Below are 72,089 nucleotides of genomic sequence, written 5' to 3' on the forward strand. Positions count from 1 at the left end.
CTGTGCGTGCATGGCGTAGAGAGACAGTAACCAATAGCATTGTGTGCAACTGCAGCGCGAAATTTGCTTTGGGGAAGGGGTGACCTGTAGGAAAAGCAAGTCACAGAAGGATTACAGAAGTTGTACTCCGTATTCTGAAGATGGCTTGGAAAAGAACACTTGAGTTTTCGAACGGACAGCGGAGTGGAGAGGCTACTCGTGCACCGGGAATATCCAATTTTTCCAACGCCGAGTCCGAACGAAAACAAACAACTGGTGTCCTTGTTAAATGCATTTTTAAGAGGATGTCTGAACAGCAGTAAACGTTCATGGAGAATGTTATTCGGCGGTTGGATGGAGTCCCATCAAAGAGGCGCAAGAGGAGTCTGCCCAAAAAAAGAAGACGAGCGGGTAATAACTCAGTTTCGGTATGTTTATTTCTGTAACCTTCTGGCTTTCGTCTTTGACTGCCGCACATTCTGATGCGTTCGCATTTCTTTATCTGCTTTATCCCTTCATGCGGTTGAATTTAACTATTGTATTAATTTTGCTTCTACAGGAAGCTGTGCGGAGAATGCATAATGCTGAAAGCAACACGCACAGATATGATCCACGGACAAGGTAAGACAACGTGTTTTGTTGGTAGACTATATCGTCGCGATTGTTTCATAGCAGTGCTTGGAATTCTAAACAAACTTTTAATCAATCTTCCTTTCTTCTCCGCTTTTTTTTCCCTCTCTAGCGTCCTGCAAGACCTATTGAGACTATTCAAAAGAGTTACCAGGTGAATCCAGAGAACAAAGAGGGGCGCAGGATCGCCACTCAAACGAGGCAAAGGAGGAGAAGAGTAAGTCAAAACATCATTTCCCTAGTAGTTCTTAGACTTTTTCTCCATTTGCTTTTTTCAGTGATCTAATTTCTGTTTTTAATGTGTTTTGCATCTGCACAAGGCCAGAGCTAGTGTTCTTTAAACTGAGGAAGAGGCTGCCATATGGAGGACCGCATCAGTAGATCTAATTTCTGAAGAGGACACCGGCATCTTGGATGGAAGGCCAGCGTGGGTCCTCCCGCCTAGCACAGAGTTGTCTGCACTGTGTGGGGTGCTACAGAATAGAGACCACGGAAGCTGGGTTGTTCTTGGGATTGCTCAACATTAGAGTTTCATTTATGCTCCCAAAAAGCATTTGTATTATATACTATGATGTTACAGTATATTATGTTCTAATGTATTCTATTCTGTTATGTGTACATTTATATATATATATATATATATATATATATATATATATATATATATATATATATATGTCAATTTATATGCCTTATAATCTATATTATACTGTATTTTCTTTGTTTATAATAAAATTTGTGTAATTCATTTTTGTTTGCCAGACTATCTATACAATCTACCTATGAACATAAAACAACACCACCACCAATAATAATAATAATAATAATATAAACCATATGAATTCATGTCTGGGGACCCACAATGGACCAATGGGGAAGGGTTTTAGAGGAGGGGCAAGACATTGCTCCACCAATCCAAAGAAAGACTTTTGACCAATTGCAGGATACCTGGTACCCCCAAACACGGTACATATTCAGGAGTATTCCATGCCGCGTAACAGAGCTGCAAACTGCCGGATACAGCCGATTATCTGTGGAGTATCCAGGAATATACAGGAGTATTCCAATCCGGATACACCTCTTATCACGCAGTGCCATGTACTTCTTAGTGATTGAGAACTCTCTGTCATCACTCAGATGACAGCTACAGTACCACACTGGTTCCAATTGTAATGGGGAGAAGGTTTCCCCCTAATGGCAAGTTCTGTTTGTCAATATTTTTACCTTAGGAACGCCCACTTTATTACCCAATTTTAATTCCACTTTATAAATAGCCACACCTCATCCGGTTGATGGAACGTTTTCTTGGGTTTCCGGTGCTGCGGATGGTGGTTGTTTTTATGAACAGTCAGGTTGCCAGAAGTTTTAAGTAACGTCGTGGTTTTGGTCGAGCAAGTTTTACCATAGGATCCGTGATTCTGCTCACCTCGTGGTTTGCTGGTAGTCCAGTTCGAGGAGGTTTACAGCCCCTGCCGTTTTGCTTTACTTACCGTTTTGCCTTACTTATTGGTTTTGCCTTTTTTTGTACTTGATTGTGTCGCTGGCTTTACTGTTTGTTTTGCTTGCTTTATTGTTTTGCTTGTTTGGATTTATTTCTTTGTTTATTTTACTATTTCATTGTTTTGCCTGCTTTACTGTGTTTGGCATGAGTTACCGTTTACTGCGTTACTTGTGTTTTGTGCATTATTTTGTAAACCAGCTGCTCTCTAGTATTTAGTTCATTTTTTTCTGACGGATGCAAGTGTCCAGTGTCTGGCGGTTGTGCTGAGGGGAAGTTTTATCTTTGGGTCCCCCACTATTAACCCTTGCCACTGCATGCTTAATTGATGTGCTTTTCTTGCACCTGACCTCTGTTTGCACCTTCTTTGCAGTTTGTGTGTGTGTGTGTGCCGTGTATGTGTGAGTGTGCATGTTCACGATCACGTGTGGTGGTGGTAAGTAGATCCTTCTCCAACCAGGTAACTCCACCATTAGTCCCCTCAGCAGCCGGCTTAGCCTGTTTTTGGTGCCCCTCTTTTATAACATTCTGGTAACCTTAGTGACAGTTGTAGACAAACACTTTGTTTAAAACGTTTTATTGGTTTATTAAACAGTAAATTAAATTCTTTAGTATTTGAATAAAGTTGTTTCTCCTTGCATGAACTCTCTTGCAGCTCTTTCTTCCACTACAGCAATTTGAAATAAACTTACTCTGATACTTGAAAACCACATCTCTGCTCTTGCTTTACAATAAAGGACCTGTGCAATACTTACGGTTTACCAAAGGATTAGGTATAAAACTATTTCTTTTTACCATAGGAAATTCCCAAAGTGGCGTTGTCGGTACATACGTTGTCCCATGGGGTGCCCTTTTACCTACCCATCTACCCTGGCCTCCTCCTCCTCACCCGGTCACACAATGAAATGAGCGAATGACTTGAAAAAAGATTTGTTCATTTTACATTTTACATTCCCATGGCAACGTATCTATCTTGGATATGTTGCTATTGAAAGGAAAATGCTTCTTGTTACAGTTGATGCACACTCAAAGTGGCCTGAAATTTCGGTGATGTCCTCCATAACATCAAAGAGAACCATTCACATTCTTAGGGAGATGTTTGCACACTATGGACTGCCAGAACAGCTGATCACTGATGGAAGACTTCTTGTGCAGCAGCGGAGTCAAAAAATATGTGCATGGTACAGACGGTGAAGCACTCCTTGAAGGCATCAAAGGGGGCAACAAAATTTGAACAGCATCTAGCATTTCCAACTTCGTTCGCACTTTGATTTGCTCAGACCAACAGCTACACCAATATTTCAGGGAACACAACAAGACGAAGTCAAGAGGCATGCTATGAAAGCTAAGAGAGTTCTCAGAGGAAGTAACAGTTCTCGCCTGCAACTGCTCTGGTCGAGAGAAACTGGTCCCAGCAGTTGTCTCCCAAAAGACAGGGTCTGTGTCTTACAAGGTTCTAACTCACGACAATCAGATGTGGCGCAGGCATCTTGATCAGTTACTTCCCAGAGAGGCTCCTGACAGGGCTCATGATAACTACAAGGGGTTGTTGGAATGTATTCCTTCAGGAGACGTCAACATTGACATATCTGGGGTAGTGACTCCAGCTTCACTTGCAGCAGGTGATGAAACCGGCACGCCCACCCAGATCCTGCTCCTCCATTGCAGCAAAACCCGCCTCGCTACAGAAAAATACCTGAATGTTTTAGTTCGTTGAACTAACCCAAGGGTAGTTCAGGAGAATAATTCCCTATGGTTAGTGGGAAGATAAGGCACTCTACCCTCTCTCCCTAGGGTGGGATGTTTAAAGTTTTGTTTCTAATTATTAAAAAAAAAAAAGTCACTAAAGGGAAGGGGAATATATGATGTATTTGCGTAATGTTATGTTACTCTGAGGCCACCGTATCGGTAGCAGCCAGGCTGTTGCCATGGTTGCAAATATCGCGATGGCTGAATGTTATTGTGTAGTATGAGAAGATCTGAGCAGTAAAGTCTTTAATCAGTCTTTCCAGTAACCATTTATTTGGTCCTGTCCATTCATGTTGGTAAGTTAAGGTTTCTTTCAATGTCGAGGGCGTATTACACCGGTTTAAGTGACGGGCACGCAACCGCACTGTCACCCAGTGGACCTCCAACTTCCTGACAGGTGGACCACAAGCAGTACGGGTGGGCAGACATGTCTCACCCTCCATCCCTCTCTGCACTGGAGACGCCCTGGGTTGTGTCCGGAGCCCCCTGCTGTACTCATTGTACACTTATGACCCTTAGCTCTCTTCCACTAGGCCGGTGCTGGTGCCGGTGAGGAGCCAGTGCTGCCCTGGTGCCTTTTGAGAACTGGCCCACATTTCCACAAGTTTGGGAACCAAATGCTACGCAGCAAAAGTTTGCATAATTTCCGTGGGGAAAAAATCATGGCAGATAGAACGCATCTGCATTGCTTGCTTTTTATAAATTTACTTTTACGTTAGGCCTTTACATAGCGAACACCTCCAGGTGAATTTTGCCCTACAACTTTTCACTTTGGAGGCAAAATTCACAAAAACAGCAAACCTGTCGAGTGCTTAAATGAAGGTCTACAGTGGTCTATTTGCCCTGACCAGAGCCATTTAGAGTTTTTTTGATCGCTCTGGCTCCGACTACGTTCATGTAACATGTAAACAACAACCTGTGTCGATGTAGATACAAATGGTTGCCCATACATCTTTTAATTATACACATGTTTTCATCATACGTAGCCTTTATCCTCCATCATCTTGGTCAGACTTTTTTTGTTAGCCCTGCCTCTCTAGAGAACATCACGTACCAAACACATCACATGCTGAAATGATTGGTTCTTGCGTGGTTCTCATTTGCATAGCCACTGACATCAGTGGTTCCAACTTTTGCGACCAGCGATTCTGTGGTGCTGTGCCGGCTTTTGGCACCAGTATTTTTTCAGTGGAAAAGCACAGCCCCAGTGCTAGACTAAGTACCGGCATCGGAACTGCATCAGTGGAAAAGGGGTATGTATGTCACTCTCAACTTGTCCACCATTGTCAAGTTCACTGATGACACTGTTGTGGTGGGCATGATCTCTGATAACAACAAGAAGACCAACCTGGAGGTGATTAAAAGGCTGGAGAACTGGTGCCAGGACAACAACCTTATCCTCAGGCCATTAAGACCCCCAACGTGGTCAACACCCAAGACTGGACTTTGGACCTGCTGCACAACACCCCATATGTCGACAATTTCATCTCACTATAACTGCCTCAGCCTGATGTTGCCTAGCTCATTGTTTTGCACATAAACTGCACATATCTGCACTTTACTCCCAATACAGTCACATTTATGCTACACCTATCTCTTATATCTTCTATACTGTATTTTTTATATTTTACCTTATATTGTATTCTTTATATTTTTGTCTTTCCATGGTTCTGTGTGTGACAAATAAAATTTGAATTTGATTAAGTGTACTCAACAAGTTGGCTTCACAGAGGGCATGTAGGTTTGGGGATAAGGGGTGTGCATTTTCGACTGCAAAAGAATTTGAGAGCATTATCAGTGCACAATCTGTATGTTTTGTCGACACTTTAAGGACAGGGAGGCTCATCGGCTACAACTGAGTTCAGTTGATCATCATCAAGGAGTTGTCTTTCAATATCAACCTTATTTAAGAGACACTGTGCTATGCACACGGGGGTTGCAGATGATGCTTGTAGAATGCACGAGGCCTGTAGGGCTGACAAACATGGATTAATAGTGCTTAATGGTGCCACTAAAGGGCATGATACTTAATGAGTAGAACTGACCTATCCTGTACATTTTGGCATCTATTAGTGAAATCCATGCAGCTGAGCTCCACAAATCAATGAAGTATATTTGATGGGAAATTATAGTTATTCCTTGGTTGTACTGGTTGCTCCTGGCTTTCACAGAATGAAATACTTTTAGTTAAGACATCAGTTTGAACTGAAAGTGAACTACTTTATATGGAAAAAACAGAAAAAAACTTCTAACGTTTATGTACAGTTCTTCCTTGTCTCATAACACATTCTGCATTACTTAATTTTTGTTTATATACTGGGCCCCTCAGAACTGCAGAGAGGTGTGGTCTAAGGTTAACTGGATTCTGATATGCTGATTCACTGATTTGAGATTTATGATGCATTGACCCGAGGTTGTCCATATCCATTCTTAAGCATCTTCCGGATTTTCTTATCTTTTCATTCAAGTGTCACAGTTTTAATGCATTAAGGCAGTTTTTCAGACTTTAAATTTGCTTCATACCTAGATATGAATATAGGAGATTTGTCCTGTTATTTTCTGGCTTAGAAGCTCATTTTGTAACAGACAGAAGTTTTTTTTTTTTCACTATGGCCAATTCTTTAGGGCTAAAATGCAAAACTGAACAATGGATAGTTCCCCACAATACAGGCCTATTACAGAACTAGTACAGAACTCGGTTTAAATTCCTTGAATAAACTGAAATCTTGTAAGTAAAATGATGTGTTATGATATATGACAAACAATGTTACAGATTTCTTCTATTACATAAAATACTACAAAACATAAAATAAATCATTCATAATGAAGAAATACCTTAGTGGTAATTTTTATTTTATTTTGTTTTATTTAGAAGCATGAAAGCAATTCCAAGCCAAGCATAAGCTCACTGAGGTTTTACCTGTGATGCATGTTCATGTTTACATGAAAAATAGCTTTTAATATATTTGACAAATTGTTGATCTCTGATCCCATATATCAGTGGGCTAAGTAATCTTGGTAGAATATGTGTTAACAAAAATGTTGTGAACAAAATGTTTGATCTACTCTTAGGGAAAAGTGGGACCAAATACATATCAATGAAAGGAGCGATATAGGAGAGCATAGAAAAGAGAAGCTGAGCACCATGTAATAATATTGTGTTCTGAGCTTTTTTAGCAGACACTTGATCTGTGGATGCATTTTTGGCAGTATGAAGAATCATAAAATAGGTATAGAACAAGGTTAACCACACAAAGAGCATGAAAATAATCTCTACAACAGTGGCTCTGTCCCTGTGTTGTTGGGTATCAAAAATGTCCCATAATATGCATACTGTATTAGTGTTAAAAAAACTTAATGGTTTAAGAACTATAATGATGAAAACATCAGCCAGCACTGGAATCGTGGAAGCCATCCAAATCAGGCAGATGAGTATGTATGCCCTTTTCACTGTGCAGATCTGGGGATGATGCAGTGGTTTGCAGACTGCAATGTAACGTTCTGTGGCCATACCAGCCAGGTTTAGTGGAGCGTTTTTGGCTGTCATATTGCCGAGGAGTAAGAGAAAGCAACAGATTGACACTTGCATAAACGGTACTGCATAAGTGGCAACGTGTAGTCCAACTGCAACAGACAGCATGATCATATCATTGGTGACCAGGTGAATGTACAGAATATACCGAGAATTGCCATAGAACACTGCATTCTTGCAGAAAGTGTACACAAACACTCCGTTAATATAATTGATGATGATTCCCAGAGCAACACATATGAAGTTTTTGATGAAGGCATCTTGAAATGAATCCCTCTCTTGGCTTGTGTTCATTGTCAGTTTCTTGAAAGAGTTTCTTATCATTGGAGTAATACACAGAGAGAAATGAATTAACATTAAACAGTCCGCAGTGATGTTCTCCACAAAGAAATTGGATCAGTGCACATCATATCAATATCAAAAACAAGTTTGCTGAATGATGTCATTGAGGTGCTGCCTTAAGATTTTTTCATACTATCAGAAGTATACATATACCAGTAATGGTTTAATGAAAAAATCACATGATAAAATTCACACACCAGGTCGCAATAAATGTTACTGGTTTACCATGTTTTCTGTAATAACCCTCCAGCTCTAGATTACTGAATTTGAACAATAAAGTCCTGCAAGTAAGAATCAGAAAAAATCAGTCAGTCACCAATCATCATCATCATCATCATCATCATCGGTGCTCTGATATGAGAAGTGAGACTGAACATTTTCACTCTTTTTCTCATAAGGTCAGGCCTGTTGATTTCATTTGTAGAAATCTTAATATTTTCTCATCTTTGACCATTAGCTTTTGTGTCCTTCCTGTGTGAATTCCCGCCGTTAGTTTGCTGCTTTACCTGCTGAAGCAGAGCGAGGATGCTCACCTCAGTTCATCTGCCTGGACACTTAGACACAGAGACGTGGTGCCAGGTTTATATGAGGTTGTGTGAATTATAGGAGGTGTTTGTTTTTTGTATGTTAATTTTTTTTATTTGCATATCGTGTGTGTGTATGTGTGTGCGTGTGTGTATACAGATGTGCACATATGTAACAAGATAATGTGTCAGCTCAGGTCTCAAAGTGAGATTTTTTTTAAGTGAGCAAGAAAATTTGAAGAAATAGACAGTGAAAAATCATAATTACAAATAATAAAGCTGAACTATACTTTTCTCTAGACAGTTTGCCTATCCAGTGCAGTTACACAAGCTGATATGCTCACATGAATTTGAAAATAGAGCAGACTACAGAGGAATGTATCTTATGGTTAGAATGCTCTATAGCTGAATATTGTTGTCATAGAGACTGTGACACCTTAAATAAGAAAATTACCTTTTGGAAAGTAAATATATTGCGAATAAGGATTATTGCTCTGGCATGAGAGTGAACAGTGCATGCATCAAAAGAATTCCCAAAACAAGCTCTTTGTCATTTTGAGGGGTTTTTTTTGTTTTGTTTCGTTTTTTCTTTATGCTTTGTGTTCAGTCCTATGGCATTTTTTCCTCCCTGTGCACCTGCTGGCACTTTCAAACACCTGAAAAGAAAGAAACACATTACCTGCAATACTTACTTGTACACCTGTTCCTTCCATCTGCCAGACACACTATATTACACATTGACACAGGGATGAGTGAAGTCCCAGGCCGTCCAAATTGGTGGTGAGTTTGTAGGGAATTATGGTGTTAAATGCTGAACTGTAGCCAACAAACAACATTTTAATATAATTTTACTTCCCGGTGTCCAGATGGCTCAGGGCTGTGTGTAGAAGGTGTATAATGGCATCATCGGTCCACTGATTGGGACGGTAAGCAAATTGTAATGGGTCCAGGGTGTTAGGTAATGAAGAGGTGATGAAGTCTCTGACCATCTTTTCAAAACACTTCATCACAACTGAGGTCAGCGCTACTGGTTGAGAGTCATTGAGACAGGCAGGCTGGGGTTTCTTTGGGACAGGAACGGTAATGGACTGTTTAAAGCATGTGGGGATTACCGAGAGAGACTGATTGATTATCTCCATGAACACCGGTGCTAGCTGGTCAGTGCAGGCTCTGAGGACTCGACCGAGGTGCCGACTGGTCTAGCTGCCTTCCTGGTGTTCTCTCTCCTGAAAGACTTCCTCATGCCATGCTCTGAGATGATGAAAACGTTACACACTCCAACACTATCCACATGCATACTGCCATTAGCGCTGTTACCGCTATGAGCACCACTAGCATGACTCGTCAAATGTGTCAAATCAGCACCTACATCTTCTTTCTGCAAGTAGACAAGTCAATGTTTATTTCAAATTCTGCAGTTACTTATTCGTGTAAGATATTGCTAGGAGGGGAAACTAGAGGAGGACATGAGGTTCTGCGTTACACTGAAACGAACCTGTACTGGTTTGGACATATTCAACAAAATCTACATGCAAAGAGGGTTTGTTTTAGAATAATTCTGTTGGTATTTGTACAGACAGGCCAGGTGTTATGAGTGGAAAGAAAAAAGAATTAGAAACAAAAGTACTTGAGGTGGAACCACGAGTTATGTCCCCACATTGTATTATACAAAAGGAAAATGTTCCAAAAGTTACACAACCTGAATTAGAATGGAGTGAAAACAACGTGTGTTCCTCTGTAGTCTGTTCTGTTTTTAAAACACATTTCACTTTCAAATCCATGTCAGCATATCAGTGCAACTGCACTGTCTAGGCAGCTCACAAAGCAAACACTCAGGGGTAACAACTGTCTAGAGAAAAGTATTATACCACTTCAACATGTATAATTATGATTTTTCACTGTACATTTCTTCAGATGGCATATGTATATTATGTATTAATAGTACAGTATGAAAAAAAAATGTTGAGGCATTACCTTGATGACATCACTCAGTAAACTTGTTTTTGATATTGCTATGATTTGCACTGATCCAGTCTCTTTGTGGAGAATGTCACTGACGACTGTTTACCATATGTATTAACATTTTCATCATCATCATTTTCATCTAAATATTTTGTTTACATTTTGGCAGCATTTTAAGATGTATTCTATTTTGGACTATTAGACTAGCAAATGTTTAACAAGACAGAGAACACTACCATTCTGTGCTGAAATTAATTTCTCACTGTGGATTAGTCACTTAGACAAGAAACTCTTTCAAGAGACTGACAATGAACACAAGCCAAGAGAGGGATTCGTTTCAAGATGCCTTCATCAAAAACTTCATATGTGTTTCTCTAGGAATCATCATCAATTATATTAATGGAAAGAATACAGTGTTCTATGGCAATTCTCAATATATTCTGTACATTCACCTGGTTCATTCATATGATCATGCTGTCTGTTACAGTTGGACTACACATTGTCAGTCATGCAGTACCATTTGTGCAAGTGTCGATCTGTTGCTTTCTGTTACTCCTCAGCAATGTGAGAGCTAGAAACACTCCAAAGGACATACATACTCATCTGCCTGATTTGGATGGTTTCCACCATCCCAGCACTGGCTGCTGTTTTCATCATTAAAACTGTTAAACAGTTAACGTTTTTCACCAGTAACACTTTCTGCATCTTCTGGAGTGTTTTGAGTACCCAACAACACAGGGACAGAGCCACTGTTGTACAGGTTATGTTTATGCTCTTTGTGTGGTTAACCTTGTTCCATACTTATTTTTTTCATACTGCCAAAAATGCATCCACAGATCCAGCGTCTGCTAAAAAAGCTAAGAACACAATATTATTACATGGTGCTCAGCTTCTTTTGTCTATGCTCTCCTATATCGCTCCTTTCATTGATATGTATTTGGTCCCACTTTTCCCTAAGAGTAGATCAAACATTTTGTTAACATTTTTGTTAACAAATGTTATACCAAGATTACTAAGCCCACTGATATATGGGATCAGAGATCAACAGTTTGTCAAGTATATTAAAAGCTATTTTTCTTGTAAGCATGAACCTGCATTGCAGGTGAAACCTCATGGAGCTAATACTCAGTGCGGAATTGCTTTCATGCTTTCAAGTAAAAAGATTAAAATTACCACTAAAGACATTTTGCCATTATGAATGGTTGATGAGAACTATTTGATGCTATTAGAGCTCAAGCTCACTCTGCAGTATATTTTCAGTTAAAAGATTCAAATTATTTCAGTGAATTTAAAGAGTTCTGTACTAGTTCTGTAAAATTCACCACTGTTGAACCACTGAATTGTTTCAAAGTAATGCCAGTGAGACACAAAAAGAGCTTTCCAACTTTCCAGTGGATAATGGGGAATTGATGTATTATGCAGACGTTGCTAAGCAGGAATGAAACTTCATTCCCAAAAATTCAAACTGTTCATACAGTCTGCACTGTCTCTGAGCCACACAGTTTCTGCAGAAGTTAACCAGCATTAACAAGTGACAGACAAAATGCACATGCCCTACTAAAGTCACTATTACAGGTCAGAGTATTCTTAGATTGTCATTCTTATAGCAGTCTTAGCGGTTTAATGAAATCAGCTGCTTTGCACAGGCACGCAATCTAATACAAAAGCACACCACATTCTCCTGGACAGCACAATGTGAAGAGGTATTTTAAAATCAAACACTCTTTTGCTTTCCTCCATACTAGATAGACCTAGGCTAGTCACATGTGGACTGCTATGGACTGCAACTAGTCCACCTTTGACAGAGAATGTGGTCAGTCATACATCTCTCACACTACTCAGAAGAGAGCACTTGAGGCTCCTGCTGTGGTCCCTCCTGTTCTGGGCCAAGCCCAGATTTTGACAATGGTTATGTCAAAATTATGTCAAAATAACAACAAGATGCCAGTAGTAAAAATGTGAACAGACTCTTGGACTCTGAGGAAGAGCAGCTGAGTCTAAGGAGTACTTGTGCTGTTGTGAAGAATGACACAAAATTTCCTTTTGTTTAACAAGTGCACAGATGAATCCATACTATACTTTGACATTCAATATTTACTCTTCATGTACAATGGTTTTGAAATGGACACTCCCTTTGAATGAAATACCATGTCAGCATGACTTACACAAGCAATTTCAAAGTCAGAAATGAGAAGAAAGATTTGAAAAGAGTAAACACAATTCATGAATGTAATCTGCAACAACATAATAATGGATTCCATTAATCAACCCATGATGGCTAACACAAATTTGTTACTAGTTAAAAAGCAAGAATCCTTGTTGGGAATTAACCTTCCCAACTCAACAAATTGTTCCCCAATATTTCCTTGATTAGCTACAAGAGAAAATCTTATTCTGATTGGTTGTGTGTGTGACCCACCCCCTGGGAGGGGGCGCATGTACATTTTCAAGGGGTGCAAACATGACCGTAAAACAAGACAAGAATCAACATAAACTTAACCAGCTTTCCTATTTTGGCAAGGCTGGGTCGAGTGGGTTGTCTGACCCCCCGCGCCATGTGGACGTCCACATTTCTAGATCAACTCTTCTGTTCACAATAGATCGTAACCCTGAAAGTTTTGCCCCATGCCAGAGATAAGGCTATTAAAAAGAACGCTTAGGCATAAGCTTGTCTCCCTTTCCATCATTCAGCTACAGAAGAACACACAACATGCGCACACAACACCATGATGACTGTAGATACTTTGACATATCACATTGACAGCACAGTTATCTGGTAGTACTTGTGTTCACCAGTTAGCCTATACTATGGGTTGTAAAGAAGCCCAGAGGAAATTAAAGAGGTCACCTGGGCTGTCTCAGAATATTTAGTTGCCACTCACCTCGGAGTGGGAAATACATCCCCTTGCTCTCCATAGATTTGTACTGAGAGAAAATCTTCTAACGTTACTTAAGTTTTAGCTTAAATATGCCTAAAAGTCACTGTATTGCTGAGTGCAGTTTTGTAGGTACAATAGCAATCCTCACACAGGGACACCAAAGATGTAGGTGCAATAGGATTAATAAATCAGTCTCATAATAATCAGTCTCATATATATCAGTCTCATAAAGTTATTAACCATTAATTTTGGTGTTCAGTATTTTATAATAAAAATGTTAAGATTAATGGAATAATCTGGTTGTAACACTGTGCTACAGTCTTAGCAAGTATTGCAGTACTAGTGTATTACAGTTACACCACTAAAGCTATAACACTCATGAACCAGGTTGATGAAGGCAATTGGGAGTACTTTGAAGGCAGAGGTTGGCATTCAGTGAATATTGCAGCAGAAACAGACAAGACAACAGTTTACTCCAAAGATACTATTTATTAACATAATCAGTACTACTTGGCACAACTAATACTGATATGGTACAATCAATAATCAGCAGCAAATAGAATGATCAAGGCACAAATGGTAATATAATGGTAATGAGGCTATGTACAAGTATTCAGTGTAAGACTGAATGAGTGTAAGAGCAGAGATGCGTGTGTGTGTGAGAGAGACAGTGTGCGTGTATGTGGGCGTGTGCCCAGCTGCGCACTGAAGGGAGAAGGAGGAGCGGGGGAGAAAGGCTGTGCGCAGGCGCACAGGCAAGAGGTATGTGTGGTATGAGAAGGTAGTGCGCAAGCGTCTGTGCTAGGCACCATCGAGAGTGGGGATGGGCAACAAGAAGCGCGTGCGAGGGAGAGAAATAAAGGATTTCTAACTTGAGAGCTGGTCTCATGTAGGCCCTAAACCCAACAACTCTGCCCACCCCTTAACTCGCACTGTAATCCCAATGTTGGAGGTGTGCAATCAGACAGAGTTAGAGAGAGAGAAAGAACGCATGCAAGATCTATTCTTTAGAAGTCGCAAATGGCCAAGTTCTGCTACTGGTAAGCTACTCACTGGGAGCATTAAGTGTTTAACTTACTTTAGCTTTTACATATGACAAAAACAAGTACTCACTTCGTGGGCTTGTATGCTAGTAGAGTTATATTGATAGTTAGTTAAAGACAGATGATAATGTTACCGAATCAGTTCCTGTGTGTCCCCTTTGTATCTCCCACTCAGACTGTATTCAATGTGGCACATGCTTGCTACCGTTCGTTTTTTGTGAAGCGTAACTAGCCAGATAACAGCTGTTTGTAGATACAGCTTTATATTGAGTATGCCTGCTGCTGTTAATGCGTTTAGTGAGTACATAGTCACGGATTTTATATAATGCAGTTGAAGAGAACCTGCTACGACAGCCTGGAGAACAAGAGGGCCCCCTCCCTGAAATAAGAACAGAAACAGTGTCACCCACCAGGAAAGGCAGCGCTGGATTGGAGGTCACCGCCATTAAGAACGACAAAGTATGATTTTAAAAATGGAATTCTGTATTGTACTTATGATCATTACTAGCGAGTGTTGTATGATTAGCTAACCATATTTAGGCCTATTAAGTAGCCTAGAATTTGACACTGCCTTTAAATGTTTAAAAATTTCCATCCTCCAGCATACTGCCTATTAAATCAATCAAACAAAACATTGCCTGAGGCACTGCATTGCCACTTATGAATAATTTTATGTTCATATTTTTATGTTTCTATATTTTCTTCATATTTACATTTTCTAGTTACATTTGAATTCCTTCTATGTAGCTTGGAACTGCACTCTGAATCTCAATGTGCATTTACGATGACAATAAAGGTATTTGTTATACACGTACTTGTTGCATGTATTCAGTATGTTAAATTGTTATTATCAAGGTGTATGTATAGATTACAGCATACAAAGATGTGTGTGTGTGTTCTTGGCCTGTGTGGGTGTGGTGGAAGTGAACTGTTACAACATAAATTAAATGCAGTGATGTATTCACTATAATTCCAGGTTCCACTAATTGAAATTAGTTTAATCCATTTAAATACCAACTGTAACATTTCACACACCATTGTGAACTCAGTAACCCAGTTGTCTCCAGCTAAAACCAATACAGACCATCTGAGACTAGTTCAACCAATACAGACCATTTGAGACCAGTTCAACCAATACAGACCATTTGAGACCAGCAGCTTCTATCAGCTTTTTTCTCAACTGGAACCAGAGCAATACATTCCAGTAGAAATTTATATCGGTTTTTAAATGGTTTTCTACTGGTTGTCTACTGGGCATTCCAGTAGAAGCCAGTTATGAAACCAGTTGAATGTATTTCAATTCCCATATATGTCATGGTTAAGGCTATTTTGTCAGTCTATTCCTTATGTTTCTAGCGTTTCCCTTTCCCTGTGCTCCACCTGTTGGTTTGTTTTCTCTGTTGCGCGTGCATGTGTTGTGGGCGTGGCCTCTCTCTCTCTCTCTACACTTCCAGATTGCCTACACACCTGCGATCAGTCACCTCATCACGTCATAGTATTTAAACCCCGGTGTTTCATCCACTCATCACCAGATCGTTGTTTCAGCCTGTTGTATTCTATTGGTTTTTGTAGTTTGCATATCAGTGTTTATCTGCCTGTTCTTTCTCGAAAGGATTACCTCCGTGCCACTCCGCATCTCCAGTGTCCCCTTCGCCTGCTTGTCACCCTTCAGCTCCGTCTCCTTAGTCCCACTACTCCGCCTCGCTCACAGCTCCACTCTGCAACCTCGCTCATCATCCGCTTCCTTGCCTGCTACCTCCATTTCGTCTGCCTGTTTCCATCTCCATACTACAACTTGTCAATAAACCCTCCTTCATTCTAAACCTGAGTCGTGTTCTGCATTTGGGTTACCTTAGTTGATTGTCACAATATAAAAACCAATAGGAACCAGTTAAAATTGCTATTGGTTTTTAAATGGTTTCTACTGGTGTTCTACTGGATGTCTACTGGATTTCAACTGGATGTCTACTGGGATTTTCTAATGGATTTGAACTGGAATTTCAACTAGGGCAGGTCCAGGGAGAAGTTCTTTTCCTTGTCGCTTTAAGATCTTCGGGGATCCGTCGCTCGTCCGATGATCTTGAAGGGTTCTTGATTTAGTTCGTCGATGTTTTAAAACCCCCAAAAGCACATACTGTAATTTATTTTTTGTATCCCCCTCACCCCAAAATATTTTTTCGTTGCCTAAGGACCACGTTGAACGGCCATGGTATAGATTCACAGAGAAAATCATGAATTTATAGATCATAAAACAATGTGCAGAGAAATATATATAAAATCACAAAATCTTTTTAAAAATGTCAATAAATCATTAAGAAAAAAAGGGAAGAACACTTGAAACATATTTACATATTGGATTTAATACAGGCGTAGGTTTGTGTCATGTAGTGTGTCATGTCATATCATGTACTTCATGTAAGGAGATTTCACTCCATGTGAAACTTCAAAAAGCAGTTCTTCTCTGCTGTAAAACAGAGATGTACATTAGACTTTTTGCACGACACTTTGAGTGTTCCTGTGCACCCAGGATCTCTGCATCTTCCCTTCTTATCACACATTATTGGCCAGTGTGAGGTGTTGTCCAAGCGGACATCCTGGTTAGGGATGGGAGCTGTGGGCCCCTGCTGTCTCCTCTTCTCCTCATACTGTTGGGAAATCCCACCACTGGTTCGCCCTCTCTTCCGAACATCTTTTTTGTATTTGCACAGACTGTGTGCAGTTTGGGACTTGAAGGTATACAGGCGCATGTGGTCACTTCTTGTCATTCCATTGTCAGCACAATCCCGTCTGTAGATAAGCCAACTTGTCACCACTACCATATCTATCAAATGAAAGACAAGGTGGTGGTACCATTTCTTTGACCTGACGTTGGTGCGATACAAAGCAATCCTTGAATCCAACAAGTCAACACCTCCCATGTGCTGACTGTATGTGGATACTGCTGCAGGGCATGGGACCTTGATGGGGTTTTTTTGGCCTCTGTCCCATCTGTCAATATGGGATACAGGGTGAGCACCTACATAGGTACTGAGGAGAGTGACTGACCTGTTGTCATACCACTTGACTGCATGCAGCTGGGTATTTCCAACATAGGCCATTTTTTCCTGGAGGGACCCACGGCCAGATCTTTTCAGATCAGCATCTGCCATCATGGAACTGCCTGGCAAGCGATTACGGTGCACCGTACCCAGACAGTGGATGTCTTGCTGGGACAACACAAGCATCAGTGGGACTGAGCTAAACCAATTGTCAAAGAACAGCTTGAAATTCCTGTTCTTTGGTATTGGTTCTGCCAGGCGCAGTACCACATTCCCACTTGCCCCTACATCTGGAAGCTTTGGTGGATGGACAGCTTTCCCAGTATAAACTTAAAAATTGTGTGGAACTCCATCTGATCCAGCAAGGACCAGTATTTTGTAACCCCATTTTTTGGTTTACTGGGTAGATGCTGCTTAATTCTCCCCTTGTCCTTAAATGGCACCATTTGTTCACCCACACACAACGTCTCACGCATAGGAAGTTGCCTCAGCTTGGTGAGGATGTGATTTAGGAGAGGCCAAATCTTCTACAGCTCATCGTAATCAGCTATATCTTTTGTGGGCTGATGACTGTTGTTGCTGAAATGGAGAAATCTTTTGATGGCCTCCCACCGTGCAAGAGGCATCACATCAGCAACGTGTGCAATGGGCTTCTGTGGCTCCAAAACATGTGAGCACAGAGCCAAAGAACTGTTCAAGTTCTTTAACTGTAAGGTTAAGTGGCTTGGGAGGATTGCACTGGATGCTGTACAGGTTTGACCCATTAACAGTGAGCTCAAGGAGGTCGTCAGAAATAAGACTTTTTAAATATTCGTATGGCGACAGAATTTCACCACCTGATGCAGGGATGTGTAACCATTCAGGGTGTACTGGAGAGCAAGTGGTGAGATTTGGTTGTGTACAAATGAGCTCAATAACAACCAGAGGAGCAATATTTAAAACCATATTTTTTTTCACTTCTGCTCAAACCTTTTTCTCCATTCCACTCCTCCTCACTGTCATTGCTGTCTATCTCACTGTCCTCACTCTCAGATGGGATTTGTCTAACATGCTGATCCTGCTCTTTTCTTCCATAGAACAATCTTACATCCATTTTTCTCTCAAAATGTGTTCAAAAAAGTAAAATTAAATAAAAAATAAATAAACACAAAAATATTTCGCGTTTATATTGTGCACAAATTCATGTTATAATAAGTGATAACATCCGAACATATTGTCAGCAAAGACATCCTTGAAAGTACCCCTTATCGCACAACGTTGCCCTGAGGCAACGAAAAGAAAAACTGAATTTCCGAACATGCAAAATGAAAAAAGCCTTCACAAAACCTGACAAAAGGCTTCACTACACCTTCATACACATTGTTATTTACATTTTACATCATCTTAAATAAGATTACTAAAGTAAATGATCTTACCTTCTTCTCACACCATGTGCTCCTGTGACCATGTGTCAGAAAAGGAAGTCTCACTTTCAAATTGATAGTGACTCCCACGCCTGATTGGACTGTTCTTTGATACTTTTTTGACCATTCTAATAGGTTGCAGTGATTTAAAGTGATATGTACTGGACATGGGGCTTAAGAAAACTTTGTGTTGCCTGAGGGCAACACTGTGCTGTTGAGGGGCAGTGGTACTGGAAATGAAAAGGGATCCGGTGGCCTTTTCTTCCGTGGAATACTGTGTGCGTTACAGTGTAATTAGCTGGTTGAAGTTAAAGTCACAACTGCGCGAGAGAAAGTACATTAAAACTTTGGCTATACAAATATCTCACATTGTTGTTTCTTTGTTCTTTTCTTCAGTAGAGAAATGGTCTCTTTATCCAGATAGGATCACTTGCCAGAGAGATCCAATGCCAGAGAGTAACGGTGTCTTTTTATGCAGGCAGGAACACCCGCCAGAGATGCCTGCTGCTAGAGCGAGCCGCTGCTAGAGAGAGTTCGTGAATTGGAGAGAGTGAGAAAGAGTTTGGATTTTTCCGTGTTTTTATGGCAAAAATTGCATCATCAGTGTATCTGGTATCTGGCTCCATTGCTGTATCCAATACCATTACACTGAAAGCTGAGACGATGGGTTCAGATTACCTGTGGGGTCAAGCAGCTAATTATGGGTAGTATGGTCTATGTGCCTGGCAACCCCTACAGTTTCAACAAGACAAAAGACTTCCACTTAATCATATATAAAATCCAGAGCCGCATATTTTATTTCTAAAGTGACCAGTGTCTTCCTATAGATGTACAGTAGCTGGCTACTTTTAGCTAATGTAGTGCTGACCTCGTATTTAATCATGAGAAGGCTGCTACTACCCACTATAGTTTACGGGTTAACTTGTTGCTAAGTGATGTACTTATCCACTTCAAGCATTTTTCAAATTTATTTTTAAAAAACGGTACATGCACTCATCAGAGTAAGTAGGAGGTACTCTATGGAGATTGAACACACTTTCTTACGCTGCAGCACAGGAGAGGAGAGATTGTCAGCACATGCACTTATATGTATGCAATACAACATTGCAGTGGACATATTCTGCAGAATGTGCCCATGAAAGCTTGAGATGGACAGTGTTGTGTATGGATAATGGGCAGTTAATTTTATAATAGCAGTATAACAGTCTATGTCTCTGCAAAATGCAAAATATGGATAGATTTTTGCAGTTATATGGTTTATAGTTCAGGTATGTCAGTAGGTGGCTGGATGGCATGGCCTCACTAAACATATTTCTCTTTCATATCAAAAAAAAAGAATTGTATAGGCTATGTACATGACAAAATACCGAATACTTTGGCAAGATTCTGCTGCCATGATTATAAAGCTCTTTGGTAGTCTACTTCTGAAATACATGTTTGAGTATGGTCCTATAAGACTATGTGGTTGCCCGTAGACACTAAAAAAAGTCCACACAATGGAAAAAATACCCACCCCATCAACCAAGCTTGCTACCTCTCTGTTTAGGTCTATTAGTGTCTGATAACACAGCTTTGTCAATATTGGCTTTTGTTTATCGTTGTCATGGTGCTCAACAAGTAGATCTCGGCCCTTGATGTGTTAGACAGAGAACTAACTGCCATTAAAAATGGTTGATGTGCAAACTGAGCCACCCACCCTGTTAGCATCCTCAAAAACTAAATCTTATTCCTTAAAGTGTGTATGTTCACATATGCCATGAAAATCCCGGAAAGAGAAGACTCTTTGTCTGGAATAAAATGGCATGTGAACAGATCCTATCAAGTGTTGACCCCAAAAGATGCTCAGTTACCTACAGACAACTGTGACTGTCCTTGATGGGTGATGTCACTTCCTAGCCCTGCACTGCTGTTTTGTGTAGCCGTTACATGTTTACACAGGAAAATAAAGAAGTTACCAAATTTTATAAATATTATGTAATACTACATTGCTTCATACACTGCAGTAGTTCCCAAAGTGTTACTGGGTGCCCTTTTTTGCACTTTTTCCACCTTTTTTACTCCTTCAAACACCAACTCCACTGATCCTAAGCACCCAGAAACTTCAGCATTCTTTCCACTTGGTGGTAAATCATGGCTCCCATATTTGTCTCCTATGTTGAGTGCAGTATGTTTAGCTATTTTTCTTCTGTCCCCAGGGATAACTGTCTTTGTGCGAAATATAGATTAATAGCTAGGCTGGAATAGCTGATTGAGAAGATTTCTGAACTAAGGATGCATGTCCAGATATTAGGTGAGATTAACGATATTAAGAACTCCAAGACACTGCTAGCAGTTCTAGATGCAATTATTGCAGCTAATACCTCCCCTGCTCTGGTAGTAGAGCTTTCACAGCATGGCGAATGGGTAACAACTTGGCAGCTTAGTCAAAATATGAGAGCAAAGAGACTCCAATCGCCGATTCATGTTTCTAACAAGTTCTCCCTACTAAGTGACATGCCCACTGAAAGAGCCCTAGTAACAGGCGACTCCATTTTATGAAACGTGAATATAAACACACCAACAGCCATAGTCAGTTGCATCCTGGGCACCAAGGCGACCAATATCATGGCAAATTTGAAAGTGCTGGCTAAGGCTAAATGTAGATTTTCAAAGATTATTATTCATGTTGGCACTAACAATGTTCTCCTTCACCAATCAGAGATAACCAAAAATAATTTCGTAGAGGAGAGTGAACTTGCAAAAACAATATCTGAGTCATTTTACTGAACGAGATTCAAAGATCCGAGTCAGTAAAAAGACCTGAACTTCACTAGTACTGCTACAATCTATTGTGAAACATTAGCTGTCACTTAGAGATCAGGATATAAGTTGAATTCATTTGAGGTCCTTGTTCTTAGTGTCACTTTACCTGCTACTAGCAACAAATCCTCTCAGGTGTTCATTCTTATTACCATTTACAGGTCCCCTTGGCCTTATATGGAATTTCTTAAACAAATTTCAGATTTTCTATCAAACCTTGTGATTACTGTAGATAATGCTGTGATTGTGGGTGACTTTAACATTCACATGGAGAATGAGAATGATTCACTGAGATCAGGATTTGCTGACCTCCTAGACTCCATAGGTATTACTCAAAATGTCACAGGACCGGCTCATCCTCAAAATCATGCTCTGACCTGGTTTTGTCCTTTGGTGTTAATGTTAACAATATATCTATTTTGCCACAGAGTAAAGAAATTTCTGATCACTTTGAAAGTGTAAACGGGGAACTGTCGGATATCTCTCAGGTTAAATACTGTGTGCCACAAGGCTCTGTTTTAGGTGCCTTATTGTTCTCCTTGTACTTCCTGCCATTAGGAGACATTATCAGTAAGCATGGTATTAACTTCCGTTTTTATGCTGACGACTCACAACTTTATATATCTGCAAAACCAGATGCACTCTCCCAGTTCTTCAGATTAGCCGATTGTATTAGGGACATTAAAGGCTAGATGGCTAATAATTTCCTCCCGTTGAACTTGGATAAGACAGAAATGTTAGAGCTTTGACCCAACTCCTCTACATATAGGCTGCCTGAGCTTGATTTCTGTTTAGATGGTCTCACCGCTATATCATGCACTTCAGGTCTTGGGGTAGTGATGGACAGTGACTTAACATTTGTTACCTACATTAGTAATACAGCAAGAACATCCCTCTTCATCTCTGTACTATAGCCAAGATAAGGAGCATGCTGTCCTTGCATAATGCAGAGAAGTTAGTTCATTCATTCATAACATCTAGATTAGATCACTGTAATGCACTATCAATGCACTATTACCCTCACTGTAACGCACTATTAGCTGGATGCCCTGCCATGTATAATGCTGCAGCTAGAATTTTTAACAGGAAGTGTGAGCACTCACTCACTCATTATTTAAGCCACTAATTAGGGTTGCGATAGGGAGCCTGTCCCAGAACCCATTGGGCGAAAGGCAGGGAAACACCCTGGACAAACACCCTGAACACATTCATACCTGGTGTCTCCATTCCACCTGACCTGTATGTCTTTGGACTGTGGGAGGAAACCGGAGCTCCTGGAAGAAACCCACGTGGACACAAGGGGAACATTCAAACTCCACGCCACGCCTTCTTGCCGTGAGGCGACAGTGCCACCCATTGCGCCACCGTGCACCCCAAGTGTGAACATATTAGTGCCCTGTTCTGAGCCAGCGGCCCACCTGTGATGCTAACTCAACCTGACTGTGAACCAAGATCATCAACCTGTCCTTTATAGCCACATCATAATCTCAGTTTTAACGATAGCAAAGTTAATCATTCTCACCAATTATACAGTTTGTCTTAAAGACAAACTTACTGATATGAACATTGTCTGATTAACAATTTAATCTGTATCTGATACCACCTAGAACTCCTAGAACCAGTGGCGGATTTAGGTATGGGCGACATGGGCAGCTGCCCAGGGTGGCATTTTGCTGAGGGCGGCACTGGGCGCCAGCACAAAAAAAATTCAGAACAGTGACATTTGCATTTTCGGTTTGTCGCTCATTTGCATGTCACATCAATGATATCATGTCACATGTCTACATGTCATGTGGATCAATTAACCAGATGGAGAGATGGATTCTGAACATTGTAACAACTGGGATTTTCTGTTTTAAATTTGGGTGACCAAGCTGGAGAGAACGACACATAGGAATATTAGGATACACACACACAAATACTAAGGCATTAGGAAGCGCCCACTTCGGGTATTTATTTGCTTTAACCAACAAAATTCTGCCATTCTGTTGAGTTCAAATTCTCAATCTAGTCAATTTTTTCTTCTGTGCCTGTAATTCAAAATAAAAATGACTGCCTCTTCTTACTTCCTTATATGATCACAATTACAAGGCATAACAGATTTTTACCAGGAGTTGACCATCTTGGTGTAACCCTTTAATGTCTATGTTTGTGTTACCTCACAAGCCGGTGAGTTGTTTAGGCTTGAGTGAATCTGTGTTTCTACCGATAGGGAACTGTGGGCTGTAGGTTACATGAGAATTTCGCCACTGCTTTCTGTCGCCTATAACAGGCCGAAACAAGAGTCATACAAGCTAGAACTGCCACTGCCTAGAACCTTGTATATTAACTCTTTCATACTCTGAACAAATCATATATTGTAAATAATTCTCATTTACATGAATTGAGTTTTTCCTTGCCACTGTTGCCTTGGGCTTGCTGCCAGTAAAGCTGCAGAGTCTTTTTTGACAGAACAAGCATTAGTTGGTCAGCAGCAGCTCATAACTGAACAGACCGCTATAATTGCTAAAGACTCATCAAAGGCCTATATTTTTTTTCTTCAAGTAGATAGGTCAATGTATATTTAAAATTTTGCACAGTTACTTATGCATGTAAGATACTGCTAGGAAAGGAAACTAGAGGAAGACATGTGACTGCATTACACTAGAACATGCCTGTACTGGTTTGGGCATATTCAACAAAACCTACATGCAAAGAGGGTATGTTTGAAAGGAGAGGGTTCTGTCAGTATATATACAGACAGGGCAGGAGCTATGAGCATAAAGAAAAGGGAATTAGAAACAAAAGTACCTGAGGTGGAACCACAAGTCATGTCCCCACATTGTATTATACAAAAGGAAAATATTTGAAAAGTTACACAACCTGACCTACAATAGAGTGAAAACAAGATATGTTCCTCTGTAGTCTGCTCTCATTGAAAAACACAATTCACGTCAGGATATCAGTTAGTAACTGCACTGTCTGGCAGCTCAAAAAGCAAACAGTCAGAGGTTACAGCTGTCTAGAGAAGAGTATTATTCTGCCTCAACATTTGTAACTATGGTTTTTCACTGTGTTTCTTCAAATTTTCTTGCTCACTAAAAAATCTTATCATGGGACTTGAACTTATCTTATTACACCCTCTGCACACCTGTACACACACACTCACACACACACACACACATACACACTAACATTCTCACTCACATAGGTGCACACATTCTCTCTCTCTCTCTCTCTCTCTATGTTTATGGCCTCTCAGCTCTCACAGACAGACAGGCACACACACGCACGCACACACACACACACACATTGTGCAAATTAAAAAAAAGGAGTCTTACACTGTAAAACAAACACCTCCTATGAACCACACTGCCTCATATAAACCTGACGCCACATCTCTATGTTAAAGTGCCCAGGTACACGAACTGAGGTAAGCGTCCTTGCTCTACTTACGCAGGTAAAGCAGTAACTAACAGCGGAAATTCACACAGTTCTCTTCACAGCTACACAGGAAGCACACAAAAGCTAATGATCATAGATCAGAAAATTGAGATTTCTGCAAATGTAATCAACAGACTTGATCTTATGAGAAAAAGAGTGAAAATATTCAGTCTCACTTCACGTATCAGAGTACCGATGATGATGATGATGATGATGTTGATGATGATAAAGACTGACAGATTTTTTTCTGATTCTTGCTTACTTAATTATTTACTTACTTACTTAGAAGAGCTTTATTGTTGAAATTCAGTAATCTAGAGCTGGAGGGTTATTACAGAAAACATGGTAAACCAGTAACATTTATTGTGACGTGGGGTATGAAGTTCATCACTGGAGTTTTTCATTAAACCAATACTGGTATATGTATATTTCTGATAGTATGAAAAGATTTTGAGGCAGTACTTCGATAAAATCTTTCAGTAAACTTGTTTTTGATGTTGCTATGATGTGCACTGATCCAGTTTCCTTGTGGAGAATATCATTGGGGACTGTTTAATATATGTGTTAACATTTTCATTATTTTCGTCTAAATATTTTCTTTACATTTTGGCAGCATTTTAAGGTGTATTCTGTTTTGGAATATTAGACTGGCAAAAGCTTAACAGTTCAGAGAACACTACTTCTCAAAAAATAGGCAAGCAGCTGAAATTCATTTCTTTGTGGATTAGTCCTACAACAAGAAACTCTTTCAAGAAACTGACAATGAATACAAGCCAAGAGAGGGATTCGTTTCAAGATGCCTTCATCAAAAACTTCATATGTGTTGCTCTAGGAATCATCATCAATCATATTAACGGAGTGTTTGTGTACACTTTCTGCAAGAATGCAGTGTTCTATGGCAATTCTCGATATATTCTGTACATTCACCTGGTCACCAATGATATGGTCATGCTGTCTATTACAGTTGGACTACACGTTGTCAGTTATGCAGTACCATTTGTGCAAGTGTCACTCTGTTGCTTTCTGTTACTCCTCAGCCATATGACAGCTAAAAACACTCCATTAAACCTGGCTGGTATGGCCATAGAACGTTACATTGCAGTCTGCAAACCACTGCACCATCCCCAGATCTGCACAGTGAAAAGGACATACATACTCATCTGCCTGATTTGGATGGCTTCCACCATCCCAGCACTGGCTGATGTTTTCATCATTATAGCTCTTAAACCATTAACTTTTTTTAACGGTAACACTTTCTGCATATCATGGGTTATTTTTGGTACCCAGCAACACAGGGACAGAGCCACTGCTGTAGAGATTATTTTCATGCTCTTTGTGTGGTTAACCTTGTTCTATAGCTATTTTATGATTCTTCATATTGCCAAAAATGCATCCACAGATCAAGCGTCTGCTAAAAAAGCTCAGAACACAATATTATTACATGGTGCTCAGCTTCTCTTTTCTATGCTCTCCTATATCACTCCTTTCATTGATATGTATTTGGTCCCACTTTTCCCTAAGAGTAGATCAAAAATTTTGTTCACAACATTTTTGTTGTCACATATTCTACCAAGATTACTTAGCCCACTGATATACGGGATCAGAGATCAACAATTTGTCAAGTATATTAAAAGCTATTTTTCATGTAAACATGAACATTCATCATCAGTGAAACCTCATTGAGCTCATGCTCAGCTTGGAATTGCTTTCATGCTGTCAAATAAAATAATAGAAATTACCACTAAAAATATTTTGCCATTGTAATGTTTGATGCACACTGTTTGACGCTTTTAGAACTCAGTTCACTCTGCAGTATATTTTCAGTGGAAAGATTCAAGTTGTTTCAAACAGTTTAAACAGAGTTCTGCATTAGTTCTGTATATGCTTATATTGTGGGGAACTATGCATTGTTCAGTTTTGTATTTTACTACTAAAGAACCAACTTGTTGAGCAAGTTCAGACACATTAAGTGCAAAATAACATGGTGACAAATAAAATGCAATAAATTCATACAAACAAATTAGAATTCACTGTTCTTGGCCCACTGAATTGTTTTAAAGTCATGCCAATGAGACACAAAAAGGGCTTTCCAACTATACAGTAGATAATGGTGAACTGATGTATTTCACAGGCTTCACCAAACAGGAATGAATCTTCCTTCCTTCCCAAAACTGTTCATACAGTTTGTGCAATTTCTGGACCACAGAGCTTCTACAGAAGTTAACCAGCATGACAGAGTGAAAGGCAAAATGCACATGCTATACTACAGTGACTCTTTCAGGTCAGAGTGTTCTTGGGTCGTCATTCTTAGCAATCTTAGCGGTTTAATGAAATCAGCTGCTTTGCACAGGCACACAGTCTAACACAAAAGCACACCATATTCTCTTGGACAATGTGAAGAGGCATTTCAGTATCAAACACTCTCTTGCTTCCATCCATGCTAGATATAGCTAGGCTAGCCACATGTTGACTCCCATGGACTGCAACGAGTCCACCTTTGACAGCGAACGGTGGACAATCGTATGGTCAGTCATTCATCTCTCACACTACTTAGAAGAGGGCCCCTTTACAATCATAAGTCATCAGTGGCCCTCACAGGATGGAGGGCTTCTGGGGCCCTTTACCTTGATACCTACAACAAAAGTCACCAAATACTGAGTCCAAGCCCTTCAAAGTGTCTGTTTACCTCTTTAGCAGTGCCATATTGTTGTTTTGGTACTGAATGTCCATCGTCAAAGTCTGGGCTTGACCCAGAACAGAGGGGACTGCTGGACTTTGTCTGGGTGTTGGCTCAGTATTTGGTGACATTTGTTGTATATACCAAGGTCAAGGGCCCAAGAGGCCCTCCATCCTGTGAGGGCCACTAATCAGCTATGATTGTAAAGGGCCCTTTTCTGAGTGATGTGTATGACTGACCATATGATGAAGTTGTAAAAAATATCAGTTGTAAAAATGTGTGTCCCATATCCTGCTCTGAGCAGGCCTTGACTTTATTTGATCTGCTTGCTGGAGCAGCAAGGGCAGAGGTTGACCCTCTCGAGTCAGCCATGCTGCATGCGGGATGAAACAGAAGTTTCGCCAAACTGCTTCGAAAACTCTGAGTTTTTGTCCTGGAAACATAAAACATCCATCGAAACCTTCAATTGTCTTCTTTAAAATGTATATAGTTAGAAAGCAAATTTATTTTGTAGAACTATGTGAGGGGAATAAAAAGAACATGCACATTTCAGTCTCTGAGTCAGAAGGCAGCTCTTGATAGCCCAACCATTTGCAAATAGAGCTATTCATATTATAACAGAATGGTAATTTGCAAGTCATTATTGGATCATTACGAGGCAAGAAAACGAGTGAACACGGCCATTTTGACTCCTATAAACAAGAACACGTGTAAGGTGGCCAGTTGCAAATAAAGCAAATGTGGGAAGAGTAGGAAGTTTGTGTGGGATAATGTGGGACATGTTACTGCTGAGAGGTAACCTAAAACTTTGTCTATCCAACTGAATAAGAAACACTTGTATTCTGCCTTTCAGCTCATAAACACCTACTGTATACTTTGTCCTGTACGATTCCACAGCACACAAGTTAGGGCATCAACATTCCTTCCCTCATACACAACTATGTAGAATAAAAGAAACAAAAGTAACCTGTACAACATGGGAAAAAAAAAATGCACATATGGAATTCCATTATAATCTTAAAATTACTACGGCTTTTAGTTAAGCACTGGCCGATTAACCAATGGATGATTCTCAAGCTGTTAGTGTCAGTAAACCTAAGTCGTTTGCAATGTTAGAGCAATCATATGTGATATCACTCAGAGGCATAAAATGCCGAGACAAGTACGCTAATATTTTACCATTCCTTAACTGGAGAGAGTTAAGGACACCCAGGAATAAAGCCCATTCTTTACTAAAAGAACATTTTCCTTTCTTTGTGGCCATGATGTCGCCTGCTAGCTTTTACTTTCATATCTGCAAAGTTTGTATAAGTTTGTTTCTTTGTGATTTAGCATAGGAATTCACCGGCTGCACAGTTTGATTGATGACTGTCACAACCTCTTGATGACCACCTCCACTGCACAATTTTCAGCCACTGGATGAAAGCCAGGCTTTTAGAAAAGCTTGGCTGTGTTGCATTTGTATAAGCCAGGTTGCTGCTTTTGACATATTGCTGTTAAATAGAGTAGAAACTATGTAGCAACAGCATTAGCAGCTTTAATATTGTCTGTTTGAAAGCAACACCTAAATGCCTTTATACATACAACTCTCCAAATTTGTGCTTACTGGATATGTTCAAATTTGTCCTCCATGATAGCCAATAGAAAAAAGGTTGAGGGCCGTGATGTGTGATGTGACCTTCACATCATTGTAAAAACAAAATTCAAATTAGGTGGGTCAATTTCTGGGTAAAGTTATAATTTTACTGTCTAATCTTCTTCATCTTCTACCAGTTAATGATGGTGTAATCTGTCTGGTGAAGCCTTCTGCCACAACAGACCTCCATGCAGTTGTTAGTACTCTTCACACTGCACAGATTTTTCATAAGGGTTTAGAGTAGAACACAAAAATGGTTCATTTTCATTACAGGAGGATAATAAACTAACCTTGTCAGCTACCACAGAGAGGGAAGATACAGAGAGGCCTGAGGTTTACACCTTAAAAATAACATCTAACAGTTGATGATAGTGTTGTACCATAATAAAACTTGTACCTTCTTTTTCTCTTACAGAGCAATGCTGGAAATTACAATGAGGAAGAGGATCCATCCATCTCAACAGCAAAGAGTACCTCAGTAAGATGTTGTTCAGCATTGGCTCATGACTTACAGTGAAACTAAGTAGACCTGGCAGTGTCTACTAAAAATTCAATGTCATTTTTGTGTTCCTATAGCTCTCTGTGAAACAGCTCTACAAGGTGTACTTAAAGAAATGGGAAAATCTAATTTAGAAACGGACCACATAAGGCTGGAGTTGCAAAAGACAAAAATAGAAGTACAACTGCTGTAACATCAGTTAAAGTTGGGTAAGGTGTCCACAGGTGAATGATCCTATTTGTCTGAACAACATAAAAAATAGGGATTTTTTTTGCCCCCAATCACTATCCGAGTTATTTAATATTGAGTATCTGCCGATACTGAGTCCTCATCCGATACTTGTATTTTCCTAGATAATACAGTTGCACAGTGCACATTTCAAGTACATTAAAGGTATTAAAATCAATTCAATGTATATGCTTGACAACTAAATAGCAATGCATTAAGAAAAAAATTGCCTGCATCCATGCTGTTCCTTATTTTTTTTTTTTGTAATTTACCTTTTTTTTTTTCATTTTACCAAATGACAAAGTAAATCTTGTGTTAAAGCTCCAGTAGGGCAGTGTCTGAAATGTAGTGTCAAGAGGGTAGGGTGTACCGTGGCTCCAAAAGCTCCAAAAAATACGGCAAAAACCTGAGTTTTAGCAAAGAAAGGCAAACATTCACAAACATTTTCAAACAGTTTTTTTTTGTTTGCTGTGAGGTCACTGCGAACGTTTGTGAACACACACAAATGGTCAAAGGAGCTAGTTCGTGGCGAATAAACATGTACACTGGAGTAAGGGAGAAGTGTGCCCAGATGGGAGTTATATCAGAAAATATACGTAAGAATTATCTTCTTGAAATAATTCAAGTGGCTAACTTGTAAAACTGTCAGTTTCATTGATACTTTTTCTGAAAGCCTCTTTTTGTATGCTATCGTTATCAATCCTTAGTGTTAGTTAAGTGACTGTCTTGCTCTCTGTGGTCGTTAGTTTAGGCTAACTCACATACATCACATAGGCCTACAGCTAAAGCATTAGATGTTTCAATTTTGAAATGATACCTTGGTTGTTGTTAGTAGCCTTGAGGAGTAATGTCATCGGAGTATGCTGACCTTAAAAAATGTTCAAATGTAAAAGTTAAAAGAATACCCATTCGCATGGAACTTTCGCCTCAGTTTGCCAAATTTGAAAGCACCTCTGTATTCGTTACCACAGCCATGGGCTGGTCATCCAAAGCAATTGTTGCTGTCTCGAGGAAATTTCTCTCTCCTTTTAAATCTATATCTTGACTGTTTATTTTTTATGTGCTGTATCAAAACAGTAGTAGCCTAGTGAACGCAGCTCCTACCGCCTCGCGAAATGCTTGCATTACAAACGGCTGCTGGACTGCTTTCGTTTCCTGATTTAAAATATTTCCACGCTGCATTACTGCAGACATTTTAGCCACATCCTACCACAAATTATGCTCTCCATTCACGACACCTGTGTGACAGCTGACATAAAACAAAGGATCGGGTGTAGGGTCATGCTCAATATAGCCAATACCGATCAGTTAAAAAATGCCTTGATGGGTCCCGACACCGATCTTTGAGATCAGATCGGGACATCACTAATACAAAATATTAATTACTGTATTGCATTTGTACTTGCAGGAAATAAAGAAGACTTCAAAAAGAAAGGCATCTTGTCTTTATTTGACACTGGGGAGGTGATGGGTCAATCAGAAATGATGGTAGCATATCGTGTCTCTGACCGCTCATCCATCTCGTGCATCAGTGGGATGGTAAGGATTGTTATCAGGATCGTCGGCTAGTTGAGTAGGACATTGCCACAATCAGAGGATAACAATGTCATGGAGAATCACATATGCCACAGTTTAAATTTTCAGTTGCAATAGAACAAAATATTGATTATAATAGGATATAGCTATACATATAAACTCACCACAGGCAAATCTAGCGCTCAGTATACACTCACGAAACGTTTGTGAGTCATGCACAGACCCAGGCCACTTTGCTTCCACATTGCTGATGATGTGGGCTGCATCGCATATGATCTTCACAGTGCAGAACAGTAGTTAGCTGCAGTAGCTGTATTGTGAGGTATCTTTCATTTGGAATGCTGAAGGCTACTATTTAGGCCTACCTGCACATTAACCCTCTGGAGTCAACCATCCCACCGGCAGGATGAAACAAATTTCAACAAACTCCGCGAGTTTTTGTCCTGGAAACATGAAAAAATATCCTTCGAATCCTTCAACGGTCTACTTTAAAATGTATATAGATCTACATGAGGGGAATAAGGGGAACCGGCGAGCAGGTTAGCTTCGCGGAGTATGTTGCCATAGTAACTGACTCACAGTTAAACTGAACTGGCTTTGTGAAACCAAAAACCTGGACTTTCCTTCAATTCCGAGTCACCTAACTCTGTCCAAGGAGCTACAAGATGGCACAATCACAGATGTCAATGTTTGGAGTCGAATTGGACGGATCCTGGGAGTGTTTGTGTGTACTACATGAGGGGAATAAAAAGAACAACATGCACATTTCAGTCCCTGCAGCTCTTGATGGCCCACCCATTTGCAAACAGAGCTATTCATATGATGATGGAATGGTTATTCGCGAGTCATTATTGGTTCATTACGAGGCAAGAAAACGTGTGGAATCGCCGAATTTGAGTCCTATAAACAAGAGCACATGTTTGGGTTGTTTTCACACCAACCAAGGATCTATAAGATGGAACAATGATGCTTCTCTCCTGCCGAAGCCTTGCAACGGATCCAGGACGGCCTTGCCCTACAGAGCAATGGTGACTGCAAATTTTCCTTCGATAAAAGCGATGAGCGCAGTGACGAAGAACATTGCCATTTTGAGCTTCGACTCGATCCCACCAAGGATGCTTGTGATGAGTAAGTTTTAAATCCCTTGACAAGCTTAACTAACACAGCACAGCATATCACTTTCTATAGCTAAAACGTCTGTCATAAAACTTAGCTTACAAGGACATAGGCTATAACTTCTCCACCAGCAAAGTCAACACATTTACCAGTTAACTAAAGTTATATAATGTAATTCAAGTTTTTCGTTATTTCCAATGTACCCTCTCAGTCTTTGCTCCCTTCTGTTATTTGTAATGCAAAAATGTTCAGAATAGCCCTCTCAGCGATGAATTGTTTTACGTGTCATCATCATATCAGGGTCCTGAAGTATAATATTGTGTGCTATACAAAATAAGATTGTTATAATCACTGGAGCCAACTAAATCAGACTCATTGAGGTAATTGTGACAATTAGTCTCATCGGTGTAGGCTACTGTAATGCCTATTGCCCTTATTGTGACAATTAGTCTCATCGGTGTAGGCTACTGTAATGCCTATTGCCCTTATTGTGACAATTAGTCTCATCAGTGTAGGCTACTGTAATGCCTATGTCAGGTGTAAACAATCGAAACACTTGTAAATAAGTTTGATGGCTGCTGGAATGTGTAAAATTGCGCATTCTATGTTTTAATTTGTAAGTAGGTGAAAACACGATGAAAGGGCGACTGCTCACGTTATTTATTTTTTTTTTTTTCATTTATTATTTTACAGAAATGAGGAAAACATCGCACCTTCAATGAAAAACTGACTCGATCCCACCGGGGATGTTTGTGATGAGTAAGCTGTAAATTAGTTTGACTAGCTTGACTAGCACAGCACAGCATATTGCTTTCTATAGCTAAAACCTCTGTCATAAAACTTAGCTTACAAGGACGTAGGCTATAACTTCTCTGTCGGTGCAGCAGATTGTAAAACTGTATCATGCCATACATACATTTTACACGTCATCATCATATCTGGGTCTAGTAGCGTACTATTGTGTGCTATACAAAATAAGATTGTTTTAATCACAGGAGCCAACTAAATCAGACTCATTGAGGTTATTGTGACAATTAGTCTCATCAGTGTAGGCTACTTTAATGCCTGTCAGGTGTAAATGATCGAAACACTTGCACATATGTTTCATGGCTGCTGGAATACGTAAATGCCGCATTCTATGTTTTAATTTGTAAGTAGTTTGAAACACAATGAAAGGGCAACTGCTCACATTTTTTCTTTCATTATTTTACAGAAGTGAGGAAAACATTGCACCTGCACGGAAAAAGGCACGGTGTCAGCCCAGTTAGCAACCACTGTCATGGGAAACAGAGGGTGATGGTGATGCTGCTCCACCACCACTGTGGTTTCTTCCTGCAAGGGAGCCTGGTGTGCAGCTGAGCACAGGGGACAGCCACACTCCTCTGGACCTCTTCAAGTTGTTCTTTTCAGAGGACGCTGTGTAAATTCTCTGCCAGAACACCAACAAGCAAGCTGCCAGGAACGTAGCCAGAGGTGCAAAGTACAGATGGACGGATGTTGGAGTTGCCAAATTTTACAGATATATTGGACTGATATTCTACATGGCCATGGTCAAGCTGGATTACATAACTGACTACTGGTGGACAAACTCCATCTTTTCCCTCCTTTTCCCATCACAGGTGATGTCAAGGGATAGATACCAGACCATATCCTGTAATGTACACATGAGTGACCCAGATGAGGACAGAGTGAATGATGCCAAGAGGGGAACCTCAAAGCATGACAGACTGTTCCAGGTCAAACCCCTCATGTACACGATTCAGACTGCCTGTAAGGTATTCTATCATCCTCGCAGGAGTTTTGTTGTGGATGAACCTATGGTGCCTTGCAAAGGACTTACTGGCATGACACAGCACATGAGGGACAAACCAGCCAAGTGGGGTTTCAAGTTGTTTGTGCTCGCAGACTCCAGAAATGGGTACACTGTGGACTTTTCTGTGTACACTGGAAAGAACAACTTCCCCACAGGCTAGGGACTCTCTTAAGACTCTGTCATGTCACTGATTGACAGAAGGTATTTGGGGTCTGGGTACCATGTGTACATGGTCCAGGAGGGACTGTCCACGCAGTGCTGTCAATGCACTGACAAAGAAGTCACCTAGAGGAACGAACTACTCGATAAGGGATGGTCCTCTTCTCTTTGTGAGGTGGATGGACACGTGAGAGGTTTCTGTCTGTTCCACAATCCATACAGCCTGCTCTGGGGATGCAGTACAGAGAAGGGTCAAATCCAGACAGGGTTTCTGGACCACAGGGTGATGGAGTACAACAAGCTAATGGGAGGTGTGGATTTGTCAGACCAGCTGATTCAGTATTATACAACGCACAACAAAACCTTGAAGTGGTACAGGAAACTCTTTCTTCACTTCTTGGACATTGCTGCAACCAATTCCTACATTCTCCACAAAGAACCCATGCGGCAGGACAGCATGACCCACAAGGCTTTCATGGAGGAACTCACAGTACAGCTGTGCAGTGTGACAAAGAAGACACAGACACCTTCAAAGAAAGTCAGTGGTGTTCATGTGCCAGTTCCTGGGGCTGAGCTTGACACTGACAGCAGGATGAAGGCTTCCACTGGTTGCAGGACCTGTGCATATTGCAGGGCTCATAAGAGGAAGAACACAAAAACCCCTTGGACGTGCCAAGCATGTGATGTGTACCTTTGCCTTCAACCAGACAGAAACTGCTTTAATACATTTTCAATAAACTGTAAAAAAGGCCTTTACTTTCTCTTCTCACAATTCACACTGACTTTCCAAACACAATGACAGGCCACAATAACATTCCAGACTGATGGGCCATTACCTTTGACAGTGGAGCAGGGACCATTACAAGTATGTTGACACCCACCTCATCAATATTCATTGTGTAGGCCACTAGCTTTGAAAAAAGTTGTGTCACTCCAAACTTATAACACTTTAGTCTTTACAAGAAAAGGACACACCATGTCTGACACCTCCTTCAGTCTGCAGGCTTCAGCCCAAGAGAAGGAGAAACTCAAGTTTAGTTGAGGAAAACCTGCCAGCAAGCAGGTTAGCTTCACAGAGTATGTTGCCATAGTAACTGACTCACAGTTAAACTGAACTGGCTTTGTGAAACCAAAAACCTGGACTTTCCTTCAATTCCTAACTCTGTCCAAGGAGCTACAAGATGGCACAATCACGCTGTCTCTGTTTGGAGTCGAATTGGACGTATCATGGGAGTGTTTGTGTTTACTGCTTGTTGTCAGCAAAACTAACCTTAAAAATGCTCTGGCCAGTGTTTTTCATCAAAAAAGATGCTGTGTGTGAACACAGCCTAAAGCGTTTTACAGTACACACATGTTCAGAGCTGAATGAATTATTATCAGCTCTGCACAGGCAGAGCACATCATATCGCTTTCTATGGCTAAAACTTCTGTCACAAAGAATGGGCCCCAGTTTAGTAGGCACACCACAGCCAGTTGGCAGGTACACTGTAGTTGAGATTAGGGTCAGGGTGTGACTGTCGCTTGCTGGGCACAGGATCCATTGCGAGTACTGTTAGCCAGAAGTTCTTTGAACAGCAGTTGAAACCCCATCTTCAGCCCCACCTATGGTTAAAGTGGCCACAAATGGATGGACATACCTTTCCTGGGACACTTGGAGGTGGAAAAACACCTTCTAAAATGGGTGTACTTGTCACCAAGAATTCTCGTGATCTTAATTCTCCTGTACAAAAAGATTCCATTCCTGGTCTTGCAGCGATGAATATTATTAGTCAGTGCTATTAAGAGATGTTTATACAGCATACAGCCTTGTTCCAGTCCCCGGATGTCCAGCATGCAGACAGGGCATGGCATCAGACTCTTCCAGTGTATCAGCATTTAGAACCTGCTTTGGAGAACTGTCAAGTGGACTTGGTCTGAGTCTGGTTTTGGCCCATCATCCGAGTACCTGCAGGCTCCATGATGCTTGTTTCAGCATTCTCCCATGAAGGCTTAGGTTCTTCACTGTCATCTGGTCTGCTGGAGCTGGTATTCTTACAGAGGATCAGCTGTCTTGCAGTCTTCTCATTCCCTCTGCTTACTTGTCTTCCCTCTTACTTATTTGTTTTCAAGCCCTGAAAGACCTGCTGGTCAGAGCCCCTGTATTAGGATATGTTGACTTCACTCGCCCCTTCATCCTGGAGACTAATGCTAGTCATGCAGGGTGTAAGGGAAATTTGAAGTCCCCTGTAATGAGAGTTGCTAATTTTCAGAGACAAAAAACTTCATATGTGATGAATAATTTCTTTATTTTGTGCAGCGCATAAGAATTGCAGCACCTCAGAGGTGAAGTGCAGTTCTCACCGAAGTTAAGGAGTGCAGAACTTTTCATACAGTAAGGCAAACAAGTCCAAAGACATGTGTGGGGTAATACAAGATAACTTTTCTCATGGCATACAGGATACTTGGTGTTCATTCCCAGGTGATACAGACACACAGAGGCCTTGTATTCTACATAAGAAATGCTCATTGTTCTAACACACAGATACATTTCTGCAGCGTAGAGTAATTAAGCGCGTCCCTATAATATTAATACTTCATCATGACAATAGTCATGAGGCATATTTTCCTTCTAAAAGTTACAGCCATGAAGTAAAGCAACATTTTGCCACATTCTCTCCTTTTGACACTCATGTGGCAACAAACAATGGAAAAATATGCAGTATATAAAGTATTTTGTTCAGTATGCTCTCAGAGTAATTATATTTTGACAGCGTACTTCAACACCAAAAACCAACAAACCAAAAAGACTATAATGTACTTCATGATGAATAATGATGATGAAGGTCTTTGTCCTCTTATCTTCTGAATGGTGTGACCCTTTGTGAGTCATAGACCAGGAGTGTAGGCTTGCCAGGGAGAGGTAACTAGCACTTCACGTGGTAGCAATAAATCTCGTCTCATCTTGTTAAAGCCTGTCGTCATCTTCTTCTGGGGCACTACTCTGGCCCACTGTTGGTGTCGTTCGCTGGGCACTGACATTCGTTTCATCCAGCAGCCAGTAGATCGGTGAGGCTGACAGGAGGAAGATTATGACTACTACCACCAGGAGTCGTTCTCTACTTGCCATCTTTAGAGAACGGTTTGCACTGGGAGGCGTAGATCCAGGTGCCCCTCTCAGCTACTCTGACTGCAGTTGGCATGGTCAGCAGCACTTGGAATGGTCCGGTCCAGCGTGGTTGACGCCAGTGCTTCCTTCTTTGGTCCTTTACCACCACCCAATCCCAAGGTTGGATGTAGTTCAGTTGTGCTGAGGCTGGCACAGGTAGGACAGCTTTTACCTTAGAGAAGATAAGCTTTAGAACATTGTTAAGAGCACAGTAATACTGCAATATGTCGTCATCCATCCCAGTAAGGGTGAACCTGTTTTGAGGAAAAGGGGTGTTAGTCATTCTCATGGGATGCCCAGTTAATATCTCACAGGGAGTGTGTCCAGTGGTCTTATGTGGGTATCCTCTCATAAATACTCTCATAGGACCTCAACCCATGACAGCTGTGTTTCAGCCATTAATTTGGAGAGTTGTCACTTGACAATTTAGATGGGAGGCCCCATCTCGGTATCACTTCCCTCAGCAGTGCCTTTGCTATTGAGAGGATGGTGGCATTTCTGCCGGGAAAACAATCAGTCCACTTTGAGAACATATCTACTATTGCCAATATTTATAGCCTTTGCATGGAGTAAGTTCAATAAAGTTCAGTATTAAATGTTCAAAAGGGCACCCAGGCTTTGGATATGTGTAATAGGGCATTTCAGTACGTCCGCCTACATTGTTGGCAGCATATATTACACATTCCCCCCCACCCCCAAAATAAAAAATCAGAAAAGGTTGAAAATCCTGGCACATACCACATTTTATTCACAATGCTGAGTATGTCCCCTTGTGACACATGGTCAGGGCCATGGATCATTTTAGCCAGGAATGGGAGCGTGAGAGTACGGAGAGGGGTCACTCACTCACTTGAAGAGTTGAGAGTGCTGTCCTTCTTGGCCCAGCAAGAGAGCTCTGTCTTATCAGCTCCTGACTGCAACATTCAGTGTGGTTATATGTGCAGAACAATCTGATTAACCCCTTAACACCCATGGTAACAAATATGTGACTGTATCTGAGTGATACCCACAGCCCACAGTCATAAATGTGTTATTTTGGAATTTTGATAATTAGAATAGAATAGAATAGAATATCTTTGTCACTGCCCAAGTACAGTTTCCACTGCACGAATACAACGAGATTAGGTTTGCAACTCCTTTACTCAATGGTATAAAGACAATAAATAAGGTAACAACAGAGTAAAAAAAAGGTAACAATAGAACAACAATGAGATGAGATAATAAGTAGGACAAGAAAGTAGCAAACCTTGTAAACCATGTTCATTGGTAGTAAGTAAGTAGTGCCGTATAAACAGTGTCCATTGGAAGTAAATAAATAAATACTGCAATAGCACAGATGTGCAGAATGCAGCAGCAGAAATACAGTACAGAGTAACAACGGTATAAACAGTTTGCACAGTATAAACAGTATATGCAGTTAAGACAGTGTAAACAGTGACTGGTGGTAGTGAATAGTGCAACAACTCAGGCGCACAAAACGGCTCAGATGTGCAACCGCAGTCTAAATGGTGTAAACACTGCATAACAGTATAAAATAGTGCAAACAGTATAGAATAGTGTAAACAATATAAAAAGTGCAAGTAGATCAAGAGTGCAAACAACACAGGTGTGCAATCTGCAGCAACAAGACCAGACAGTCTGGAAATGTAGAAAGGGTCCAGTTGAGCAACTGTATAAGTCCTGAACACTGGGCTTGTTACAATAGCCGCTGTCACTGTATTATAGATGAGATATTGAACACAATATCCAGACAGTAACACAAGGTTGATGAAAGTGACCCCTGTGTACCGTGTGGCTTATTAGGTGGCAGAGTGCAGTGTATAAGTGTATGTGAGGTCAGTTCAGTTGGGCGCGGCAATCAAAGGGGGGTAGTGAGACAGATTATGGGGGCACTTGATGGACTGATTCAGACCACTTATGGCTCATGGGGAAAAAGCTATTCCCCAGTCTTGTGGTGACATTATATGCTGACATAACAATGGGTAGGCTATGTCTCTGTCCACACTAACCTGGGTAAATTTTAAAACACATATATATTTCTCTGGTTAGCCCGTCAGTCCACACTAAAACAACATTTTCTGCCACCAAAAACGATACTTTTCAAAAAAGCTCTCTTTGATGCATAAATTTGACAATGCCGTTGTAATGCAGACAGGAAAACGGAGTTTCAAAAATGATGATGTATGGTTGCCGTGACACTCGCGAAAGTTTCTGCTGGAGTCACCAAAATAAATGATGGGCGAAATACAGTGAATGCTGCTCTGTCTATCAAATATGCTAATCTATCTTCAATTACAGATCATCATACTGTACAATGCACATGCTCTGATCCAATACAGAAGACAACCTTTTCCACCATACTGGAAACACTCCTCATCCCGACCGCACCTTGAAATCCTGTCCATGAAAATCAAGAACAAGATTGGAGACAAGGTAAAGCACTGACGGAGTCCAACAGTCACTGGGAATGAGTTTGACTTTGTGCCGAGAATACGGACACAGCTCTCACTGCGGTTATACAGGGACCGAATGGCTCACAGCAGGGAACCTGGCACCCCATACTCCCGCAGTACCCTCCACAGGACACCCCAGAGAACACGGTCGTAAGCCCAACCGAAAGTTCTTTTCCATGGCCTCCCCAAACCCCTCCCATACCTGAGTTTTTGCTTCCATGACCACCGTAGCTGCAGCGCTTTTAGTGTGCCGGTACCTCTCAGCCAATTCCGGAGTCCCCCATGCTAGCCAAGCCCGGAAGGCCTCCTTCTTCAGCTTGAATGCTTCCCTCACCGGTGGTGTCCAGCACCGGGTCCTTGGGTTGCTGCCACGACAGGCACCGACGAACATCTGGCCACAGCTCAAAGCTGCCGCTTCAACAATGGAGGCTCTAAACAGGGTCCATTCAGACTCCATGTCCCCAACCTCCCTCGGGATCAGGGAAAAGCTCCTTTGGAGGTGTGAGTTGAAGATCTTCTGGACAAGGTCAGCCGTTCCCAGTTCACCCTCACTATGCATTTGGGTTTACCAGGCCTCCCCCGCCATCTGATCCAACTCAACACCAGGTGGTGATCAGTTGACACCTCTGCCCCTCTCTTCACCCAAGTGTCCAGGACATGTGGCCACAGGTCTGATGAGATGACTACAAAGTCGATCATCGACCGTTGGCCTAAGGAGCTCTGGTGCCAGGTACACTTATGAGCCACCTTATGCTTGAACATGGTGTTCGTTATGGACAATCTATGGCTTGTACAGAAGTCCAAAAACAAAGCACCACTAGGGTTCAGATCGGGTAGGCCGTTCCTCCCAATCACTCCCCTCCAAGTCTCTCCATCATTGCCAATGTGAGCACTGAAGTCTCCCAGTAGAACTACGTCCCCACTGGTCAGTCAGAGATTTCCCCCCCTGCAACCCGAAGACGCAGTGATGCAACCCTAACAAGTAACCCCACACCTGCCGGTCACCTCTCACCCCGTGCAACTCCGGACAAGGATAGAGTCCAGCCCCCATCCAGGAGTTTGGTTCCAGAGCCAAGGCTGTGCGTAGTAGTGAGCCCAGCTATATCTAGTTGGTATCGCCCCACCCCCCGCACAAGTTTCAGCTCCTCCCCCCCCCAGAGAGGTGACATTCCACGTACCAAAAGCCAGTTTCTGCACCGTAAGTCCAGTCCATCGGGGCCCTCGTCCCAACCCGCCACACGTGTGGCCTCGCACCCGGCCCCTATTTCTCCCCTCGCAGGTGGTGGGCCCATGAGAGGGTAGCCCCATATTGCTCATTCCGGCTGAGCCCAGCCGGACCCCATGGCAAGTCCAGCCACCAGGTGCCCGCTTGTGAGCTCCCCTCCTGGGCCTGTCTCCCTATTCCAGGCGGGGTGCCTGTTTCTTTGTGGATGCTGAAGAGCTAAGGGCTTTCAGAATCGCTTTTTGTCTGGTCCCTCACCTGGGACCTCTCTGCCTTGGGTGACCCTACCAGGAGCTACATGCTCCAGCCAGCACAGCTCCCAGGATCACAGGGGCTAACAAACCCCTCCACCACAATAAGGTTGCGATTCCAGGAGGTGTCTTGTTGTTCAGATAACTTTTATCCCTTTTTATATGCAAGAGAAACTTCCGACAACACAATCAGTTGTGAAGAAGCAATAATTGCCAACTGCTGCAGCTCAGAACATATCCCCTGATAAAGACATCATAGATGCTCCACAGAGTACAAGCGACAACAAGCAATGCCATGATGGGCAGAGTGGAAGAAGCAGTGAAAGGTTGGCCATTCCTGGGGCTCAAGCAAGGAAGCACAAGGCCAAAACTAGTTTAGCTGATAGTGAGCTGCAGTCATACATGAATCAACAGAGAAGGCAGCTAGAAGAAATATATGAAGCTGAACAGAAACGTCAAAAAGAGGACAATGAGGGCTTTGACAGACTGTTGAGGGCACAGCAGGATGCAGATGAAAGGAGATTCCAATGTATGCAAGCGCAGCGACAAGCAAATCATCAGATGTTCATGCAGCTAATGGGCAATGTCATCACTGCTTTGTGTCCTGGTCAAAAGGAACACCCACAATCACCACGCTGGATTCATCCAGCTCCTGTGGGGTCAACCACTACTAGTGCCTGGCCTATGCATCACTCACCTGTGCCACAGCAGTGTATGTCACCTATGGCCTAAGAGATGATGCCTGCAACTATATGTCTCAGCAGCTCATGCATCCACCCATCAACGTTGAAGATGAAGTGACTCCGAAACCAACTAATGGCTCACATGGTAACCCACCTGTGTCATCTATACTATACGGCACTGGCCAGCATTCCTACAATTTGTAAATCACTGGACACCAGCCTAGAAGTATGACCAATGGTAAGGCAGCATCTGCAGAACATAGCAAAAATTTAATTACCATGCAGTGGATGAATAATGCAAATGTATCGCGTATGTACAAATGTGTGTGTGTGTTTTCTTTTCTTTCTTTTTTTTTTTTTTTTAACAGAGGGTTATACAGCCACTGCAATATAATCCTATTTTAACTGTTAGCAGTTCTTGATTGAAAATAAATTGATATTTGTCCCTCTCTGTCTCTCTCTGTCCCTCTTCTTTGTTTCTTTAGTTTATCTCGTTGTCCCCTTCTAGTGGTCAGTGTGGGTTGAATTCCATCGTTAACTTTCTGGTTTTCTTTGCTCAGTCTTGTTTAACCTTGTTAGTTTAATCATTGTTCATACCTGTTTGCAGTTAGTTAGCCTTGTTTAGTTTGGTATAAGTACTCCTTAGTTTTCTCTGTCACTTTGTCTGGCATTGTTTGGTGTGCACCTCAAGTCACACTGGTTCTCCCTCCTGCCTGAATTTCTGGGGGGTGTTCAAGAAAGTGGGTTTAGTGAAAACTCAGAGTTAGTTAACTCAGAGCAAGTAGTAAACCTCCTAATAGAAGAGCCATATGGATTCATTCTCGTAGCAAAACAAAGCAATAGAGTTCTTTTATTAGGAGACTTATTACTTGCTCTGAGTTAACTAACTCAGAGTATTCACTAAACCCACTTTCTGGAATACCCCCATGATGACTATTCTCGGTAGGTTTTGGTACTCTTTTGTTTTGCTTGTTGGAAATAAAGAGACTACTAACCTGTATTTCCATCCAACCTCTTTTACACATGTAGGGGTTGCCAGGCCCGTAGACCATACTACCCATAATTCCCTGCTTGACCACATGGGTAATCTGAACCTATCTTCTCAGCTTTCACTGTAACGGTATTGGATACAGCAATGGAGCCAGATACCAGACACAGTGATGACGCAATTTTATGCCATAAAACCGCGGAAAATTCCAAACTCTCTCTCTCTCTCCAGCTCTTAAATTCTCCAACTCCCTAGCAGTGGCTCGCACTAGCAGCAGCTCGCTAGCAGCGGGTGTCTCTAGCGGGTGTTCCTGCCTGCATACAGAGACTCCGTTACTCCCTGGCATTGGATCTCTCGGGCGAGTGATCCCATCGGGATAAAGAGACACCGTTTCTCTGCCGAAGAAAAGAAGTAACAACGAAGCGAGATATTTGTACAGCCAAAGTTTTAATGTACTTTCTCTCGCACAGTTGTGACTTTAACTTCAACCGGCTAATTACACTGTAACACACACAGTATTCGACGGAAGAAAAGGCGACCGGATCCCTTTTTATTTCTTAAAACGTCGACAAACTAAATCAAGAACCCTTCAAGATCATCGGACGAGCGACCGAGCCCCGAAGATCTTCAAGCGTCAAGGAAAAGAACTTCTCCCTGGACCTGCGAATCCCACTGCTCATCAGGCTACCAAAGATGTACCTTCGGTCGCCACACAATGAGCTATTCAAAGTAAGGCTGGCATCTGGGCACACTTTAGTATTAAGATTATATGCAGTTAATGTGAAGGAAGTGTTGTTACTTGAATTCTTTTATGATCTAAATGTACACACTGTATTTCATGTACAATGCGGTTTTTAGCCACTTATTATTTTCTTTTGGTTACAACTTATGAAGGATAGATCTGGCATGCGTTCTCTCTCTCTCTAACTCCCTTTTTCTGATTGCACACCTCCGACATTGGGATTGCAGCGTGACTTAAGGATTCGGTAGAGTTGTTGAGTTTAGGGCCTACTTACTTGAGACTAGCTCTTAAGTTAGAGATTCTTTGTTCTCTCACACACACGCTTCTCGTTGCCCATCCCCACTCTAGTTGGTGCCTGGCACACATGCTTGTGCACTACATCCTCATACCATGCATACCTCTTGCCTGTGCGCCTGCGCACAGCCTCTCTCCCTTGCTCCTCCTCCTTTGAAATAAACTGTTGCCCTGTCTGTTTCTGCCGCAGTATTCACTGAATGCCAACCTCTGCCATCAAAGTACTCCCAGTTACCTTCATCAACCTGGTTGTCCATGAGTGTTATGGATTTAGCAGTGTAATTGTAATACATTAGTACTGCAATACTCTCTAAGACTGTAGCACAGTGTTACAGCTAGCTTATCCCATTAATCTTAGTTGTTTAATTAACAAAATACCGAACACCCAAATTAATGCTTAATAAATTATATGAGACTGATTTTTATAAATGCTAGCTAGCTCCAGTCGGGCTAAACATAATGGGCCCTGCACAGCCCATTAGCAAGCTTGTTAACTGTGGCATTAAAATGTTATAGTTTCTCATGTCCGGGAAGCCACAGTAGATTTTGGCCCAAGGACAGATTGGATTACAGCTGTCCTAGTTAGTGATGTGATGTGTTTTTGTAAAGTTTCATGACATTAGCAATAGAGACTATAGAGTAAAATATCATTCAATAGGCATTTTTACATCGCCCGAAAGATACATATCGTCATGTCATACAGCCCTACATAGAACGTTATTAACCAGTATTTCATTTGGTTCTAACCGCTTCGGGAATGATAATTTTAAGGTGGAGCACAAAAACAGAAACATTAAAATACAGACTCTGCTCGAAACGAACAGATTGAAAAAAAAAAAAAATCTGGTTTGAAGTCCTTAAGTGAATATAGTCTAGATTTAGCCACGCACAACATGTGCATAACTATTTTATGCTCTGATGGTCAGTTGACCAAAGCGTCAGTGAATCAATAACTTTACAAGATACAGTGTGCCCTCTCTTCTACGTATCTGTATGCGGAACTAAAATGAAAAACTCAGTTTCCTCTCCATTTCCATAACGGAGCCATAACTTGGCAACTGAATTAGCACATGTTCAATGATGCAGCCTTGTAAGTATGGCGACCACAGATCCAGAGCTTGAGGTCTCCTGTTTGGGAACATTTTGTTTTTCCAGTGAACCACAGTAGCAATGGGCAAAGACAGGTGGATAAGACATAGGCAGCATGCCTGCATTGTTCAACTGAAATCAGGTAGGTTGCTGGCAGTACGTTGAACATGATTACTCATTTGAGGTGGCATCATCCAATTGTGAATATCACCAGTACAAAGAAAAAACAGAGTGGAGAGCAAACTGGACATTATGGCCAGTTTGCCATTGTTTATAAGTTTGTACATGTTTATAAGTTTACAAGTAAATTTGTAATAAATGAAAAGAAGTTCCATGTTTTGCATGTCTTTTCACTGTACCGACATTGTACCAAACTGTGACTTCAAAACCGGGGGAACATACCGAACCGTGACTTTTGCATGCTGTTACACCCCTAATGCATGTGCCACTCAAATGTACAAACACCACAGCAAAACACCACGTAAACATAAATAGCCATAGGCAAGGTGGGGCCATGTCGTCATCATTTCCAGAAGGTTCTGTATTCGGCAATGTCAAGTTTGCGTTTTCAAAAGATTCCACACTGGAACCCTATTTCAAAAGTTTGCGTTTTCAAGCCTGGAAAGTGCCGTTGTGTGGACGACAGGCCGAAACGTAATAAAACTTTTCTGTTTTCACCATCGTCATGTGGACGGCCCCTAAGTGTCCAGGTAGATGAAGTGAGGTGAGCGTCCTCGCTGTACTTCAGCAGGGAAAGCAGTAATTTAAACTGACAGCAGAAATTCACACAGTTCTTTACAAAGCTACAGAAGAAGCACACATCAAAAGCTAATGGTCATACATCAGAAAATAATGAGGTTTCTACAAATGTAATCAACAGACCTGATCTTATGAGAAAAAGAGTGAAAATGTTAAATGTCAAAGAAGGTTAATACTGAGACAAGCGAATAATCTCCTTGATGTTTTAACTGAGCTCAGCTGTAGCCCATGAGCCTGCCCTGTCCTTCAAGCGTCAACAAACCATAGGCAATGGATTTTGCACTGACAATGGTATTGAATTCTTTTGTCGTCAAAAATGCACATCCTTTGTTCACAAACCTAGATGCCCTCTGTGAAGCCAACTTGTTGAGCAAATTTAGACACATCAAGTGTTTACAGCCAAATAAAATGGTAAAAGCTGAAACAAACAAATCAGATATTCACTTTTGTTGACCTGAATTGCTTCAAAGACATCCCAACGGGACCCAAATCATCTTACCAACATTCCATTGGATAATGGGGAACTGAAGCATTTAGCAGATAGCACAGATTTGGTACTAGTTATCAAACAGGAATCTTAGCTAGTTAACCCTCCAAACTCAATGAAAAAAGGCTAATGCTAGCTAACTATACAACATACAGTTGTGAACTAAAACTGCATGCGTGCAAAAGGCCCTACAGATAAAGAATTCCAGTGATGCCAATAAAGCTGCAGAGTCTTTTTTGACAAAACAAGCATTAGTTGGTTAGCAGCAGCTCATAACTGAACAGACCGCTATAATTGCTAAAGACTCATCAAATATGTCAAATCAGGGCCTATATATTTTTTTTCTTCAAGTAGATAGGTCAATGTATATTATATTTCAAATTTTGCACAGTTACTTGTGCATGTAAGATACTGCTAGGAAAGAAAACTAGAGGAAGACATGTGACTCTGCATTACACTAGAACATGCCTGTACTGGTTTGGGCATATTCAACAAAACCTACATGCAAAGAGGGTTCGTTTGAAAGGAAAGGGTTCTGTCACTATATATACAGACAGGGCAGGAGCTATAAGCATAAAGAAAAAGGAATTAGAAACAAAAGTACTTCAGGTGGAGCCAAGGCCCATGTTCCCAAATTGTATTATACATAAGGAAAGTGTTTCAAAAGTTACACAACCTGATCTACAATAGAGTGAAAACAAGATGTGTTCCTTTGTAGTCTGCTCTCATTAAAAAAAAAAAAAAAAAACACAACAACAAAAAAAAATTTCTCACAAATTCATGTGAGGCAGCTCAAAAAGCAAACAGTCAGAGGTGACCACTGTCTAGAGAAAAGTATTATTCTGCTTCAACAATTGTAATTATGGTTTTGCATTGTATGTTTCTTCAAATTTTCTTGCTCACTAAAAAATCTTATAATGGAAATTGAGCTGACTCATTATCTTATTACACTTGCACACTCCTGTACACACACACACACACACACGCGCACTAAAATTCTCACTCACATAGGTGCACACATTCTCCTCTTGTGTCTTTCTGTCTGTCTCTGGACTCTCAGCTCTCACACGCAGACACAGACACAGACTCACACACACACACACACACACACACATTATGCAAATAAAAAAAAAAGAGTCACATACTATAAAACAAACACCTATGAACCACACAGCCTCATATAAACCTGACACCACATCTCTATGTTAAAGTGCCCATGTACACGAACTGAGGTAAGTGTCCTTGCTCTACTTGCGCAGGTAAAGCAGTAATGCAAACTAACCGCGGGAATTCACACAGTTCTCTTCACAGCTACACAGGAAGCACACAAAAGCTAATGGTCCTGAATCAGAAAATATTGAGATTTCTACAAATGTAATAAACAGACCTGATCTCATGAGAAAAAGAGTGAAAATGTTCAGTCTCACTTCATGTATCAGAACAGCAACGATGATGATGATGATTGGTTACTGATTGTTTTTTTCTAATTCTTACTTGCAGAGCTTTATTGTTCAAATTCAGTAATCAAGAGCTGGAGGGTTATTACAGAAAACATGGTAAACCAATAACATTTTTTGTGACGTGGGGTGTGAAGTTCATCACTGGAGTTTTTCATTAAACCAATACTGGTATATGTATATTTCTGATAGTATGAAAAGATTTTGAGGCAGAGCCTCGATAAAATCTCTCAGTAAACTTGTTCTTGATGTTACTACGATGTGCACTGATCCAGTTTCCTTGTGGAGAACATCACTGGGGACTGTTTAATATATGTGTTAACATTTTCATTATTTTCGTCTAAATATTTTCTTTACATTTTGGCAGCATTTTAAGATGTATTCTGTTTTGGAATATTAGACTGGCAAAAGCTTAACAGTTCAGAGAACACTACTTCTCAAAAAATAGGCAAGCCACTGAAATTCATTTCTCTCTGTGGATTAGTCCTACAACAAGAAACTCTTTTGAGAAACTGACAATGAACACCAGCCAAGAGAGGGATTCGTTTCAAGATGCCTTCATCAAAAACTTCATATGTGTTGCTCTGGGAATCATCATCAATTATATTAATGGAGTGTTTGTGTATACTTTTTTTAAGAGTGCAGTGTTCTATGGCAATTCTCGATATATTCTGTACATTCACCTGGTCACCAGTGATATGATCATGTTGTTTGTTACAGTTGGACTACACATTGTCACTTATGCAGTACCATTTATGCAAGTGTCACTCTGTTGCTTTCTGTTACTCCTCTGCAATGTGACAGCTAAAAACGCTCCATTAAACCTGGCTGCTATGGCCATAGAACGTTACATTGCAGTCTGCAAACCACTGCATCATCCCCAGATCTGCACAGTGAAAAGGACGTACATACTCATCTGCCTGATTTGGATGGCTTCCACTATCCCAGCACTGGTTGATATTTTCATCATTATAGCTCTTAAACCATTAAGTTTTTTTAACAGTAACACTCTCTGCGTATTATGGAATGTTTTCACTACCCAACAACACAGGGACAGAGCCACTGCTGTAGAGATTATTTTCATGCTCTTCGTGTGGTTAACCTTGTTCTATAGCTATTTTATGATTCTTCATATTGCCAAAAATGCATCCACAGATCAAGCGTGTGCTAAAAAAGCTCAGAACACAATATTATTACATGGTGCTCAGCTTCTCTTTTCTATGCTCTCCTATATTGCTCCTTTCATTGATATGTATTTGGTCCCACTTTTCCCTAAGAGTAGATCAAACATTTTGTTCACAACATTTTTGTTAACGCATATTCTACCAAGATTACTAAGCCCACTGATATATGGGATCAGAGATCAACAATTTTTCAAATATATTAAAAGCTATTTTTCATGTAAACAGGAACATGCATCACGGGTGAAACCTCACTGAGCATATGCTCAGCTTGGAATTGCTTTCATGCTTTCAGATAAAATTAAATAAGTAGAAATTGCCATTAAAAATGTTTTGTCATTATGAATGACTGATGTTCAGTATTTGATGTTTTAGAACTTCGTTTGCCTTTTTAACATAATTTCATTCATAAGATTCAAGTTCTTTCAAGCAATTTAAACAGATTTCTGTACTAGTTCCGTATTAGGCCTATATTGTGGAGAAGTATCCATTGTTCAGTTTTGCATTTTAACCCTAAAGAACTGGCCATACTGAGACAAACTTCAGTCTACTACAAAATGTGCTATTAAACCAGAAAATGACTGGGAAAAGTTTCAGTTATCATACAAAAGTATGAAGCACATTTTAATTCTTCAAAATCACATTAATGAATTGAAATGGTTATCCTGTGTTACAAATCTACAATAATAATAATAATAATAATAATAATAATAATAATAATAATAATAATAATAAAATCTACATGTGGGTTACTAATTGATTTGAACAGCATCAAAGTAAAGCATGATAAACCTTGAATCAGCAAAGCAGAACATGAGAATCCATGCCCTCTATGGCACCATTAAACAGTATTTATCCATGTTTGTCAGCCCTACAGATCTTGTGCCTTATACAAGCATCATCTGCACCCCGAGTGTGCATATCACAATGTCTCCTAAATAAGGTTGACACTGAAAGACAAGTGGATAAACTCCTTGATGCTCATTTAACCGAGCTCAGCTGTAGCCCATGAGCCTCCCCCATTCTTTCAACGTCTACAAGTCATACAGATTTTGAACTTAAATTCTCTCGTAGTCAAAAATGTACATCCCATGTCCCCAAACCTAGATGCCCTCTGTGATGTCAACTTGTTAAGTACATTTAGACACATCAAGTGTTTATTGCCAAATAAAATGGTAAAAAATTGAAACAAACAAATCAAATATTCACTATTGTTTACCCACTGAATTGCTTCAAAGACATCTCAGTAGATGATCACTTTTCCGACTTTCCATAGGATCATAGGAAATTGATGCATTTAACAGACATTGCTAAGCAGGAATGAATCTTCATTCACAAAAATGTCAACTGTTCAAGCACTGTGTTAGAGAAATAAAGTTGGGTCTCTGTGCAATATCAGGGGAAAGATTCCAAAGTTATGAAAATCAGGATGTACCAGTGTTGGCTAGGATGCACCAGTATCAGCCTAAGAGGGCCTGGCTTCGTTGTTTAAGCAAAACTGTGTTTCATGTTTGAGTCATCTGAGGTAAGCTTAGGCCAAGGTCAAGCCATTTTTTATTATTCAGAAGGGTGAAATGGTATATAGAATAGCGAGTTTTGTAAAGTTTTGGAAATAATGGTGTCTGATCAGGTGGGTGGAGAATGTAAGAAGGTGTGACTAGTGATTATCCTGTATGCTGACTGGATGTCTATTTTAGTACTTTGATAAGAATTAGGATATAAGTGATCTCAGAGGTTTCATTCAGTCACTCCCGGGACCTGACTCAGTTTGTTGTATTCTGCCTATAGCTGAATGCAATAAACTTGCACTGTATCAGACTCCTCGAGACTTTGACTATTTTTGAGACAGAATTGTATTGAAGATGTAATATTGAAGAGGGGCATGTGGTGCTGGGTGGTGTTGGGACTCAGTCACACCTGGCCCAGACTTGGCATTCTCTCCCACATCTGTATGGCCTTTCAAGCACTTCCAAGGGCATCTATCGTATCTCGGGTCACTTGGTGAACTGAGACCAATCTGCTCCATCCATAGAAGGGTGTGGAATTCTGTCAGGGTTTGTAGGAAGTTTCAGATGCATGCACTTGTTTTCCAGTTTTATTGGAACAAAACATGAAACAAAAGACTTCTTAGAGCTTACAAGACTCTTGAAACAGAATTCACAACACACAGACAATTCAATTCCGCACAAAGAATGAAGGAAAAACCAGGAGTATTTGTACATAACTGAACAAGACTAAACTAAATGAAAACAGGTAGAATGAATGATTCACTAAAAAGTCAGGAAAGGCAACACAAACCTAACATAAACTGACCAGTAGAGAGGGAAAGAGAGAACCAGGGCATGAAATCATGTCAGTACTTCTTACATAAGCAAAATCAAAGTCAGAAATGAGAACAAAGACATGCAAGTAATGAACATAATTCACAAATGTAATCTATATCCACATAATAATGGATTATTGATATCAGACAGCTAGCACAAATTTGGTACTAGTTAACAAACAAGAATTTAAGCTAGCAAACCTCCCCAAATCTACCTAACTGCTAACTAACTATACAACCTTACATGTAGCTATGTAACAGTCTAACAGTTGTCAGTTTAAACAAAATTTTACTGATCATTATCTGGTTGTTACCTGGTATTTTCCTGATTAGCTAAAGGAGAAAATTTTATTTTGATTGGTTGTGTGTGTGGCCCACCCCTAAGGAGGGGGCACATGTACATTTTCAAGGGGTGCAAACAAAACATGACAAGAATCAGCATAAACGTAACTTAACTTTCCTATTTTAGCTATATTATTGTTTGATATAACATAGCTTTGTCATTATTTTAATTAATTAATTAATTAATTTTGTTGTTGTTTATCATTGTTGTGGTGCTCAACAAATGGGACTCTTTGCTCAATGTGTTAGACAGTGCTTCCATTCAAATAAAGCATGATAATGGAGAATTGACTACCATTAAAAAAGGCTGATGTGCAAATGAAAGGAGCCATCCATGTCATCATCCTCAAAAACTAAATCATATCCCTCAAATGTGAACTCCCATTAAAAAAGGTTGATACGAGTGAGAGATGTTCACACCCATTACTTTATTCCCCTTGCATGCAGTACAAATGGCTGCTGGGAGCTCCAGTGAGCTTCGAAGACTCCTTCTTTCAAGAGAGCTTTTATATCCTTCTTTCCACATGCTTTTGACCCAGGGGACAGTTATAACCAGTTTGCTCTGATTATTCTACAAGGCATTATTGCTCTCATAACTCCCTGCATTAGACTTTTTTAATCGTTATAGTCAAAATCGAGAGTAAACCTGAGCCCAAGCAGTGAAAATATCAGCCAGAATTGATTCAGTATTTGTTTATGTGTTTGACTGTCATTGGTAAGCCATAATCCTAGTGTATTTTGTGCTCAGAGGTTTTGGCTCACTGCAAAACTGGTAAATTATAGACCACCAAGCCCCTTTCACCCATGTGACTCAGAACAGTGTCAGATTAACTATTCTGGCCGTTCTGGTGGACTATCCCCTTACACACTTGTGCCATATTCCCAGAAAATTGCCAAGACAAGTGTATTCACATATGACATGATGAAATCCTGGATAGACAAGATGCTTTGTTTGGAACAAAATGGCATGTGAACCGATCCGATCAAGTTTTGATTTGCAGACAATGTTAATAATTTACAGCACATTTCGTAGACAACTGATGGTAATGCATATGATGGTAGACTACTGGGTATGATGGAAAAGTTACTAGATCTGGTCCTGGCAAATCTACTTTTTGGAATTTCAGCTCTGACTCATGTTCACACAAGATGCCATTCCAAAAAACTGCTAGATAAAGTATTCCAATGATGCCAGTAAACCTGCAGTCTTCTTTGATAAAACAAGCTTTAGCTGGTCAACAGCAGCTCATAACTAAAAGAAAACGCTATAGCTGCTAAAGCTCAGTTAGCATCATCAGTAGCTGGACGTCTCACCGCTAAAACTAAAAAGACACACACAACAAGTGAGACTCTGGTAATAGTGGCAAAGAGCAAAGTCACGCATGGTAATGAAGATCACTGAAAACAGCAAATGGAGAGAAAGTCTAAGAACTACTGGGGAAATTATTATTTTCTGACTTACTCTTCTCCTCTTTTTCCTCATCGAGCGGCAATCCTGCCCCTCTCTTTGTTCTCTAGATTCCCTTCATGGTTCATCCTGTAACTCTTTCTGATAGTCTCAATAGGTCTTGCAGGACGCTAGAGAGAGGGAAAAAAGTGGAGAAGAAAGGAAGATTGATTAAAAGTTCATTTAGAATTTCAGGTACTGTTATGAAACAATCGTGATGATTTACCAACAAAACACGTTGTCTTACCTTGCCTGTGTATCATATCTGTGCATGTTGTTTTCAGCATTATGCATTCTCTGCACAGCTTCCTGTAAAAGCAAAATTAGTACAAGAGTTAAATTCAACCACATTAAGGGATAAAGCAGATAATGAAATGTGAACATATCAGAATGTGTGGCAGTCAAAAACAAAAGCCAGCAGGCTACAGAAATAAACTTACTGAAACAGGGTTATTTCCCGCTCTTCTTTTTTGGGCAGTCTCCTCTTGCACCTCTTTGAGCCCTCTGATGTCTGACTCCATTCTGTCCAACTGCCGAATAGCATTCTCCATGAATCTTTACTGCTGTTCAGACATGTTCTTAAAATAATGCATTTAACAGGGACACCAGCTGCTTGTTTTTGTTCGCACTCGGCGTTGGAATAATTGGATATTCCCGGCGAACAAGTAGCCTCCCCACTCCACTGTCCATTAGAAACTCAAGTGTTCTTTTGCAAGCCATCTTCAAAATGCGTTGTAGCATGGGGGTTGGTCTACGGGTGCCTCTGTCATGATGTACCCCTTGAGACGCATTCAAACAACAGTCATCGCCATGTTTGTTTATGTGTTTGGGGCACGTTAGCCATGTTGCTAATTCACCAATGTCGCAAGTCATTTTGCATGCTTAGTAGAAAAATGAACTTTTTTAATTGTGGTGTTGCGTTACTTTGGTGATGAAATCAAGCATGAAAATTTTGGACGAGTTGTAGGCAAACTCAGCCTCAAGTCACAGTGTTGCAAACTCACCCGTGTCGGGAGGCATTTCGCATGTTTAGTAACAAACAAGCTCTGAAGCAGAAGCAGACAGCATATTTTGTTACCTCGGCTAATTGTGGTGTTGTGTTAATTTGGTGATTGTCAGTGATTACAGCTGATGAGCTGTCTTGATATGACAATATTGGACATGACACAGGGAAATTTTGCTTCAAGTCATGGAGTTTGCTCTGCCAATGCAATTCAATATACATTTAAGCATACGCATTTACGCCTGTATGCGTACATAGGAAATGTTATGGTTAATCTAATAAAGCCCACCTGTTCGTGGTAGTATTTTTGGCAGATTGCTTGGTTCATGTAGAAATGATTCTGTTGATTAACCCGAATGCTTTTTGCTGTAGCGGTGACCATGTAGCCTGATGTCATGATCCACAACACTCGTGGATCTATTTTCAACATATTTCAATATAAAACATCGCTGTCTCAAACAGGGGCGGTTTGTTCCTTCGGGCGATCGGCGACGCATCACCAAAGGTGGGGAAGGGAGGGCATTTTTCCATTACATTCTACCACAGTGTTACATTAGCTGTGACTGTTCTAGACAGTTTGTCCTGCCTTTGAATATCATAGTCCAATTAGCGTCACGTTGTTTTCCATGGAGTACCGTCCCTTTTGGGTGATTTCAGTCTGATTGAAAATCACCTAGATCTCTCTCAGACTCTCATGTTAAGGCAATTTTTTTCGAACTGCAAGCACTGCAATGCAATCGTTGGGGCAGCCAGCAAATTTGTCATATTCAGACTCAACTTGGCTAATGCTAGCTCAACTTAGAGCAACTCAACTGTGTCATTAAGAGAAATACCGTTTATGTGTTTATGTTTTTGTTAACGTGTGTAGAGCATGTTAGTGGTGTTGCTAATTCACAGACGTCGCAAAGAATTTCACATGCTTAGTAAAAAACAAACTCTTTTAATTGTGAGGTTGTGCTAATTAGGTGATTAAGTCAGGGATAATGGTTGATGAGCTGTCCCGACACACACCGCGACCCTCAGCATAGAGTCGTGGTGTAGCGAACTGGCATTTCGCATGCGTAGTACCAAGGAGCTCAGAATGGCCTTTTAAGAGAAGTAGTCATCGTAGTTTGTTACCTCGGTTAATTGTGGTGTTGTGTTAATTTGGTGATTGACAGGGATAAGGGTTGACCAACTGTCCAGATATGGAAATATTGGACGTGGTGCAGGGAAATCCCGCTTGAGGTTGTGGAGTTTGCTCAGCCAGTGCCTTTCACTATGCATTTAAGCCTATGTAGTTATGCCTGCATTTGTACAAAGGAAATGTTACGGTTAATCTAAAAGGCTCACTTGTTTGCGGTACTGCTTTTTGCATATTGCTTGGTTCACGTAAAAATGATTCTGTTGAGAATAACAGACTGTAAAATTTTGTGAGTCTTTGAGTTGGCGTGGACATAATGAGAGTGAGAGCTTGAAAAGAATTAAAACTTTTCTCAGAAACGTCATGACCCAGGGAGGCTGAATGCATTGGCCATGCTGTCAATGGAAAAGAGGCTGGTGATTGAGATGACTGACTTTAACCAGAGTCATTGAGAAATTTGCAGGCCAGAAGGAAAGGAGAGCAAAATTTATGTTCCAGTAGTACTAATTTAGAAACTTTTATAAGCAAGGGCTTGCACTTCGTATTTAAGCCCATGCATTTATACCTGTGTACAAAGGAAATGGTTAATCACCTGTTCGTGGTACTACTTTTGGCAGATTGCTGGGTTCACGTAAAAATGATTCTGTTGATAAGACCGCTTGTGGCTATATTTTATGTTGTAGTTGGATTTGGTCAGGAGTATAACATGCTATGTTACAAAATTTGTGTCTTTGGGATGACAAACAGCACTTTCATATAGCAAAAGCTGTAACCTATATCTTTCATGACCTAACTGGTGTGCTGTGGAATCAACTAGAGAACAAAGTATAGATGTTTATGAGCTGAAAGGCAGAATACAAGTGTTTCTTATTCAGGTAGATAGACATTAGATCTAAGTTTTACGTTATCTCTCAGCATTGGTGACATGTCCCACATTGTCCCACACAAACTTACTACTCGTCCCACATTTGGTCTGTTTGCATCTGGTCACCCTATACTTTGACCCTAAGTAAAGGACAGTTGCATAACCATCAAATATGTAATTAATGAGCCTTCCATTTAGACTTTTTTTATTATGTTTTTATTATGTTTTCAGTGTGTTTTTGTATGCTCCATTTGAATAGTCCATCTTAATTTAGTTGCACGACAGTGCAAGGCTATATGGGCCTACCAATGCTGTATTATACATCATGCAACACCTAACAAGTTTGTGTGGTTATCAAAATATAAGCTAAATATTACATATAGGCTATCCAATAGAAAGTTACGGTGAGGAAGGGGGGCACGCTTCTGCACCCAGTCCCACCCAGACCACTGACTGTTATTAGCATTTGAAAGGCCAAGCCATCAGCTAACGACTAAGATCAGGCGGATGCCTGAAAACCTCCGTCTAACAGCTGCATTTGGACATTTGTGGGAGTTTGCAGGTCCACAGAACAAAGTTCTGCAGACATCCGAATACCTCTGGCAAACAGCAGGTTTGGCAGAAGTTTACTTTGTCCAGATATTTCCAGATACACTGCTTTTCACGAAGTGAGAGGGTTTGGTTGGGAGAACTACATGTATACTATATTTATATGTTCAGTCAGGGCAGGAGCTATGAGTGGAAAGAAAGCAAAAAACAAAAGGTGGAAACACAAGGAATCCCTAGTTTCTAAGGCTGTACATTTAGAACAGAAAGGGGTGCAGACTACAATCAAAGTCGTAAACGTCATTAAGATACATCCTCAGAATTTGAGGCTGTTTGCTATTCTGTGCTGAGAGCTTAAATCTGACCACGAGTCATTTCTGGTGCACAGAACCATCTCCCAAGTAATCATTCCCTGTGTGGAAAGTAGTCTGTGAATATGTTGTTCAGATTCTTTTGAGGATAGTTGAGTTGGTGGAGGGAGTAGAGTCTCCTACTGACCTCTAAGCATCACAAGGACCCTACAAGCCTTGAAAAGAGACTATCCTAGGGTTAATGGGAGCCAAGAACTTGGTGTCAGCTTAAAACAAGACAAAGGGAGACATCTGTGGAACTTTCCATCCTCCTTTCTCACACTGTCACTCACAAGATGAACCCCGTGAGTAACAGGTATGCTGGTCTGAGGCTTCCCCCCCAGTACAAGACCCACTCCACCCAGTCGCATTTGAACAATAGTATAAGTGGTGAAGAATCCAGTCTCGTACTTCCATCATAAATTACCAAAGTGTGAGTGACACAATTCAGTGATCCAAAAACAGGCATTCACAGCCAGGTGGGGACTGCACTCACTGCTGTCTCCTGGGTCAAACTTTCATTCTGGTCAAAGGTTGATCCATTCACTGGCCTGGGATACGGACACAAATCGATGCATAACAAGGTAGTTCTTCCAGCCTTTTGCCTTATAGAAACAGGATAGAAAATGAGTAAAACGTGAACAGTAATTTGTTTTTCTAATGCCTGTCTTCTTTTTTGGTATCAGTGTACCAGGGGGTGGGGGGTATACAGGCAGGCATAAGGGAGCATCATCTTGTAGTTGCCATGCCAATCTGGAACAGAGGGCAGCTGCCAATAAACAGATCAAGATACTTTTACTTCTGTAATGACCATATTCTGTGTCTTGGTGCTCTAGTCTCTAACTGTTATGACTAACTGAAAATGGACTTCTACACCTTAAAGTGTAGATGCCCAAGTAAGTGTATGTATAAACGTATCACTAAATGTGCTTCTAGTAATAAATACAGCGCTATGCCTAATATATATGCTATGACTATGACTAATACACACACACACACACACACACACACACAGAGATATATATATATATATATATATATATATATATATATATATATATATATATATATATATATATATATATATGTGTACACAGTCAGGTCAATAAGTATTTGGACAATAACACTATTTTTGTAATTTTGTCTCTGTACACCACCACAATGGATTTGAAATGAATCAATCAAGATGTGACTGAAGTGTAGACTTTCAGCTTTAATTCAAAGGGTTTAACAAAAATTAACCATTTAGGAATTACAGCCATTTTTATACATAGTCCTTCTGTTTTCAGAGGCTCAAAAGTAATTGGACAACTGACTGACAAGCAGTTTCATGGCTAGGTGTGGCCTGTTCCCTCATTATTTCATGACAAATTAAGCAGATAAAAGGCCTGGAGTTGCTTCCAAGTGTTGGACTGGCATTTGTTAGATGTTCATGGGAACTCTCAGTATGCAGTCCAAGGAGGTGACGATGCAAGTGAAGGAGGCCATCATATGGCTGAAAAAAAACAATGAACCTATCAGGCAGATAGGAGAAACTTTAAGAGTGGCCAAATCAACAATTTGGTACATTCTTAAAAAGAAAGAATGCAGTGGCGAGCTCAACAACACCAAAAGGCCTGGAAGACCATGGAAGACAACTAAAGTGGATGATCGCAGAATTCTTTGGTGAAGAAAAACCCCTTCACAGCATCTAGCCAAGTCAAGAACAGTCTCAAGGAGGTAGGCGCATCATTGGCAAAGTCTATAATCAAGAGACGCCTTCATGAATGTACATACGGAGGGTTTACCACAAGGTGCAAACCACTGGTAACACTCAAGAACAGAAAGGCCAGATTAGACTTTGCCACAAAACATCTAAAAAAAGCCTGCCCAGTTCTGGAACAAGATTCTTTGGACAGATGAAACCAAGATTAACTTGTACCAGAATGATGGGAGGAGAAGAGTTTGGAGAAGGAAAGGAACGGCTTATGATTCGAAGCATACCACATCATCAGTTAAACATGGTGGAGGCGGTGTTATGGTATGGACATGTATGGCTGCCAGTGGAACTGGGTCACTGGTGTTTATTGATGATGTGACTGCTGATAGAAGTAGCAGGATGAACTCTGAAGTGTATAGGGCTACACTGTCTGCTCAGATTCAGCCAAATGCCTCAAAACTGATGGGACGGTGCTTCACAGAACAGATGCATAATGACCCAAAACATACTGTGAAGGCAACACAACAGCTTTTTAAGGCAAAGAAATGGAATATTCTTCAATGGCCAAGTCAGCCACCTGACCTCAACCCAATTGAGCATGCTTTTCACTTACTGAAGACAGAACTGAAGGCAGAAAGACCCACAAACAAGCAGCAACTGAAGGTAGCTGCAGTAAAGGCATAGCAAAGCATCTCAAGGGAGGTGATGTCCATGGGTCCCAGAATTCAGGGTTTTCATCAAAACAGTAAAAATAATCCTTATATTTATAATTATGTTAACTTTTCCAATTACTTTTGAGCCTCTGAAAATGCATGGACTATGTATAAAAATGGATGTAATTCCTTAACGGTTAAAGCGGTATTTTTGTTAAACCCCTTGAATTAAAGCTGAAAGTCTACACTTCAATCACATCTTGATTGCTTCATTTCAAATCCTTTGTGCTTTGTGGTGGTATACAGAGGCAAAGTTACAAAAATGTGTCACTGTCCAAATACTTATGGACCAAACAGTATATATATATATATATATATATATATATGACTGCGCTCTTCTGGACAGAGATCTTGGGTGTTCTTCCTGGGATCTGCTAGAGCCACTCTCCCAGTTTGGGGGTCCCAGCTCTAAGTGTTCTGATTACCACGAGGACCACTGTTACCTGCACCTTCCACATCTTTTCTAGTTCCTCTTCCAGCCTGTGTTGTAGCTGTCTGACAGTTTTATGTTAATTTCACCGCACATTTACACATTTTATTTTACATTCATTTATTTTGTAACATTACCTGTCCCTTTGATTCACTTGGGCAATGTAGCACGAGCTGTTACATGTTGCAAAGGGGATGCTTATAAGTGGGACACATACCATTCAAGAAATTGCAGCCATGCCACTCATGGGAAGTTGATTGTCCTGTGTCAAAGTTTCAAGTATTACTTCAAGTTCACTGAATGTTTGTTACTCCCTCTTTGGTTATGCGGCCAATGAGGTACGTTTAAGTTTATGTAATGTAATTGCATTTGAACTTGTGTATGAATTCATTTGTATGTTTTATTTTAGTTCTCACAGCTTAAGTTTATTGATGTGTTCAGCATACAATAAACTGCCAATAAAGGAAACTCATGTTGTGATTTAAACCTTTAAACCAGAGGGAGCTACACTTGGTATTTCTCGAGCTCCTTCTTCCTGATGTTGCTGTCGCTTGGGTCTGCTATGTCTGCACCGAACATCCAACTGCCATATATATATATATATATAAAAAGGATGTGCAGAGAGCCCAGTTTTTATATTTGAATGAAAGTGGAAGTGGGCATAACAATCCTGTTTATCCTTTTTTATTTGTTTGTTTTTACACTCCTAGTATTAGGATATTAAAGTGTTAATATAGACTAAGTGTTCTTCAGTAAACACTTAAATGTAATATTGGTTTATGGTTTTCAGAAGCCCAGCAATAAACATGTATAACCATAATCATCATTGAAAAGAAAATAATTTTAAAACTAACACCTAATCCACACTCAAATCAATAAACTAAACTCTAAACTAACAAATGCCTATGCGAACATTGTGAACCTTGCCACCACCCGCCCTAACCGTGACACAGTCTGACTGAGCAGTGAGCACAGCGTGTAGGTGAACTAGCTAGTTTCTACACTGCCAGAGCTAATGTAGACTAATCTCCTATGTGGAGCATCTTGTGAAGTTATACTTCAGTATCGGTTTCACAAATAACAAAATACTTAATCTTTTGGCACAGCAGCACCACATTATCATAAGTATCAGGACTTTGTACAAGAAGCTGTGTGTCACGCTGGTGGAGTGGTGCAGGACCCAAGCGCAAGACATGAAGGTTGTGGTGACAAAAAGGAGGACTTTACTTGCAAAATGAAGATAAAAATACAGGTGCAAACTGGAACAAAGCGGTGCAACCTAACAGTGTGCATATAAACACAAACAACGATAGGCAAAGGACAGGTGAAACACAAGGGCTTAAATACAAGAGGAAAACTAAACAGGGCAAACATGATTGGATGAAATTAACAAGGGGAGAACGAGGTTAATAAATGCAACAAACAGGATCAGGTGAGGGGTGGAAACACACATGGAAGAGGAGCACTTCAAACTAAAAGTCCAAGGATGAGGTGCAGGCTGTGACACTTTGTCAGTTTCAAAGAAAGAATCACACGGACTTGGAGGAAATTACAATGAGAATAAAGTCAGAATTTTTCAAGAAAAAAAGTCATAATATTACAAGAATAAAGTTGTAATTTTCCAAGAAAAATTCATAATTTCGCAAGAAAACAGTCATAACATTACGAAAATAAAGTTGTAATTTCACGAGGCAAAGTCATAATATTAAGAGAAAAAAGTCATAATTTTAGGATACGTGTTATTTTAGAGGGGAAATATCAGAAGAGCAGCCTGTGTTAAGATGAGGAACGTGGAGCATATTGTGAAGTTATACTTTAATATAGGTTTCACAAATAACAAAATAATTAATCCTTTGGCACATCAGCACCACATTGTCATAAGACAAACAGCATTTGCCAGAAGCAGGCTCAGGCTGCCACTGACTGTCCTCTTGCCGGTTTTGTTGGTGTTAATATATTTTCCTAAAAATGATGGGTCTTTTTTCCTTGAATTTTTACAATTTTATTCTCGTAAAATACGATTTTTCCACGTAAAATTACGGTTTTATTCTTGTAATAGTACAACTTTTTTTTCTTTCTCTTGAAATATACGACTTTATTCTCATTAAATTACTCATATAGGCATAATATTTTGAGTCAGCCCTGATCAAAAAGATTTTGTCCCAGAGCTGAATATATGGTGTAACACTATACTGTGACAATTGTTTGGAAAGGTTGTCTCTTGTAATTTTTTCAATAAATCAGATCTTTTTGGCACTCCCACTTCAGTACCTTTTCCCAGTTTCTTTTAGTGTGACGCTTTTTTCCATTATAATGCCAAAGATAAATGACTGTTTTGTCATTATTACTTTTACACTATGTTACAATGTTGCAGTGGGTACGCTGTTAGGATGCTAGCATATACCTACAAGGGCCAATGTTATGCTAAGTGCATGAAATCTCATATGGTGTGACAGTACATCATATTGTGACAGATTTTGCTTGTCACTTCATATGATCCATTTGTCACACCATATGATATGAACTGAATTTTCCTACACACAGAATAATTATTTGTTTGAACTAAGAATCTGTTCTTACATATTATAACTAATAGTTAACTTTAAGTTTTGTCATTTTCAACCTTTTTTTGTCTATCATCACATGAAAAAAGATTTATACCTACTCAGGGCAACCCATACTTACCCACTCCATTTGTGACACTTAATCCATACTTACCTACTCCACTTGTCATATTTAAATGCTTCCCTTTTGTTTTCTCAGCTAGAGGCAGATACAGTAGAAAGATACAGGGTGTTATCGTGAGGAGGAGGAGCTGCAGGTGAACTGTATGCAACAGCTTGGAAAGAGAAATGCTTTTGTCTGGCCAAACAAATCAGACTGCATTTTCTATCATCACAATCAAATTGTCTGTGGAATATCAGAACCGGGCACAGTGGGTAGTGGTGTCGCCTCACAACAAGAGGGTCCTGGGTACAGTTCCCAGCTGGGCGGCCAGGTCTTTCTGTTTGGAGTTTGCATGTTCTCACCGTGTCTGCTTGGGGTTCCGCCGGGAGCTCCAATTTCCTCCTACAGTCCGAAGACATATAAGTCAGGCAAATCGGAGACACTAAATTGCCCCTAGGTGTGAATATGTGTATGAATGTGTTTGTCTGTATGTAACCCCTGTGATGGCCTGGTGACCTGTCCAGGGTATTTCCCCGCCTCTTGCCCAATGAATGCTTGGATAGGCTCCAGCACCCCCCGCGACCCTGATTAGGATAAACAGCTTTGAAAATGAATCAATGAATGAATGAATATCAGAATCCAAGCCATTCAGTTGATCTGCCATGCTCTTGAAATACAATTGCCTTATATATAATAAAGTGTGAACTCACAGAGACACAAAGACTTAAGCTGACATAGCAAGAAAGATATCATTAACTTGTGATATTCAGTTGTTCCTAAACTCATTTACTAGAATGAACTTATGCCCTTTATGAAATGAATGTAATAAATGAATGCAGAAATAACCTTACTGTTCAGTAGTGATGTGTCGTTTGTGAATGATTCATTCATTTTGAACTGATCTTTTGTATGACTGAAGAGTAACAAGTCATATAAGTGAGTGATTCATTAATTTTTTCCCTAGGCCGTGCATCCGTGCCACTCAGACTCAACTTCATTCACGAACGGGTCTCTCGGGTCTGTGTCTTCCATTCACTTGTCACATGGCCACTGCACAGGCTCAGTATAGGAACTGATTCTTTCGTGCGTAGTTCTTAACTACGGGTCTTCGGGTCTTTCATTCATTATTCACGTGGTTATAGCAGTAACATAGCCAATGCTATAATTACTGGTGAGGAGAGCTATCTAACGTTAGCTGGTCAACTAGGATATTTCGTTAGCTGTGTGCAGTGTAGCTATTGAATGGATGTTTCATTTGCCTTACCACTGGAACGAGTTATTACACTACTGGTCTTCATAGAACAACACATATATATATATATACACACTGAATATATAAAAGTTCACAAGGCACATTACAAGACAGTCGTTTTTCGTTTTTAAATAATTTCTCTTTTTTTCTTCATAGGCTACTGGGTTAGCACACAAGTTTAACATTAGCATCAGTAAAAATATGAAATACAAACAAACATAATCAAGCAAAAATGTTAAATAATTTAAATTTGAATGAGGAACTAATTTGGACTTCATTACGGGGTTATTTTCTTGATATTAGGACCTTCCAAGTAGGGGAGCTAAATTTAACAGGAAATTGGCGAAGGGATGGCCTGAAGAGGTAGAGAAGTAGTAAATAGTCTCATAACAAGCGTTGGTTTCATAGAAACCCTTGCTGCAAAATGCGACAAGAGCGACAGAACACCATGTGCTTATGGCTCAATGGCAAGTTCCAGTGGACACCTACGGAGGAAGAAGTCTGCATGCTATTTCGCCGAATCGGTTTGGAGAAGTACATCAGGTTGTAAACAAGAGCAGGAAAACGTTCTCCTGGTTTAAAGCCTTGGCGAAAGACTGTGCAGACCTCTTCCTCCGTTCTTTGGTGTACACTTGAACTTGGCATTGAGCTATAAGAATACGGTTGGTTAAGAGCTGATTAAGAGACTATTTACTATTTCTCTAACTGTTTGGGCCATCTCTGCACCAATTGCCTTTGGAATTTGGCTCCCTTACTTGAGAGCTCCTGTCGTGTTTTCAGGTTCACCATGGTGTATAAACTTATCAGATGTGAACAGTTTAGTTACGAGATGCACAGTTACAGGGGTTTATTTCGCTATAATGACCAGCTAGCTGTACATTATCCTGCTTATTACACAACAACACACTAAAGCAATCAGTAATTTGACTCAAAATATTGATTTTGATTTAAAAATTATTTGATTGCCTCCGCTATTTTTTTTTTCCATAGCAACGGTCTGCTATTCAGAAATAACAGACAGTAGAATGCCGTAATGGACCTATCAGAGTCGAGTATTCAACAAATCCGTAAGGGATAATGTACAGTGTGCCGGTCATTATAGCGGAATAAACCCCGACAGGGTGACGCAAGAACCCGATGCAAAGCGGAAAACTGTTTTAAAATGAACAGTGTTATAGAATGTTGCACTGTTGCCTTGGCCGAATGTTTGTGGGAGTTTTGGGAGAGGCCCGCCTTCTGTGTATGTATTATCGGTTTGCCTGAAGCGGGGGGATTTATTCGAGTGTCTGCACTAAGTGGGGAAAGATGACCTATGAGTAACTTAATTGTGTTCCGTAAGGTGTGGCTGTGGCTGACAACAGCCGAAAGTAAAGACAACACGTTAAGTTCTAAATGACATCAGTGTGTCCTTTAATAGTGGTGAATGCTGCCGTCCTAATACCAAGAAAATAAGGACCCCTTAATGAAGTCCAAATTATTGCCTCATTCAAATATAAATTATTTAGACATTTTTGCTTGATTATCTTGTACTGTAAAATTTCACTTATGCTAATGTTAAACTTATTTTGCTCACTCAGTAGCCTATGAAGAAAAAAAGAAATTATTTAAAAATGAAAAACGACTGTCTTGTGATATGCCTGAGTACGAACAAATTTTTATATATTCAGAATTACATTTATATATTCTAAAATATATTTATATATTTCGCTTTACATTTATATACCCGGGCTTATATTTATATATTCAGACTTACATTTATATATTCAGATGTATGTATATATTAGTCGCATGGTTGATATGACTGATCTACTTACCAGTAGTTATAAGTAATCAATACTTCCCTGACATATGAGAGATCAATACTTACCAGATAATGCTATACAAGTGATTATATATATACACACACACAAAAATATAGATCCTATTTTTGTCATGTATATATATATATATATATATATATATATACTGCAAAAATAGGATCTAGCTGGTGGTTATAGCTTACTTGACATCCGTTGTAAGGTTGAAAACACAAACAACTTTTATTCCACACGCGTCACAAGCAGTATAATTCCACCAAATTTTCCTTGTTGGATAATATACAACTAAACGTGACAGGACAGTCTAGCCTCGACTGCGCCTCGAGTTCAACAATTTAACTGGAGTAAATACGCGAAGGTGGGCTCTCTTAAAGTAACAGTACACAATTACCAAAAATTGATGAAATGGTCTATTCTAGACAGAGAATGTAACTCCCCCGAAGCATAGTCAAACACAAGTGGTTACCCTTCAACTGATTTATTTGGAAGTTTCTCCAAATCTACCGTGAAAACTAAACACAATATAAAATACAGAGATCGCATTAGCTTAGCGTAAAACAATAGCATGCACAGCATGTAAAATAACATTTCACTGAAGTAAAATATGGACAAACAAAACAAATACCTCGTTGGCTGCATGCTTCTAAAGGGAATAATCTTCCAATCTTCCTTGTAATCATTTATATATTATATCTAAAATTCGTTGTAACCAGCATGAACTTTTACTGATGTTCGTACTTGCTTCTTGCTTGCTGATATTTCTCTGAAATCTTACTTGCGTGAGAGCAGCCCAACAGGATTTGCGCGTAACTGAGTTTTCAAAATAAAAGTACAGTAAAAATATCACTTGTACTAAACAAAGTTCATAACAACTGCAACGTAGATAAATTATTAATTTTGAAATTGCTCTTAAAAGGGTAAATGATTATGTAAATTGTTAAACAATATAATGACAACAGTTACATTCCCACCAAATCACACAAACCTTAATGTGGGATTTCTCCAAACACAATGGTTGTTGCAAGTAAACACTTCAACTTCTCAATGAAACATTTCCTGTTATTAACCATTTAACATGGAATTTCAGGCAAAAAAATTAAACACCTTAGTCTGCCTCAAGCAGAGTAACAACCTTCTGTACAGGCCTTTCCAGGAACACCATTTTAGTTGTGGGTTTCCCCCTTTTGTCAAATGTGGTGTCACTAACCAGCAATCTTAGTTTTCTCACCCTACTATCTGACCCTGGATAAACTTCTGTGATTCTACCCAGCTTCCATTCATTGCGTGGTGCCAGATCATCTTGTAGAAGCACGATGTCATTCAGCTTCAAGTTCCTTCTGTTCTTGTGCCATTTTTGTCTTGGTTGTAGGTTCAAAAGATATTCTTTCTTCCATCGAGTCCAAAATTCATTAGCCAAATACTGTACTCGGCGCCACCTCTTTTGAAGATAAAGATCTTCTCTGACAAATTGTCCAGGTGGGGGCAGAATGATTGTAGACTTCATTGTAAGAATGTGGTTTGGAGTTAAAGGTTCAGGTCCGGATGGGTCATTCAAATGTTCAACTGAGGGGTCTACTGTTAATGATGGCCATAACCTCATACAGGAATGTCCTTAGAGAGGTGATGTCGAGCCTTTGTGCTGACTGGTCGAGAATAGCAGTAAGAACATTCATTATGGTTCTTATTTGCCTCTCCCAGACGCCGCCCATGTGACTTGCCGCTGGAGGGTTCATAAGAATTTCACATCCTAGAGCCTTCACTCTTTCTTGATCCATTCCTTTCATGAGTTCTGTAAACTCTCGCCTTGCGCCAGCAAAATTGGTTCCTTGGTCACATCTAAGTTGACGAACATTTCCTCTTATGGCAGTGAACACTCTTAAAGCATTGATAAATGCATCAGTTGTCATGTCATCAATCATCTCTATGTGTATGGCCCTTGAGCATAGACAGGTAAGTAAGAGACCATATTTTTGAGATCCTTCCTTCCTTCTTTAACATAGATCGGACCAAAGCAGTCTATGCCGGTGTAAGTGAAGGGTGGAGTTGGTTCCATTCTATCTTGCGGTAAGTCACCCATTCTTTGTTCTTCAGTATGTCTTCTATACTTTCTACACTTAACACATTTGAAGATGTGTGAGGAGACTGCGCTGCTGCACCCCAGGATCCACCATCCATTAGCTCGCAGTTCGTTCACCGTCATTCCACGTCCTTGATGATGTACCTTTTCATGAATGTGCTTAATAAGTAAAGCTGATATGTGGCTGTTCTTTGGGAGTACTGCCGGATGCTTCATGTGTGGGTGTAACGTGGTTTGACTTAGGCGTCCTCCCACCCTTAGGATACCTTCTTCATCCAAGAACAGACATAACTTGTACAGCTTACTGTTTTTGGTCTTGGCAACTACTTTCCCTAGTTTCAAGCTCTTGATCTCATCTGAGAATGCTTCTTCTTGAACTAGCTTAATGATAGCAAATTCTGTTTCCTTCCTTTCCTCTAGGCTTGTACTTTCGTTAGTTCTTTGCTTCACACCTTTGTATTCTTTGACTTGTCGTTTCAATCTGGCAACTGCTTTTACTACCCTTGACCAATCAGAGAATCTCTGTAGGTGATCCAATAATGATCTGTCCTCCCTTGCCTTAGTGTTACACACAAGAGCCTTGTGGAGTTCAGGATCATCTGCCTTGATTTCTCCCACCTTGCGTTCTCTGTCAGGTAGTTCCTTTTGCCAAAGAAACTTTGGTCCTGTGAACCAGTTTGAGGTCTTAAGTTGCTCTGCAGTCAAACCTCGAGAGGCATGATCTGCCGGATTGTCCTCAGAGGCAACATAAGTCCATTATTCAGGTTTTGTACTTGACTTGATTCTCTGTATGCGGTTGGCCACGAACACTTGAAACCTTCTGGCGTCATTGTTTATGTAGCCGAGAACGACTGTGGAATCCGTCCAAAAGAACTCTAGTTCATTTCTAGTTCATTCCGGAGCATGTCGCTGCTTCGAACTGCAACAACTGCCGCAGAGAGTTCCAGTCTCAGTATAGTTGTGACATTGGTTGGTGAAACTCTTGATTTTCCCATTACCAGACAGCAATGGACTTCATCCGGGTCGTTAATGGCTCGCAGGTAAGTACATTCACCGTATCCGGAGACACTTGCATCCGCAAAATGAGGAAGCTCATACCTTTTGACGTTGCCAAAACTTGAAGGTAAGAAGCATCTTTTGATTTGTATTTCAGCCAGACTGGGTAGGTCTCTGATCCAGGACTCCCATTGAGGTCTTAGGTTTTCCGGAAGTTCCTCATCCCAGCCAATCTTCTCTCGGCACATTTGCTGGAGTATTTGCTTCCCCAAAAGGACAAACGGTGCCATGAACCCCAGGGGATCATACATAGAGGCTACGGTAGAGAGCACACCTCTTCTTGTGAGTGGACTGGGTTTTACTTGAACTCTGAATTTGAATGAGTCAGATGTGATGCACCACTCTACTCCAAGAGCTCTCTCCATGTGTGGTAAACTTAAAGCCATGTCCTGATCCTTGATTGCGGCACGCTCTTCTTCTGGGATGGTTGCCATCACATTCTTACTGTTAGAAACAAACTTGTGGAGTTTTAACTTGCCAGTGTAGCAAAGTTCTCTGGATTCTTTCACAAGTTGGATGGCTTCCTTCTCAGTTTGAACACTTGTCAGGGCGTGGTCTACATAGAAATTTCTTTGAATGAAGCGTATGGTGTCTTCGCTGTACCGACCTTGCCCTTGTGCTGCCAGATGTTTTAGGCCGAAGTTGGCACAGCCAGGAGACGAGGCCACTCCAAACAAGTGGACTTTCATTCTTTAGACTGATGGTGTGGTTTCCAAGGTACCTTTTTCCCACCATAGGAATCGTAAATAATCTTGATCTTCTCTTTTCACGTGAAACTGATGGAACATCCTTTCGATGTCACACATGACTGCAACAGAACCCTTTCGGAAGCGGCATAGGACACCCACCAATGTATTTGTCAAGTCAGGACCAGTGAGCAGATGGTCGTTGAGGGATGTTTCTTGAAATTTGGCAGACAAATACTACACGGATTTTTCCTGGTTTTTGTGGATGATACACTCCATGATGTGGAATGTACCTGGTACCTGGTACCTGTGGAATGTAGCTGGATTATTATCAGTTTCTTCCTCAGGGACCTTCTCTGCATCGCCGCGTGAAATGATGTCGTCCATAAAGTTTACATAGTCCTTGTAGTACCTTTTATCTTTCTTAAGTCTCCTTTCAAGACAATTCAGGCGGTGTATTGCACATGTCTTGTTGTTAGGCAATTTCGGTCTTTCCTCCTTGAAAGGTAATGGCATTTCATAGTGACCATTGTTCTTTTGGGTGATGTTTTCTCTCAACTTTGACAAGAACTTAAAATCTTCTTGAGACACAGGATCATCCTCTCCCGCTCTTTCTGAGAAGTCTGATTCGAGGACTCTTAGGATGTCTGAGGGAGTAATTTCTTTTACTTTTGTTCTGCTCACATAGTGTACTTCAGTTTTGAGATTGACAGAAGTCTCAACACCTGGTGTCAACTGTCTCACCACTATGCGATGGCTGATTCCGATGGCGTCACCGTAGTCTACACAGGGATTCCCGTGGCCAATGATACTCCATCCAAGGTCGGTGCGCTGTGCATAAGGCTGATTTTCTTTGCCAGACACAACTTCCCTTGGAAGTAAGGCTTGTGAGCAGTTGTACCCAATGAGCAGACCTACTTCGCAGTCCTGCAAAGGTGCTATCTCTTTCTGGAGGTGCTCTAGATGGGGCCAAGCTTTTGCAGTTTCATCGGTTGGTATGTGAGTTCTGTTGGCTGGAATAAACTCGCGCGTGTAGACTGGTGGTAAGGAGATCTTCTTACCGGAGTAAAAGCCTCGGACTTGTAGGTCGTTTACTCTTTGAGAACTTACTACTGTGGTTCTTGAGGTCATAGTAGAGAGCTTGAATTGTTCTTTATTTCCTTCCAAAGTTTAAGCTACTTCACTTAGAATGAAGGTTGTGTCACTTTGAGAATCCAACAGAGCATACACAAGGATTTCTTATGCTGGTTGAGTTGTGGTTGAAAGCCAGACAGGAATTATTGCAGCTGTTTGCGTGTTAGCTTCATCAAGTATTACTCTATTTGAAGTAGCGGCTGTGGTTGTTTCTTTGTGTTGTGTCAACTGAGGTCTTTCTTTGTACTTTTCTTGCTTTGTACTTGGTGTTTCCTCATGTTGATTTTGCTTGGTTTGTGGTGATCTTTGTTGTTCTTTGGCTCGTTCCTCGTGCAGACAGGTAGGATGCCACTTTCTGCACATATCGCAAACACTCCTACTGTTGCAGCTCTCTGAGTAGTGACCAGATTTGAGACAACCAAAGCATAGCCTTTCGGCTTGAACAAACTTGGGTCTGTCTGAAACTGCTTTCTCCATGAACTTCCTGCATTTGGGCAAAGTATGCCTGGTTTTCTTACAGAACATGCATGTTATGACAGTCTCTTCACTGGAAGTTGTGGTCAGTGTGTTTGCTCCGGAGCTTTGATGTCTTTGGCGTTTTGGCTTTTCTGCCTCACCTTGTTTCAGTGATTGCAATGAGGTGACAGGGTTGCAGGCAATTTTTGCTTCTCTTGTAAGAAATTTGACAAATTGACTAGAGGGGAATTGGTTACTCTCTTCTTCTACCTCCATAACCTTCCGGTTCCACCTCGCCGCTAGCCAATCTGGTAACTTTGAAAGAATCTTCCTGTTTTCATTGCAGTCATTCAAGATTTCCAATGCCTTGATGTGGACCATGGCAGCCTTGCAACTACGGAGAAAATTGACGAACTCTCTGAGCTGAAAGCTGTCCTTAGATCCCATCTTGGGCCACGCTTGGAGCTTGTCTCTGTATGCCTTCGCAATTGTAAATGGGTTTCCGTATCTCTCCTCCAAAATCTCCCATGCAGCAACATAGGCAGATTCGGTTCCGAGCAGGAAACAGCCATTGAGTGCTTTCTTAGCTTGTCCGCTTACATATTTACGGAGGTGGTATATCTTCTCCTTATCTTGGATGTTCTTCTGGTCAATCAGTGTTTCAAAGGAGAGTTTCCAGTCATTGTATTGCAATGGATCCCCATTGAATACTGAAGGTTCAGGAACTGGAATTCTGTTGGCACTTAAAGCGCCTGCCAGCACCTTAATGAGTTCTGCTGTACTTTCATTTGAGGAGGTGGTCACAGCTTGTGTTATGGGAGACATATACAGAGTCAGAGGACTTATGGGAGCTGGCACTTGGTTACCTGCTACCATCGCATGTTCTA

At 40.6% G+C, this 72,089-nt stretch overlaps 3 protein-coding genes across 3 annotated transcripts; 2 read left to right on the forward strand and 1 right to left on the reverse strand.

Moving 5' to 3' along the window:
• Positions 1 to 6,761: 6,761 nt before the first annotated feature.
• On the reverse strand, positions 6,762 to 16,903 carry LOC115816121 (odorant receptor 131-2-like). The gene is made up of 2 exons (XM_030779089.1): positions 16,866 to 16,903; positions 6,762 to 7,662 (listed from the first exon to the last, which is right to left on the reverse strand). The coding sequence occupies exons 1-2, from the start codon at positions 16,901 to 16,903 to the stop codon at positions 6,762 to 6,764; spliced, it is 939 nt and encodes a 312-aa protein (XP_030634949.1).
• Positions 16,904 to 20,246: 3,343 nt separating this feature from the next.
• Positions 20,247 to 32,509, forward strand: LOC115816122 (odorant receptor 131-2-like). Its single transcript, XM_030779090.1, has 3 exons — positions 20,247 to 20,314; positions 25,584 to 26,446; positions 32,364 to 32,509. The coding sequence occupies exons 1-3, from the start codon at positions 20,247 to 20,249 to the stop codon at positions 32,507 to 32,509; spliced, it is 1,077 nt and encodes a 358-aa protein (XP_030634950.1).
• Positions 32,510 to 48,553: 16,044 nt separating this feature from the next.
• LOC115816123 (odorant receptor 131-2-like) lies at positions 48,554 to 52,544 on the forward strand. Its single transcript, XM_030779091.1, has 2 exons — positions 48,554 to 49,442; positions 52,501 to 52,544. The coding sequence occupies exons 1-2, from the start codon at positions 48,554 to 48,556 to the stop codon at positions 52,542 to 52,544; spliced, it is 933 nt and encodes a 310-aa protein (XP_030634951.1).
• The last annotated feature ends 19,545 nt before the right edge of the window (positions 52,545 to 72,089 follow it).

The sequence above is a fragment of the Chanos chanos genome, chromosome 7 (genome assembly GCF_902362185.1).
Source record: "Chanos chanos chromosome 7, fChaCha1.1, whole genome shotgun sequence".
Taxonomy (NCBI): Eukaryota; Metazoa; Chordata; class Actinopteri; order Gonorynchiformes; family Chanidae; genus Chanos; species Chanos chanos.

Excerpts from the sequence above, each read along its gene's own strand:
- LOC115816121 (XM_030779089.1), bottom strand. The coding sequence starts at position 16,903 with ATGACAAGAAGTGACCACATGCGCCTGTATACCTTCAA. Across the intron at positions 7,663-16,865 it reads ATGCGCCTGTATACCTTCAA|GGATTCATTTCAAGATGCCT; the intron begins GTCCCAAACTGC and ends AAGCCAAGAGAG.
- LOC115816123 (XM_030779091.1), top strand. The coding sequence starts at position 48,554 with ATGAACACCAGCCAAGAGAGGGATTCGTTTCAAGATGCCTTCATCAAA. Across the intron at positions 49,443-52,500 it reads AAGCTATTTTTCATGTAAAC|TCGTTATAGTCAAAATCGAG; the intron begins AGGAACATGCAT and ends AGACTTTTTTAA.
- LOC115816122 (XM_030779090.1), top strand. The coding sequence starts at position 20,247 with ATGGTTGATGTGCAAACTGAGCCACCCACCCTGTTAGCATCCTCAAAA. Across the intron at positions 20,315-25,583 it reads ACTAAATCTTATTCCTTAAA|GGATTCGTTTCAAGATGCCT; the intron begins GTGTGTATGTTC and ends AAGCCAAGAGAG. Across the intron at positions 26,447-32,363 it reads TATTAAAAGCTATTTTTCAT|CCTTGCAACGGATCCAGGAC; the intron begins GTAAACATGAAC and ends CTCCTGCCGAAG.